The sequence below is a fragment of the Pseudophryne corroboree genome, chromosome 3 (genome assembly GCF_028390025.1).
Source record: "Pseudophryne corroboree isolate aPseCor3 chromosome 3, aPseCor3.hap2, whole genome shotgun sequence".
In the NCBI taxonomy this organism is placed as follows: Eukaryota; Metazoa; Chordata; class Amphibia; order Anura; family Myobatrachidae; genus Pseudophryne; species Pseudophryne corroboree.
This window is the reverse complement of record NC_086446.1, coordinates 704952804-705024892: the sequence shown is the minus strand read 5'-3', so window position 1 is coordinate 705024892 and position 72089 is coordinate 704952804. Positions and strand designations below refer to the sequence as shown.

Here is a 72089-nt window from a genome sequence, read left to right as displayed (position 1 = left end):
AAGATCAAGATGCCACTGACTTGTGAATCTGTAGGTGAATATGGTAAGTTTCTGGTTTTCTATCATTAAGTATCGCCAAAAACTTAACAACCAGTGAAGGGCAATTGCAGAGGGGGATCCCAGAATTGAGCAGTGCATAATTAATAACTTCAGTGAAAATGTGCTGTCAAATGTACCTGCTAAGTCTTTTTATATGCTGTCATCATTACCTAATATCAATATAGCCTCAGATTCTGATCTTTCCCTTCTCTCTGACCCTCACATTAAGATCAGATACTCAATGCATGATGCAGTCACTAATTTGTCATACATTCACTTGGGAATTATATCACGGTATTGCTTTTGTCCCTTGGAATCAGAGAGGTAGTCTACATACAGCATATGGTGGGCAAACTCATTCTTCAAGGACATCGAACAGTTTGGGCTGAATTGAATTACAAGTGGCAACCCATATATGAGAGTAAATGTAACGTAACAAGGCAAGGCACTAATGTTCTTCTATTCAATTAGCCTCGCATACTATTAAGTTGCATTACTGCTACATTGGGATTAACAGTGCTTTTACCTCTCACCACCTGAGCAGGTGAAGACAATCCCCATTTTAAGGTATCGGGACCTATTTCAAAACCCCTGGGTCACACCTCCACCCAAATGATTAATTAGGCACCTAGAAGCTTTTGCCCAATAATGGCATGTCACTCTTGGGGTGACATTCTGAAAAATGCGGAATAATGGGTTTAAAATAAATGATGTGGAACCGCTATAGGGGGAGAGTTGTATTGAGGGAAAGGAGTTTTTAAGCTTCCAGGAGGGAATTACAGGTGTTTTTAACAATTTTTTTGCACTGCAAATTCATCTAGAGCAGGGGTAGCCAACCCTGGTCCTCGAGAGCTACCAACAGTGCACGTTTGTCATTTCCTCACAGAATCACAAGTTAAATGATTAGCTCCACCTGTGGATCTTTTAAAATGTGACAGTTAGTAATGATTGCACATGTGCACCTGCCAGGTGGGCTGGAAAATGTGAACTACTGGTAGCTCTCAAGGACCAGGGTGTGCCTGTGCCACTGATCTAGAGCATTTCAATAACACAAAAATCATTCGACACCTTTTAAAGCCCCAAATATTTTGCTTTTGGACTCTAATAAACTTCTATACTGTTGTATAATCTTAGTTTGCACTTTTAGGGGGTATACAATGAATGTGGCTAACATCATAGGGAATTACTGCATGACTGACGGGATAAGCCTTTCACAACTGCACCCATGTGCAGTTTTCCTGATTTGCTGCTGCTTGGAGATGACATCATCTCCCAGCACAGCTGATCCACCTCTCTGGTCCTTTTAGCGTGAGCCAGGTTGGATATTTTGGGTCGCGACATTCACACTGCAGCCTACCTGAGTCGGGGTTGGGTATATTTGACCGGCGGATGTTTAAAATCCAGACAGAAGCGAGTTACGTATGCAACCCCCTCTCCCATTCCCCAAAACCTTCCTTTGCTGCAGCCTATCCCTAACTTCCCACCTTACTGCCTAACACTAACGTCCCACTGTTGGTGCCTAAACCTTACCCCTACCCCACCCCACCCAGCAGTCTAACCCTAGCCCTCACTCCTCAGTGCCTAAACCTAACTACCCCTCCAGTGGTGCTTAACCCCACTCCCCAGACCCCAAAGACCCCCCCACCCCGCAATCTAACCCTAAGCAGCCTGCTATACTTTTGCGATTGGGATTGCGGCTGTCAGGATTCCAGCGTTGATCCCCTGACTCTGTCGGGATTCTGGCATTGGCAATCTGACGGGTATTGGGATTCCAGCATCATATCTTAACCGCATCTCATGGGTCGGCCTCGTATTTGACTCTGGTTGTGACCAGGTTCTAAGTCAACACACAACCCAGGTACACCCTTTCACACCAAGTCAGGATCTAGGTTGCCCCAGCAATTTCCTGGGCCAGAAACTTGGCAGAAGGGGTTACTGTATGTCAAATATTTCCACTACACTAGGTGGTAGCACTGCTGTAATCAAACAGCACCTCTACCCCCATTGTTTGGGGTAATATGCTGCTGGCAGTGTATGAGTTCCTGCACCCCATTGCAGGTTTATTGATGCGTGGCATGGAACCTCAACATCTACAAGTTAGTTGTAGGGAGGTGAAATATTTGTTAAAAATAATTTAGGGTAGAATTTATATGCGGAATAGTGTCCTTCGGGGGTTAGTCAAAGTTATTAGCAAATCCCAAAAAATTACCAAGGGGGCAAAACCATGTGCACTGCAGGGGGGCAGATATAACATTTGCAGAGAGAGTTAGATTTGGGTGGGTTACATTGTTTCTGTGTGGGGTAAATACTGGCTGCTTTATTTTTACACTGCAATTTAGATTTCAGTTTGAACACACCCCACCCAAATCTAACTCTCTCGGCACATGTTATATCTGGTTTTGCACAATTGCAAATTTTTTTGGTTTGCTAGCAAATTTGAATAACCCCCTATGTTTGTCTTCGAGTGCATCTTGTCTGACATGCTAAGCTACATATGCCCAGCAACAATAGTTCATAGTGACTGAATGAAAATGTGATTAGCCAATGTACATGTTATCATTTCACCAAAAGTTCATAACACAAAATTTCCTTTAATAATAGAAATGCTTTTTGCGTTTGAAGCCTCTATGGGTGTACAATCGCTACCTCCATTCACACCAGCAGAACAAGTACGGAAAGAGTTCCCTGCTACTTGGCTAATGGATATTGTGTTGACAGGGTAAATATATCTTTGTGATATCTATTAAATGTGACATTTTCAACAAAAATTTTGGGAAATAATAATAAGTAATAAATTCTGACAATAACTCAACTCAAGTACTTACTGTATTTCTACTGGCCATAGGGCTCATGAGTTATACATTTTTAAACTGCAGTCATATGCATTTGCAGAGCAAGATGATGGTAAAAGTAAGAATGCAGAACCATCTACTGTCTAGTGGAAGGGATTGGACAGATTGGGAACATTACGTTTGAGCCAATATATAAAATGCAATTTTCTTTTGCAGGTCAAGATCGTTTAACCATTTAACTGGAAAAAAATTTTCCAAAAACTGCTCAGAAATTATATATTTTTTTATATTGAGTTAGGTAAAGAACATCTATTTAAAATATATCCAATATGATTTTATAAAAAACACAATAAAAAAAATATATATTTTTTTATTTTTTTTTAGAAACATCATTGATGGTCGGAACAATGCACAATCAGTGGTTGGAATATAGGGCAATAATTCTGAGTTGATCGCAGCAGCAAATTTGGTAGCAGTTGGTCAAAACCATGGCCCTCATTCGGAGTTGTTCGCGCGTTGCCGATTTTCTCCATTTTGCGATTAGTCACTTACTGTGCATGCGCAATGTTCGCAGAGCATATGCGCTTAGTTATTTTACTCAACAGTTAGGTATTTTACTCACGGCATTACGAGGAATTTTTTTCGTTCTGGTGATCGGAGTGTGATTGACAGGAAGTGGGTGTTTCTGGGCGGAAACTGACCGTTTTATGGGTGTGTGTGAAAAAACGCTGCCGTTTCTGGGAAAAACGCGGGAGTGGCTGGAAAAACGGGGGAGTGTCTGGGCGAACGCTGGGTGTGTTTGTGACGTCAAACCAGGAACGAAACGGACTGAACTGATCGCAGTGGCAGAGTAAGTGTCGAGCTACTCAGAAACTGCTAAGAAATTTCTATTCGCAATTTTGAGAATCTTTCGTTCACATTTCTGCTAAGCTAAGATTCACTCCCAGTAGGCGGCGGCTTAGCATGTGCAATGCTGCTAAAAGCAGCTTGCGAGCGAACAACTCGGAATGAGGACCCATGTGCACTGCAGGGGGGACAGATATAACATGTGCAGAGAGAGTTAGATTTGGGTGGGGTGTATTCAAACTGAAATCTAAATTGCAGTGTAAAAATAAAGCAGCCAGTATTTACACTGCACTGAAATGAAATAACCCACCCAAATCTAACTCTCTCTGCAAATGTTATATCTGCCCCCTGCCCCCCTGCAGTGCACATGGCTTTGCCCAATTGCTAACAAACTTGCTGCTGCGATCAACTTAGAATTACCCCCATTGTGACATTGCGACAATCACAACTTCACATTTTCCCAGTGCCTGCACCTCTCTGTAGATTCAGGGGTCCAGAAGGAAGGTAAGGGGCTGCTTTTTAACATTTCCACAGTGGCTGGAAATGTCCGCAGCTGTGGAGTGGGGGGGGTGCTGTCAGGCTGACCAACCAACAGTGATTGGCAGCATGGCAGGCACCAAGGGGAGGGAACTAGGAAGCAGGGGAGTCAGGGTACCCTCTGATAGCAGCAGGAAAAGACTCACTTTCTGAAGCCACACAGATGGCTTTCTGACTGGTCGCATCAGATGCGACCATGTCAGGAAAAGCCCAGCATAGTGTAGTTGCATCTGATGCAACCATGCCAGACAAGTGGCTAAATGGAATAAAGGCCTAGAATGGTGACATTTGAAGGGTGTTCCCTGCTTGGGTAGGGCAAATAGTATTTCTGCTCTCTTTTGATAACTATTGTGAACAATAGTCCATAGGCTACAGTAGCTAACGCCATCTGAAGTTGGTGCTAGCTACTGGAAATAAATGTATTTATTTTCTTTATTTTTAATTATTCTTTCTTAACACAGCCAGCAATATTCATCTAATTATAGCCCCTTTCATTATAATGTATTGATGTGTCTAGCAGGCACTTCCGGTTGCCATCAGCAGGGAGAAGGACCACTTGGAAACCCTGCAGTTTCCTCTATTATATTGGCCTGCATGTGTTTGTTTTTTACTATAGGGGCCAGTGTGCTTTATTTTTTTCCTGTGGGGGCCAATGAGTTTTATTTTTTAGTATTTTTAGTATTCTTTTTTCTATTGAAGCCAATACATTTGCTTTTTAGTCCTGTGAGGCCCAATGTATTTTGGCCCTCATTCCGAGTCGTTCGCTCGTTCTTTTTCATCGCATCGCAGTGAAAATCCGCTTAGTACGCATGCGCAAAGTTCGCACTGCGACTGCGCCAAGTAACTTTACTATGAAGAAAGTAATTTTACTCCCGGCTTTTTCATCACTCCGGCGATCGTAATGTGATTGACAGGAAATGGGTGTTACTGGGCGGAAACACAGCGTTTTAGGGGCGTGTGGTTGAAAACGCTACCGTTTCCGGAAAAAACGCAGGAGTGGCCGGAGAAACGGTGGGAGTGTCTGGGCGAACGCTGGGTGTGTTTATGACATCAAACCAGGAACGACAAGCACTGAACTGATCGCAGATGCCGAGTAAGTCAGAAGCTACTCTAAAACTGCTAAGAGGTATGTGATCGCAATATTGCGATTACATCGTTCGCAATTTTAAGAAGCTAAGATACACTCCCAGTAGGCGTAGGCTTAGCGTGTGTAACTCTGCTATAAACGCATTGCGACCGATCAACTCGGAATGAGGGCCTTTAAGCGGTCCTATAGGGGCCAATGTATTTGTTTTTCTGTGGGAGCCAATGTGTTTTATTGTTTTCTTTTGAGATGTTTTTCACCTGCACGTGCCTGAGTTGCACCGTGCATGCATCCCAATGGTGTTCATACAGATTCAGATACAAGCATGAAGAAGATTATTAGAAATGTGTTGGGCGTTCCTGGGTAGTTACAGGGAGAAGGCTAATCAGACACAGATGTAAAATAAACAGGTTTTTCAAGTAAGAAAAAAGATTCACGCTTATCAATAATTAAAAATACACTTTTTAATGCTATAACACTAAGGATAACATATCACTCACAATACAATACAATACAATACAATACAATACCCCCATAAACTATTTAGAAATAATGTAGAAAATATGTGCCTACAAAACATGAAGTGAACAAAAAGGGGAGTGTTATCTGGGCTGTAATAGACAATACACAGCTTGATTGTGTACCTCAACGGTTGCGAAAATAACGGAAAAAACATCTAAAAACATATAACACAAATCATAAATATTAAAGTGCACCAAATTTCATTAAGAGATATAATTCCTCAATAAACTGTAGAGTGTATATAATGGATGTGATAAATTTGCCCAAATTTGCATTGTGATATTTGAATACTGTACATTGCAAGACTGTATCACATATTGCATGTAGAGACAGAGCTTGCGAGCTACAGTAGCCTGTTAATCTCTCCCCACACTTTCATGGTATCTTAACAAAAAATACCCTGGGACTATGTCTGCGCATTTTCCGCCCGCTACCAAACCCCAATGCCCATTCCAGCATGTATAATTACTATATAAAATTTAGATTTCCGTCAAACATGTTCATGCAATACATTAAGGGTGATGTAATATGCAGCCATGTTTTTGGTCCTCTAAGAGAGAGCATGTCTTTGGTATGATATGGCCTTTTGTTACTCCTGTACAGGCCAACTGGTCAACTGGACTATGCACTGAAAACTCCAGACACCATCACCCAGTGGAATGTAGATGCCTTCTGCACAGCAACTATTGGTCTTGGATTTTCACCCAGAACAAGTCTCCAGGTGTTCCAGCCATTACATTTGGAAGTGATCCTCCCAATCTCTGTCAAACAAGGGGAGACTATGATTCTGAAGGCAATTGTCCTGAATTATTTGAAGCAGTGCATGAAGGTGAGGATGTTGAATTTCACAGATTTGTACAGTGTAACAAAAGTGCTAAATATTGTGTCTTATATGTTAAAGCAAAACAAGCCATTGATTGCTATAGGCTACTGCCACTTACACCTGATAAATATTACAAGTGAACAACTTGGCATGCAAACACTGGGGCTAACAGGGTAGCAGTTGGGCAAAACCATGCAGGCAGATATAACATGTGCAGAGAGAGATAGATTTGGGTGTGGTGAGTTCAATCTGCAATCTAAATTGCAGTGTAAAAATAAAGCAGCCAGTATTTACCCTGCACAGAAACAAAATAACCCACCCAAATCTAACTCTCTCTGCAAATGTTATATCTGCCCCCCCTGCAGTGCACATGGTTTTGCCCAACTGCTAAAAATTTCCTGCTGCGATCAACTTGGAATTACCCCCACTTTGCGGTGGCGAGCACAATGTTTGTAAGGAATCCGTTTCAGTGGAGCCTTGGATTTACAACATGCCAGGCCATGTCTCCTTCTATAGCTCGGGGAGCTACAAGATGTCTCAACAGATCTTCTTCAAATAAGAGGAGTTTAAATGAAGTTTATAAGGTCTCAGTCAAAATGCAGCCATATAAAGCAAGTCATAGGAGAAAGGAAACAGGTCACCTATGCAGTTCTGACTGCATGAATGACGATTAATGGGCAGAGCAACTAAAATATTTACGATTAACAAACAGGAATTGTGCAATACAGAGGGGGGGGGGTAAAGAGGAGGGATGAGGGACAACACAGGCTACATACAGTATCAGCATACAACAAGCCTGTACCCCAAAGCTTGCATGCTTAACAAGGCTACAAATTCTGATTTTCCCATTCTCTTCCTTCCCACCAGAACTCTCTCTCTCGCCCTATCAGAGCCTCCACTTCTCTACAAAGTTTCAAACAGGCTCCCAGTTCTTTATCAAAGTCTTCCAGCTCTCATCCTAACCCACCACCCCATGCTCCTTGATCTCTGTATCTACTGTTGTAGTACCCCTGTCTGTCTTCCACTAACACTGTAAACTCTTTAGATTGTAAGCTCTTGTGTGCTTTTCTTTCACTCACTTAAACCATAATCTCCTCCCCATGCGTACAACCGCACAACATCTTTGGATTCAGTTGGTGCTGCTTATCTCGGTATTATGACCACTGACTTATTGTATCTTGGTATTATGACCACTGACTTAGCAGTGTTTATAAACCTTGTAACCCATGCTTTGCAATGCTTTGTACTGTAAGACATTTTTCTCTTGCCTTGTTTTTTTCTGTTTCTGTACTCTGTAAGGTGCTGCTGAACCCTTGTGGTACCATATAATTAAAAAGGATAATTATAATACCTCTGCTTTAGGTCCAGACCACTCTGTACAAATCTGAAGACTTTCGGCAAGAGCCATGTGCTAATTGCTCCTACACTGCCTGTCTATGCGACGAGCCCACCTACACATTTACTTGGGCCATAAAACCCACAAAAATGGGTAAGTATATGATGGCATAAGATTAAATATATATATATATATATATATATATATATATAAAGTTGTAGAAAAGGGCACTCAATCAGTTCTATAATTATACTTTTATTATTACCCACAATCGGACATTTCGATGAATGAACAACAAACCACGGTGGCTCAGCATGGAATATCAAAAAAACAATTCCAACAACTGTGGCATCTTCAATGCCTACGTAGTGTTTCCATGATAATATATCACATAAGCAGAATTTGATGACTTAGCTGACAGCTAAGTGTGTATATATATATATATATATATATATATAGACGACAGATGGGGGTCCGGCACAGCCACTGAAGATAAGCATAAGACTGGGTGCCCTCACAAGAAATTGTATACACGAAGGGACGGTGCGGCACTTCAATAAATCAGTCGTGAAACCTCCGTAAATATCAACGTTTCAATGCCGTTTATTCAATAGGCATTTTCATCAGGATACAAAGAATATATAAAACCATCTTACCTTATATAACAGATATCACCCTGTGAGACGCACTCAGCCGCAACGGGACTGCACACCCGGCGGAGGCGCCAAAGAAATGACGTCATGACGTCCTGTAAGAGGAAGTCAAGCGACGCGTGAGAAACCATCACCATAGCAACCAAAAGTAACAAACTGCTGGCACCCAAGCGCAATCGCAGTGCGGGTGCTGACGTAAAAAAACCAAAGCAGATAGACAAATAGGCATATATCAACAAATAGCATGTTACAAATGCATCCAGGAATAGCATGTTATAAATAACAGTATATTATAAATAGTGTATCAATACCCGGAGAATAACAGTACTGAACTCATGATCGCACAAGCATTATACTAAAATAATCAGAGATTAATAAAGCATAGTATACAGAACGGAAAACAGAACCTTGCCATCAAATTTATACCTTCAATTACTGCTGGCTAGAATACCAATGCCTGACTGTTCATTTAGACCCCCAGGGGTTAGTGTCCCCAGACGATAGATCCACCGTGCCTCACATTGCAAAAGTTTGAGGCCACGGTTGCCACCTCTAAGTGACACAGGCACATGGTCGATCATCCTATACCTTAAAGTAGTTAGATTATGTGCTGCTGACAAAAAATGTCTGGCCACGTACTTTCAAAAGGTCTATCTTTTGTACCTTCCACTAGGTTCAATATGTTGGATTGGAGTGTTGAGAAACATAAGCTACATCGCCAGCTGAAACTTAGCGAATTTTATGGCAAACGCAACACCGTGGCTAATTCTCAGGGGCTAGCGGAGTCTGTCCCGAAAACAGAGATACCTCCTCAATTGTCTAAGATCCTTCCCAGATCCACATTTGAACCTCAGTCCTTCAACCCCTCTATAAAGACTTTCATGCGCCTTTTGGAAGAGGACACGCAGATGGCTATACCTAAGTTGCCAGTACAACGGCACAATTTATCTCCTGGACAACAGCTAGCTTTGGATAATTTAGCTAACAACAAATCCCTGATTTTTCGGCCTGCAGACAAGGGGGGTGCCCTGGTCATTCAGGACCTAGCCCAATACAAAGATCAAGTAGCAGTACATTTGTCTGACGAGACAACATACAGACGATTACCTCAAGATCCTACGACACTATTTAAAAGAGAACTATCGTCCATTCTCCAAACAGCTATGGAACATGGAACTATTACAGAACAACTGAGTAAAGCACTACTACCAGCTTTCCCTTTAGTCCCTTTATTTTATACCATCCCGAAAATAAACAAATCAGTTGTTGACCCCCCGGGTAGACCTATCATAGCTGCCCGTGGTGATTTGTCACAACTCATTTCCGTGTATTTAGATAGTTTACTTCAGCCATTTATCATTAAACATCCAAGGTATCTATTAGATACAACTGCATTATTGGTTAAATTAAGAGCTCTTCCAAGATTAGATCCAGATACGGTATTATTTACTATTGATGTTACCAGTTTGTACACGGTTATTCCGCATGCCATGGGTTTGTCGGCCGTTGGTAGATTTTTGTATGATCAAGTTGATTATGATGGTCCAGCAATTCCATTTGTTCTGTTATTATTACAGTTTATTTTGACCCGAAATTTTTTTCTTTATGACAATACATTTTATTTGCAATTGGTCGGCTGTGCGATGGGGGCGGCGGTAGCCCCCTCATATGCAAATATTTTCATGTTTGATATAGAGCAGTCATTATTTTTTGCAGATCCTGTCATTTCCACCAATATAAATTTTTTCTGTCGTTACATAGACGACCTTTTGATTTTCTGGAAAGGGGATAGTAGTGTTTTGATTAACCATATTAATGCCCATAATGCTGGTGAGAGCCCTGTAAAATTCACTTTTGACCATAGTCCGGACAAGATTCATTTTTTGGATGTAGCAATATCAATCCGTGATGGATATATTTCTACGGATTTATACTCAAAGCCCACGGATCGTAATAATTTTCTTTTGCCTACTAGTTGCCATCCTAGACCTCTTATTAAGGGTCTCCCTTATTCACAGTTCATACGGGCCATACGTATTACGTCGGACCCTACACAAGCATTAGTTCAAATCGATATGCTAATCAAAAAATTCTTAGAACGTGGATATGACCTTGCGACATTACAATCTGCCAAATCTAAGGCCTTGGCTATCAACAGAGAATCTCTTTTATTTCCTAAAGATAATGTCTCAAAACGTATTATGCCTTGGGTTACACAATATACTCCAGCTAGTCAGACCATTAGCAAAATTTCAAAGAAATATTGGCCCATTGTACAGTCTGACCCAGAGTGTAATCTTTCCGATACCCAACTCATGTCATGCCATAGACGTGGTCGTAACTTGCGGGACATCTTAGTACGGTCAGATATTTCTGATACTCCCCCCAGTCTATACAGAGGAAGTTTGGGCTGTGTACGCTGTACATGTGTCACCTGTAAGTTTCTAATTCCAGGTGATACTTTCTATCATCCGCACACTGGTAAGGTCTTACATATCCGCCACAGACTCACATGTAATTCCAAGTTTACAGTGTACCAAATTATCTGTCCGTGCGGCCTGTCATATATCGGAAAAACCGAGCGGTCTTTTAAGGAAAGGATGGCCGCTCACAGGTCGTCAATTAAATCAGCCCTGAATACTGGCAAAAGTGATTTACCAGTGGCCAGACATTTTTTGTCAGCAGCACATAATCTAACTACTTTAAGGTATAGGATGATCGACCATGTGCCTGTGTCACTTAGAGGTGGCAACCGTGGCCTCAAACTTTTGCAATGTGAGGCACGGTGGATCTATCGTCTGGGGACACTAACCCCTGGGGGTCTAAATGAACAGTCAGGCAATGGTATTCTAGCCAGCAGTAATTGAAGGTATAAATTTGATGGCAAGGTTCTGTTTTCCGTTCTGTATACTATGCTTTATTAATCTCTGATTATTTTAGTATAATGCTTGTGCGATCATGAGTTCAGTACTGTTATTCTCCGGGTATTGATACACTATTTATAATATACTGTTATTTATAACATGCTATTCCTGGATGCATTTGTAACATGCTATTTGTTGATATATGCCTATTTGTCTATCTGCTTTGGTTTTTTTACGTCAGCACCCGCACTGCGATTGCGCTTGGGTGCCAGCAGTTTGTTACTTTTGGTTGCTATGGTGATGGTTTCTCACGCGTCGCTTGACTTCCTCTTACAGGACGTCATGACGTCATTTCTTTGGCGCCTCCGCCGGGTGTGCAGTCCCGTTGCGGCTGAGTGCGTCTCACAGGGTGATATCTGTTATATAAGGTAAGATGGTTTTATATATTCTTTGTATCCTGATGAAAATGCCTATTGAATAAACGGCATTGAAACGTTGATATTTACGGAGGTTTCACGACTGATTTATTGGAGTGCCGCACCGTCCCTTCGTGTATATATATATATATATATATATATATATATATATATATATATATACTCTTTGAGTATTTATTTTCACCAGGAGTGCTGCCTATATACTATATTGAAAGGCTGATGCTAAGATTACATACACTATTGGAGGGCTCCTGGTCAAGTATTATCTTTCTCCGAATGAGTGTCGGCGTGACTGAGTGTCGGCTGGTTCTTTGTCCCCCTTGAATAACGCAGCACAAACCAGGTTGTCAAGAGTTAGTGTTTATGTGATTTATTATCACCTTGAATCTGCGTCCTTAGTGTAAACTGCATTGTTGTTAGCCTAATTCTACTTTTTTAATTAAAGGTATTTATTTATTTAACTACAAAATCATGTGAAAAATGATGACACTAATTGCGGAACCCTTGTGGCGCCATATAAATAAAAGATAATAATAATAATAATAATAATACTGTCAGCAGGATCAGTCCGTGCCACACACTGTATACATTTCCTTGATGTTGTTTATCTCCCCATGATAGGAACTATTAATATCACCATTGGCACAGAGGCTCTGGACACTACTGACCTCTGCAATGGACAAACGCCCATCGTGCCTAGCAAAGGAAAGTCAGATATTGTGCAGAGGAGCCTTATAGTTGAGGTAAATTAAATAAAGTTAATAAATATTTCGTGTGTCATAAAAAACTACACTGTTTTACATTAATGCACTTTTATTTTTCCCTTTGGTTAATGTTACAAAATAACATCTGAAAGTCTGTTGAGATTCATTGTATAGTGTCTCTGCCGGAATATAGCTCCCACTATGGGTATATGGTACATAAGACTTTGTAGCTACACCAACATGGCCACCTCTAATACTTAGGCACTGACACGGGGAAACTCAAGGGACTTACTGTATTACAATCACTACACAGTGTTAAGAGACTGCAGATCTGTCTGTGATATGTTGACTGCACAGTGAAATGGCAACAGAGAAATTAAGTTGAGTTTTCTATTGTCCACAGCCAAATGGACTACCGGTGGAGAACACACGCAGCTTTCTTCTATGCGCCTACGGTATGTGACTTTGCTTTTAAAATTAATTTATGAGACTTGCACACAAAGAAAGGTAGACAGTTGTGTTTGGATAGCAATGTAGTAGTGTAATGGGAAAAAGTGTTGGCAGCACCAAAGAAATACTCAACAAGTAAGCCTGCATTTTCAGGCCACATATAAATACAACAAAGTAACAAATGAAAAGAACATCAAAAACCAGACCGTCCACTGCTGAATAGTTAGAGGTAATGGGGTGATACTGAGTCGGATGCAACTGTGAAAATGGCCCCATCTGCAGATTTGGAACCGACTGCGCATGAGTATGATTTGCAAAACATGTTGGGGACTACTATGCAATAGGTTACGATTTCCAGGAACCGGCAGGATTTCAGCAAGACTGACAATAAGTTTAAACCAGCAATGAGTTGTTAGGCTAGTTCAGCCTTTTAATTGATTGTCACTTTAAATGTAGCACCAATCTTACAGAAATCCCACCGGTTCCGTAAAATCAGAGCCTATTACAGTATCCCTGTTGTGCACAGGAGCTGCATGAAGTATACAAAGTCGCAAGTAGCTGTGTGTGTGTTGCATCTTGTGCTAACGGGGACTAATAAGTAGTAGGCGTTTCTGGGTGGTGACCAGGCAGGAAATATGCATGTAGCGACTATTTCTGATGGGAATGTCATAAGCGTGTATGTAAAGCTCAGTGAGTTGTGCATATGGGAAAGGGACACCTGTTCACGACGGATCTCTTGCACCTGGCATGAGGCTAGTGCAACACCAATACTAACAATGATGGCTGTGTCTGCGGGCGGCGGAACATGGCATTGTGACTTTCTATGGCTTGCTGCCACACTAGTATATGAGGGTAATTACAAAGCCATGGTCGTGGGACACAGTGGCCGGCAACTCAGTTTTATCCAACTACTTTACTTTGAATGTAAATTAACCACACAGAATAATTAGTGTCTGGAATATACTACGCTTAGGCATTCATACATGTACAGTATAAGATGATCTGATGATCACAATCATAAGATGGTCACAATAATATACTATAATATATTAGAGCTTTTATCCAGAACTTTTATCTTTATTTCCCTTGGATAATTCTCTTCAGAAGAGTCAGAGAAATTTGCATTGAATGATACTGAAGACGTAGTCCTTGGATCCAAGACGGCAGAGGTCACTGTAACAGGTAAACATATTTTGCTGTCATTAATAGAATACAGATCACATGGTTTAAATGACCATGTAACCAAGTTATGCAACTGAAACTGAGCTAAGAGGTTGAGTTAGGTACCAAAATAACACCGTATTCATTTCTAGGTGAATGTACTGTAACACATTGGGTGGAATTCAATTGTTTGAAAAGTCGGTTGGGTGTCTGTTGTTTCCTGTCTATTAGATAGGAAAAAACAGACACCCAACTGACTTTTCAAACAAGTGAATACATCCCATTGTGGTGAAATGGTAATACATATGTGTCCTCATTCATCTCGCCACAATACACCGCACTGCGAGATTATTGACTTCAGTGAACGGCTAGGTCCCGTTCAGCTCTGCTAGCATTGGGCTTCTTTTTTTGCCAAAAATGCTACTTTGTTGCAACCAGCGGTGCAAGTATGCGGGTATGGAGTACCCATAAGAATTTGGCAGCGGGTACGCAGTACCACCTGCCACACACTCTTCCATTACCACAATTATAATGTGCCACAAAGCAACAAGCCCACGATGCTTGGCAGCATGACTGCTCCTCCCACTGTGTCAGGGTTGCTGGGAGTGCAACAGTGGCTGTGTTTTCCTGTTATTATGGAAGCATTACTATATATTGTTATTAAATTGGGGTCATATATATATATATATATATATATATGTATATTATACTAGAGGTTATCACTATATAGTTCTATTAAACTGGATTCATTACTATATAATTTTAGCCATCCTTCAGATTTTAAAAAAAGCGGCTGTCGTGTGGCCACGCCACTAGTGTCATGTAACCACTCCCACTAGCAGCATGTGACCAAGTCCCCTCACAACACATGACCACACCCATTTTTCAGCACTCAGTACCACTAAGAAAATATTTCTACTTGTACCACTGGTTGCAACGTGATGTGACTAGGGTGCACCAGGAGACTGACCTGATTAATTTGATATCCAGCTCTTGTATATTGTGTGTGACTGAGTCTGTATACAAAGCCGAACAGAATTTGCATTGGAAAACAGCTGCTGTTGCTACATTGCAGCACTTTCTATACAGATTCAGAAGACTCTCTTCGCACACAGAAATACAAACGTCCCATGTCAAGTTAATCAGCACTGTCTCCTGGTGCATCCCAGCTGCATCACGTTGCCGAGAGGGGCTGGTTGGTGCAACTGTAGCAGTGAGGTGTGAGGACACATCTGTACTGTGCCAGCTGTCACTAATTGCCAGTATTTATTTGCGCACTGTCAGGGTTTAAACAATTGTCACAAATGTCACAGATTACAAATGTCCCCAATATTCAGATACATTCACAGGTTTCAAAATGATCTCTGGAAGAATAACTTCATTGAATGTATCTATTCTATAAACACAATTTTATATTTTTGGTTTGCGGGAGAAAACCTGAGTACCCAGAGGAAACCCACGTAAGCACGGGGAGAATATACAAACTCTTCACAGATCAATTTCCAACTATTTGAAATCAATATAAATTGATGGAAATCGACCTTTAGTAAATGTACTGTAGCCCTCATTCAGGATACCGACATGTTCAGAATATTGACATGTCAGAATACGCATTGTTGTCAGTAGTATGCTGACATGTTCATTATGTTGACATTTTTGAATGTCGACGCAGCTATTTTAGCCTAATCCTAACCCTATTTGCAGCCCAACTGCAGCCTAACCCTAAGTGTAGCGTTAATTTCATGGTTAAGGGTAATGATATTTTTCAGTGAGTTTGAAATTGCACATTAGGGAGGCCAATCCTGAGCTGTTTTTTTTTAATCCCGGATTCGGGAAAGAATAAATCTTAATCCTGGAATACCCAGGATTGACACCACACCATGCGGCCACTTGGCTGGAACCTGCAGTCCTGCAATCCTTAAGCGGGTGTCCAGGAATGCCTGAAGGGGTGAGTAAGCGTGGGGCTCCACAAGGGTGAACTCTGACATCAAGCCGCATAGCCAGGTATCGTCTGAGCAGAGTGCTGCGGGTTCTCAGTGATGCCAAGCATAAATAACTAAACCGCACATGCGCAAATTAATCCCTACATCCCAGCATTGGCGGCTCAAATCCCCAAATCCCAGGATTGGAGGCTCCAATCCTGGGATTGAAATCCCAGCAATTTTAGCCCAAAATCCCAGGATCCTACCGATCATGTTCCAGGGACTGGCCTCCCTAGATAACATAAGAGTGAGAAGGACAGACATTTTGAGAGAGAAATGTATTTTATTATATTAACTAGATTATGCACTTTACCCCAGAATTGTATTATTTATTTTTGGATAACTTTGCAATATGTGTTTGTATTGAGCCCTTGCTTGCACGTGCCAGGTATGTATGTAGCTTGGTGAAACCTAGTATTTTCTGTAATCATTTTTTGTTTTCAGCATTTTGGATTGAATTATCTAAAGTTATATACATATATATATATATATATATATATATATAAACAAAAATATAATTTCTCACCTGAATATAAGATTTACAGTAGCTTCCACACTTTGTCCAAGTCTTCAGATGCTTATTTTATTCATTTCTGAAATGATTCACTGAGTTCTTCCTATTTCTGGAACTAGTAATAAGATTAAAAAATGATACTAAGAAAACAGAGCGGAAGCTGGATGCCATCAGGGGTATTGGGCCTCATTCAGACCTGATCGTAACCCAAAATTTTGCAGGGCTATGATCAGGCGCACAGACATGTGGGGGGACGCCCAGCACGGAGCTAGTCCGCCCCGTATGTCAGGCCCGACCCCCTTCCCCCCCCCGAAGTACAAAAGCATTGCACAGCTGCTATGCTTTTGTACTTGAGGAGTAGCTCCCGGCCAGGGCAGCTACTGCCCTGGTCGCAGCGGCTGCGTGTGACATCACGCAGCCGCTACAGCCCGCCCCCGGCACAGTCCAGCCACGCCTGAGTCAATCAGGCAGAGGCGATCGCTAAGCTACGACAGCCGTCGGTTGTCAGCCATGCGCTGGCATGCTGCGGCACCAGCGCATGCGCACTTCAGACCCGATCGCTGATGTGCGAAAACGCACAGCAGCGATCGGGTCTGAATGACCCCCATAGTACCTAAAGTGCGGGCTTTTAGAAGAGGAGATTTTGCCCATAGCAACCAATCATATTCTAGCCATTATCTTCTAGAGGATGTTAAATAGATGATAAGTAGAATCTGATTGGATGCTATGGGCAACATCTCCACTTCTAAAAACCTGGACTTTAGTAAATATACTGCTCACAGTGCAGCAGATTTTGCTGTTGGCTAAAAATCTTAATTTCTGGAATATATTGTGTAGGCCATCTTTACAGACTTGTTCCTCTACTACACAGGTTCTCAAACTCGGTCCTCAGGACCCCACATGGTTCATGTTTTGCAGGTCACCTATAGATTTTTTAAATGTGACAGTTGGTGATACACAGTGCACCTGCTGGGTGACATGGAAAACGTGACCCGTGTGGGGTCCTGAGGACTGAGTTTGAGAACCACTGCTCTACTACCATAATACATCACTCATGCTTTCTTTGATATGTAAAATAATTGAATGACACTAGACAATATAGCTAAGTTGAGGTGAACCTACTGTGGTAACTCTTTCTCTTTTGCCGACTCCTCACAAAAAGATTGGTTTAGGCCATTAGCAATTCCAGAATTTCCTTTGTACCAAGCTCTTACAGAGTCTCTCTCGATTTTCTAGGTGACATAATGGGAAGGCCTCTGGACCATTTAGATAATCTCCTGCAGCTGCCGCATGGCTGTGGAGAGCAGAACATGATTAAATTGGGCCCTGTCATAGCGACTATACTATACTTCAGCATCACAGGACAACTAACAGATGAGATTAGTGAGAAAGCACAAGGTTTAATGGAAGAAGGTAAGTGTAGGGGCTATAACATGGTGACTTCTTTACTTGCTAGATGCACATCCAGGGCTGCTATTACAAATTGTGGGACCCAGTATGGAACATGAAAGGCCACCCAAACCTTCTATATACTGAACCTCTCCTACGACACAAGCAAACATGGGATACATGTTGGCAATATGTTTGTACAGGTTTGTTGATGTGGCAGAGCTTCTGTACACACCAGCGGATGCCTTAGTTCTATGAATAGACCAGCTGGTTAACCATTGAAGTATTTTATTAAAATGCAGATGAGGTACAGCGATACTAACTGTGATACACACTGGTTAGGATAGAGAGGAGTGGGGTGTCATATAGCTCACCATACTTGCCTACTGTCCCAGAAGTTGTGGGAGACTTCTGATTTTTCCCAGCAACCCCGGAAAAGTGACGCGCACCCCATCTTAGTGAAGTGGGCAGTATGGGGAGATAACATAAGGAATTGTGGCTTCGTTTTAAGGAGGCAGGGCTAAACGGGACAAAATAGTGTCATTTAGCCCCGGCCCTTCCTCACAGACCCACAAATTGTGAAGTTTCATACACTCCAACATGACCCATTCCATTAGGTAATAGATGCTCTGTTCCTGGACTTCCTGCCAGTGCCAGTTGCAGAGATGGTGCTGCAGCACAGTTCAAAATTTAAACAGGAAAGCCACACCAACTGTCACCTCAAACACTGCCAAACATCACCGTCCGGATCTCACTGGCAGTTGGTGTGACTCCCCTATTTGAATTATGGACTTCACTGATCCCCACCTCTGCAACTGCCACTGGCAAGGAAGTCCAGGAACAAATAATCAAATGGGTCATGTTGGAGGTGTGGCAGTATGAGGGTAAATTGCATTATTGACACATGTCTTCTGTGTGGAGCAGGAGGGATCCGCCCACAGAGGGAAGAAAAGGAAGGTTTGAGAACAACTAATTGCGGTAGTGGAGTGTGTCTGGAAGACACTGCAGTTAGGACAGGCTGTCCAGTTCAAGTGGGACTGTGAAAGCCAATTGTAGCTAAGTATACCAGGGAGCTGCTGCCAGTCAGCAGACCTGAGCCCATACCTGTAACAGACAAGGAAGGCCACCAAACTCTAGGACTGAGCTCCATGTTGCTGATAAGAAGCCAGACTGGTGAACCTTGAATGTGAGTGGGCCAGAGCCTGTGAGTTACCTGCAAGGTAGCAAGCCAGATTATGAGATGTGAGAAGCCAGAGGCCAAGCCAGGCCAGGCTTGCTACACCTGTGTGAGGCAGGGTGCAGGGTGCAAGTAGTGGTAGAAAAAACACTGGCACAATGTCTGGAGCAAGTTAGTAGCAAGTCTCTCCTGGAGCTAAGTGCATACTTACCTACTTTTTAAATCTCCTCTCCGGGAGATGCCCGGAGAGGAGAAGCAGGTGAGCGGCGACGAGGGCGGGTCTGAGATAATTACATTCATTAAGCCCCGCCTACTCACCAGGAAAAGTTCACAATCGGTTAATATTTGCATAGGGGTGGAGCTAAAATGATGCAATTAGCATACAATTTGTGTCATTAAGGCTCCGCACCCTCCGCCAGTCTGCTATTTTGCTGTGTCTTTCCCCACCATTCTGCCCACATCAGTAGGAAGTGGGCGGAATGCGGGAGGTGTGCCTACTCTTCCGGGGCTGCGGGGGACTACTCACAAAAACGGATGTCTCCCGCAGAATCCGGGAGAGTAGGTAAGTATGGCTAAGTGTGACATTATAAGACAGCGACAAGATGGCACCGAATATGTGTGGTAGTTAGGTCTGCCGCCTTGGTACAGGGAAGGAAGCCTCCCTGGAAAGTACTGCGCAGTAGTGCACTCCACTTTAAACAATGCAGACCTACACAGTGACATAGACAAACACGGAATGGAGACTATTAAAATAGCATCCAGTATCAGTGTTATGTGAATTATTAACATCCACCTTACTGTGTGTCTTTATTGCAAACTGAGTCCATTTTTATGGACACCTAAAATACTGTGCACTGAAACCTAGGGAAAATAACTCAGCCACTATGGCTTCAGGATTGGAGACAATCTTATAGTACAGGTCATCACCAAGTGGTGAGAGCAGAAAGGTCAACGAGATCATTGGAGCCTGGCAACTACTTGTATTAATCATGGCAGTCCTAAGTGGCGTCCTGATGGACAGTTCTGAAATAGCTGGGCTGCGGCTCACTGGGACTCTGGAGTTTTATTGCTAGTGGGTGAAGCAGCGATACTGCCGAAGCTTGTGAAGGATACCTCTGCTTACTTTTGTTATCAAGCCATGCCCATGATGATCTGCGGCTCAAATAAGAAGATGGTTAGTCCCTGGGGAGTGGCCATCCACCAGGAAACAGAGAGTGTTAACAACCTCAATTTGTCTTCTGGACAATACACCCCTGGATGTCTCTAGTATAGGGGCCCAATGAGTGTGGGTGTTCCCCTGCCGTAAATCCAGCACTTATATGCAATATTTTTAACATATGTATATTTGTTCCAAAGTTTATCAAAGCTAAATTGTTGCCCACAGAGGTGGCATCCATTCTGTATAATATATAAAGTATAATGTATGATTTCAGGGTGTGCGAGGTGGCCCCCCTGCACCGCACGCCTTGCACTTTTATATATGCCCATGCAGGGCTGCCATCACAAATTGGGGGGCCCGGGACTGACAAAATAAATAGCCCCCCCCCCTCCAAAAAAAATATATATATATTGTAACATCACATATATGTAGAGCATTGCGGACCTACAGGAACCGGTTACAGAGAGCTGATATGCATTGAAGGCTTGTTTTAAGAAGTCCTCCCTGCGCATCAGTCTGCTGTTGTTTCACAGCCTGGTGCAGCTCTCCTGGTATTGGCAGTAGAAGCCAGGGTTGGGCCCCCCTCTCTTTAAGGGCCCAGGACACCAGTCCCCAAAGTCCCCCCCCTGATGGCTGCCCTGTGCCCATGTATCAGGATCTATACTTGCTTTTTCCAGGAACACTGTTGATTCCCTATGGCCTATGCAGTGGCGTATCTATAATGGGTGCAGTGTGTGTGGTGCTCTGAGCACTAGAGACACTTGTGCAGGTCTCCAAAAATATGGCCGCCGCGCCATTTTCCCGGACACCTGCGCGAGCGCTGTTGTCCCTGGCACAGTGCCTGAGTCTCTCTAGTGCTCAGAGCACTAACTGCGCTGACGGCTACGGAGGAGGAGGGGGCCCACACGCGGAGACTGCACACGGGTCCCCTCCTCAGTAGAAACGCTCCTGGGCCTATGGCAGAAATATTGGAATCAAATAGATTGTGTGCTTCATTCATGTGTGAGGGATAGTATTAGTGGGTCCTGTAACACAGGTTGTTAGCTACAAATTCTCTGCATAAAAGTGTAATAGATGACTATAAAAAATCTAACCTACAAAAGTGTGTTGTAAGTACAGCGTCTTTTATTATTCAATTTCATGATCTAATGTGTGATGTCCATGTGCTCCTGCCTTTATTAGGTTATCAGAACGAACTGAACTTTAGGCACACTGATGGGTCATATAGTGCATTTGGGAATAAAGACCCCTCAGGAAACAGTTGGTGAGAGATTTTCTTTTTACATATACTGTACAGTATAATACTAGCAAAGGGGACCAGGACATTGCCTGGGGGAAAGCTGAGCCTTAGAGGCAGGATTTATAACATGCAAAGTGTTATTTCTATTTTCCTTTCACAGTAATTACTATTATTATTATTATTATTATTATTATTATTATTTATTATCTATCATCTATCATCTATATAAAAAAAATATTTACATGACTCTACAACAGGGGTGGCCAACCAGTCAGAGATAAAGAGCCAAGAAATCTTGTTAGGTACATCAAAGAGCCGGCTTCAGACCGAAGGCACACTTGCAAAAATGGGGTGTGACCTTGTGCCTGCTAGGCCACGCCCCTGGTATAAAATACATTGAAAAAGCCAGATCCAACATAAAATACAATGAAAAAGCCACTTCTACATCAAATAATTGAAAAAGCCAGATCCGCATAAAATATATTGAAAAGCCAGATTCACATAATACACTTCAGTTCCCCCATGTGTCACTCCAACCAGCACCCGCCTGTGTCACTCCAGCCAGCACCCGCCTGTGTCACTCCAGCCAGCACCCGCCTGTGTCACTCCAGCCAGCACCCGCCTGTGTCACTCCAGACAGCTCCCCCGTGTGTATTTGGCTCCCTCAGTTCTCAGTCTACATAGTGCGGCTGCATGTCTGGCTGGAGTGCAACGGTTTACAGATCTATTGTGGTCATGTGACTTTGAGTGTTGGGAGCCACATTTGAATGAAGAAAGAGCCACATGTGGCTCAAGAGCCACGCGTTGGCCACCACTGCTCTACAAGGTATATGTAGCACTGTTTAGGGGTTAACAATACAACTGAACAACATTACGTAGGAAAACTATTGTAAAATGATACAACCTAATGCTGGGCAGAGTTAATGGGAGAAGGGAGCGACTTATTGCTGTAAATTTACTAAGATGGGAGTTTTATTTAGGATGGGATGTTGGCCATAGTAACCAATCAGATTTCAGGTATTATCTTCTAGAACAGTGGTGGCCAACGCGTGGCTCTTGAGCCGCATGCGGCTCTTTCTTTATTCAAATGTGGCTCCCAACACTCAAAGTCACGTGACCACAAGAGATCTGTAAACCGCTGCACTCCTGTCAGACATGCAGGAGCACTATGTAGACTGAGAACTGAGGGAGCCAAATACACATGGGGGAGCTGGCTGGAGTGACACAGGCAGGTGCTGGCTGGAGTGACACATGGGGAACTGAAGTGTATTATGTGAATCTGGCTTTTCAATATATTTTCTGCGGATCTGGCTTTTTAAATTATTTGATGTAGAAGTGGCTTTTTCATTGTATTTTATGTTGGATCTGGCTTTTTCAATGTATTTTATACCAGGGCGTGGCCAAGCAGGCACAAGGTCACACCCCATTTTTGCAAGTGCGCCTTTGGCTCGAAGTCGGCTCTTTGATGTACCTAACAAGATTTCTTGGCTCTTTGTCTCTGACTGGTTGGCCACCCCTGTTCTAGAAGGTGCTAGATAAATGAGAAGTAGAATCTGATTGGTTGCTACGGGCAACATCCCCTCTTAAACAGAACTCCCTGTCAGGAAAATTTGCTTTGGAGAAGGGAAGGAGTAGGAAGTAAATCACCATTCAATGCACCTGACTCAACAACTGGGAGGACACACAGGATCACAGCCTCTGGTGGGGGTAGGGAGACAGGGGAACAGAAGACAGTAGTGATAGGGATGGTGCTAGGAGTAAAGAACAGGAGAAGAGTGCCCTGCTCACGAGGGCTTACAGTCTAAACGTAGGTTTGTAAATAGAAGGGTTATCTGGGATAGAACAGAAGGGAAATCAGAGGGATAGCTTACTGAGTAATGAAAAGGGCCACGGCTGCAGTCAGAAATTGTGGCACATACAGGCAAGTATCACCTATGGGGGCAAAACTACAGTCTGCATCCCCAATACTGTACTTTGCATCACCTCCCATATTCATCAGCAAACCCATAGGATTCACTGTACCTTTACGGACCCTAAAATGAATGCATTAGTTTAACTTACCTTATGGCTCTTCTCATGACTCTTCACTTTCTGTACCATTCTCTACTTCTTCATCATATGGCTGCTTCTTCTCCAGTAGTCTGCTGTGCTTTAGGGTTCTGTGCTGCCATGCAGCATCGGGGCCCCACCTACTTAGAATAAGGGGACAGTACTCTTTCCGTCTGTCTGTGATCCTCCTGTCACCTTGCAAACAGATGTACAGGAGGGACCGCTGATTATACCATCCCACCAAAGCTGTTCCTGATTACTAGTCTTCTTATGACTGTTTCAGACACAGCTTGTGTCAATATAATTGGTTGGCCTTCCTGCATGTGTATTACCCAAACCCCCATGATGGCGGCCCTGAGGCATTTTATGAAGAGGTGGGACTAAAGAGCCCATTTGATAATGGAAAAGAGGATGATTAGGTGTGTTACACAGCGGTGGGCGGCACGGGAGAAACCATGGATGTGGGAGTGAGAAGAGGTGACCAGAGTTGAGGTGAAGAATTTTTCAGTAGAAGAAGTTGTAGGGCAGGAAGGAGTATAAACAGAAATGTAGTTGACGAATTGTACTCTGAGGTGAATGGGGAGCTAGTGAAGTAGTTAGCAAAGGTTGAAGATGATACAGAGTGACAGGTGGGGTAAATAAGAAAGAGCAGTTGCAGTAAGTAAGATTGGAGAGGTGAGAGGAATGCCAGAATGGAAAAGGTTTCAGTAGTCCAGGTGGGAAATGAGAAGTGCACAGGTGAGTGTTGGGGTTGTTCATGATTTTACATTAATCAGCCTTTCCCAAAAAATGCAAAAACAGGATTCTATGGGTAGGTTGTCATAGAAGAATCTGCATTTGAAATCAACATGCGTTTTGTTTGTTAATAATTTTCACCATCTTGATTGAAACACAATTTGCAGGATTAATATTGTAGCCCGATAAGGCCTACTATTTTTTTTAACTAAAAAACTACTGCATTAAATGAGGGCACTCTTTTTTATTTGACACAAGGGGGGGGGGGGGGGGTGAGTCCTCTCTGTATTAAAATGTCTGGTGATCACCACGGACAGTAAGCAACTTTGAAGTCCCACCACTTAGTAAATTAGGCCTAAGTCAGGTTCTAAATATGTTCTTGTTATGTTCTACCCATTAAGTTGTCAGTATATTGATTTATTTATTTATTTTATTTCTCTTAATTCTACAATCTTAGGCTTACGGCATTCGTAGCTCGTGTTTACTTTCTTGCTGAGCAATATATTTCTGTAAATTACACACATATTTCTGAGTGTCTGAATTGGCTGAAGAGCCAGCAGCAGGAAGATGGCTGCTTTAAAAATGTGGGCTCTCTTATTCACCGGGAACTCCAGGTAAGACGTTTATCATGATATTTATTTATTACTAGTTTCTTCTATAGCGCAACAAATTCCTTTGCGCTTTACAATTGAAACAACAGTGATAATACAAATGGGTAATAACAGACATACATAAAGGTAGGAAGGCCCTGCTCGCAAGCTTACACTCTACAGGGAAATAGGCATTGATACACAAGGATAGGTACTACCTATTGCAAAATGGTCCACTGTATGATATACTGTAGTCACACAGCAATGTTGACCAGAGGTCAGAAGGATGTCACATTGAAGAAAAAGAAAATTCTGTATGTTAGGATGTGTGGACTCCACAGTGGGGAAGTAATTGGATAGGAAGGTTTATGAAGGTTATGTGGGCGGTCCTGAAATTTGATACGCTTGCCTGAAGAGGTAAATTTTCAGCGAATGCTTGAAGATTTGAACACTAGAGGAGAGTCTTATTGTGCATGGTAGGGCATTCCACAGAGTGGGTGCAGCCTGAAGGAAATCCTGCAATTGTGAATGAGCGCGAGTAATGCGTGTGGATGAGGGACGCAGATCTTGTGCAGAATGGAGAGGTCAGGTTGGGAAATATTTTGAGATAAGTGAAGAGATGTACATTGGTGCAGTTTAATTAATGGCCTTGTTTGTAAGAGAAAGTATTTTTACTGAATACGGTAGAATACAGGTAGCCAATGGAGGCAGAGCCTGCCTTAACCAATATGATGCCCTAGGCAAAATTTTGGCTGGTGCCCCTAACACCATCGCTAGTTCCGCCTCTGACCCTGAACCCTTTTCCCAGTACCATCATCCCCCACCCATAGCAGTCCTTTTTTTTTGTTTTCCTACCCCCTGTAATTTAAATAAGAACAGTGCGCACATTCAGCGCACAGCCCAAAAAGGTATGTGTTTTTGCTGGCAAGGGGCATGGCCACACAATAGTACCCCAATTCAAATTATGCCACACAGTACTGCAACTTTATTTACAATTTATCATGCGATAGTGTCCCTTAGTCACATTACATCACACAGTAGTACCACTTTACATTATATACGTTACTCCTCACAGTAGCGCCCCTCATCACATAACATCATACTGCATTTCTCCTTATTCACATTACACCACACCATATTGCTCTTTATTCTCATTACACCACACCATATTGCTCCTTATTCACATTACACCACACCATATTGCTCTTTATTCACATTAGACCACACAGTAGTGCCCTTTCTATACGTTATGCCACACAGTAGAGAACCTTATACACATAATGTCACACATTGGTAATGCATTAATGCACATAATACCACATAATAATGCCCCTTACACATGACACCCATTATTAATGTCCTTATAAACATAATGCATCTTACACAACATTATGCCATCCCTTATTAATGCCCTTATACACATAATGTCCCTTACACATATGTCGCACATTAATGCCCTTATACACATAATGACAAACATAATGTCCCTTACACAAATGCTGCACATTATTTGTGCCCTTATACCCATAATGACACACAGTGCCCCTTACAGATGTTACACATTATTAATGCCCTTATTCACATAAAGACACATATAGTGCCCTTTACACATTTGCTGCACATTATTAATGCATTTATACACATGAAACGCATAATGCCCCTTACACATATGCCGAACACTATTGCACAACCAACCCACTCACACACACACACAGCACTCACACGGCCACTAACACTGTGACCTCTGCTTCGATACACATATGTCCTAATAAATCTTGCCTCCCCATGTGCCACGCAGCAGGAGATGCCTGGAGTGAGTCAACTGGCAGCTCTGCTAACTTTGGGTGCCTATTTTTGATGAAAATGCATCTTATTTGTATTGCTATGTGGCTAGGATGCATAAGCAGTTTCTGCTGATTAAAATTATATGTGGCATGCCTATATACTGTGTGCGACTGTGGCTGTATCTGCATACTACACACAGAATATAGACATGCTGCATATCATTTTAATTAGCAGAAGCTGATTGTGCCCCTAAGCATACCAGATGACCTAGACAATTAAGATCTAGTGAGGAGGATTAGCCTCGCAGCTGCATTCAAAATGAATTGCATTAGTGAGAGTCATTTTAAAGACCAGTAAGGAGACTATTGCAATAACCAATGCAGGATATGATGAGAGCATGGATTAGAGTTTTTGCAGTAGAGAAATAAAATTATGGTGACAAATCTGGGGAGGATAGGTAGATTTAAGTATCATCTGCATACCGATGATACTGAAATCCGAAAGAGCTGATTAGTTTGCCAAGAGATGTGGTATAGATAGAGAAAAGCAGTGGACCTAAAGACTGAGCCTTGCGGGATTCCAATTGATAGAGTTAGCGAAGAGGAGGTGACAGAGAAGCTTTACTACAGTACTATGGCCCTCATTCCGAGTTGTTCGCTCGCAAGCTGCTTTTAGCAGATTTGCTCACGCTAATTCGCCGCCTACTGGGAGTGAATCTTAGCTTCTTAAAATTGCGACCAACGTATTCGCAATATTGCGATTAGACATCTCTTAGCAGTTTCTGGGTAGCTCCAGACTTACTCGGCATCTGCGATCAGTTCAGTGCTTGTCGTTCCTGGTTTGACGTCACAAACACACCCAGCGTTCGCCCAGATACTCCTCCGTTTCTCCAGCCACTCCCGCGTTTTTCCCAGAAACTGTAGCGTTTTTTCACACACACCCATAAAACGGCCAGTTTCCGCCCAGTAACACCCACTTCCTGTCAATCACATTACGATCACCAGAACGATGAAAAAGCCATGAGTAAAATACCTAACTGCATAGCAAATTTACTTGGCGCAGTCGCAGTGCGAACATTGCGCAGGCGCAATAAGCGGAAAATCGCTGCGATGCGAAGAAAAATACAGAGCGAACAACTCGGAATGACCACCAATGTGTCCATGCTTCAGTGTCCATAGTATTCTTATTTTCATCATAAAATGTGAAGGTTCCACTACTGAGCAAAAATGAATCTAACCTATAGCAAAGTGACAGTATTAGGAAATCTGCTCTTGTGTATACAATACCATATACAATATACAAATATACAAAGACTACATACAGCAAACCACAACTCACATTCCACGGCATCAGACATGGACACCAATGATAGGATACACTCCACCTACATGCATACCGGTTATCATACCTGTAAATGTGTACTATGATTTTAAATTGTTAGAACAATAGATCAATATTACTTTGTCATATCTAACTTTATCTAATTTCTCCTTGTCTCCAGGGTGGGGTGGATAGTGCGACCGCACTTACAGCATATATCACTGCAACATTCGTACTAATAGGCGATCCACAATATGTAAGTGTCCAGGGTATTCTGAAGCCCTGCTATCTGGCATTCCCTCAACAAATATTTTCATTGGATTTTTATCTTGAATCAGGGCCGGTTCAAGCCTGATCTGCGCCACGGGCAGGAAACGGGTGTGGTTTAATACAGGGGGCATGGTCAGTTACGCCCCCTGTACATTAGTAGCACCGCTTGAATGCTGAGCGGTGCGCGATGACGTAATCGCGCACCGCACAGCAAAAGGTCCTCTCCACGAAGAGAAACTAGACACTACGCGTCTAGTTCCCTTCGTGGAGAGGACCTTTCCTGTGCGGTGCGCGATGACGTCATCGCGCACTACTCGGCAAAGGTACTCTCCATGAAGGGAAACTAGACGCTACGCATCTAGTTCCCTTCACAGGAGGCACAGATGGGGGACACAGCGGGCAGCGGAGGGCACAGCAGTGGCGGATCTTGCCATGGTGTGGCGCCCTCCGGATGGCACCAGCGCCCTCTGGAAGGAGGCGCCCCGGGCAAAAGTCCTGCTTGCCCGTGGCAAGATCTGCTACTGTCTTGAATGTGCCACAGTCTGTGTTTAGAGTGTGTTCAAAGTACTGGGCCTCAGTTACAAGATGCAGAACTCGATTTTGTCGGTGTTACACATGTAAATTTGCATTGGGGCATTTGCAGTGGAACAATAGTTTACTTTGCACAGATCAGTGGTAGGCGCTAGGAAGACAGAGGGCACTTCTTGCTCAGTACGATATAAGTGTAATCATGCGCCTAGTTTTGGGAGCAATGCACAAAAGAGATTTTATTTTACAGAGTGAAGTAAATAGAGTCCAATGTAAGAGTGTTTCTTGCTTTACGTATGGATTTATATATTTATATCCATTTCCACTAAGCAAAAACACTTGGGATGGGATGTATTAAGCAAATGCAATGCACTTACTGCATGCATATCGGCATAAATAACGCCATATGCATGTAGATTTTTTATTAAAATCACATAGGGCAGCTCTTCCGAAAGGAGCTGTCCTTTGCTCTATAAGGACTTCCGGGTTTATGACCCAGGAGACCATCTGCGCATGTGCGCCCATTGGGTACCACTGGGGGGGAACTATGCGAAAAGAAGCCGATAGGCTTCTATTAGGAAATGCCATCTAGTGTAGACAGTATAGACTGAAGTGGTGAGATGTAGATGACCTGAATTCTGGAAAGGAGAATGTTGCAGTAGTCCAGGTGGGAAATAACAAGTGCAACAATGAGAGTTTTGGGGGTTCTTTGACATTAATCCACCTTCCCAAAAATAGCAAAAACAGGATTCTACAGTATGTGTAAGTTCTCATATAGATGGTGTTGCTTATCGGGCACAAGTATTAAAACCTATTTTTCAGAGTTTGGACCGCATTTTCCCATTAGTACTCCCGTACTTGGCAACTGACTATACTGACTGGTGTGGATATCCAGTCTGCAGCTGAAAAACAGCATTTCCATGTGCACAGTGCTCAGTAAATAGAAAAAGTTCCCACACACAAAATTGCTTCATCCAATAAAAAAGTGCCCATGTTTACTCACTCTCCTCATTAGCCTAAGCCATGAATGAGTGTACTGTAAACCAGTGTTTACTGTGGTGTTTCCTCATTTGCACAATGTCTTACTTCATGTTTGTCTACCTCCGTTCACGTCTACAGTATATGCACTCTCATTTGCACCTTCAAGGATCAAAAATAGGAGTTCAACGCTAAGTGCAAGTGCAAAACCCAAGTGATATTTTTTCACACATTCAGTAGGCTTCATAAATGTGGTAAAGCTGGGTACACGCTGGACGATATTTATCGGGCTTTCCACTGAATAGGAGTTATATGGGGGCTTTAGCAGGTGTGTACCAGCGTTATGTCTGAGAACGTCATTCACAGGCATATCTCGTTGGCTGTACAGCACATCTGATGGACGATATATCTGCAGATATATTTCCGCATTGTGCTGCATGTATGGGTGGCCAGCAGACTGCCTGTACACTTGCTTCAGAGGCTGATGATGACTGACATCAATACTGGGCGGGAACATGGAAATGCCCGGCCAGTTGTGACGTCATGCACAACACATTGGGCTGATGATTGGTAATTGTGTGTGCACTTAGCAAACGTCAGATAGGACTGCAGATCAGCCGGACAGCTAGAATAAATGATAGCCAATCAGATCACTGTGTAACATATCTGTACATGGCATATATTATGGTGCAAAAACATATATATGAAATTCAGTTGACACCTCCACCTATTTCTTGTCTTTTCCTGAGCTTCCTTCCTACATGTGTTTTCCTCATGCATTATGTTCTTTGTGTCTCTACAGGATGACGTAATAAATAAGGCAAAGACATGTCTGGGGAAGTGCACTGAGCCGGAAAGTTCTACCTACACAAAGGCACAGTGTGCCTACACCTTTACTCTACTTGGTGACACAGAAAAGAGGACCCAACTTTTAAAGCAGCTAAATACAGTAGCCATAGAGAAAGGTGTGTGTGTGTGTGTGTGTGTGAGAGGGGGAGGATATTATAGGCACATAATAATAAACCATACTTGTCAACTCTCCCTAAATGTCAGGGAGACTCCATGAAATAGTAGCAATCTCCCTGACTCCCTGAAGAGTGCAGCAATCTCCCTAATTGCACCTTACTCACATTTTGTAGCTATTATATATTTTAAAAAGAAGAGATGCAGTAATATATATACATTCAGATGGGATCATCCAGACGATTTCCCTGCATTGATTATAAGACACACTGATCCATATGGCTACATGCAATTTCAAATAAGGTTTCTCATGGCCACTTGTATGAAACCACTTGCTAGTAGAACACAATACATAAACAAGACGTGAGAAGACAATATTACTGATCAGCAATGCAAGAATGCTCATCTGGAGCAGTACTTGCCCACTTTAACGCCGCTGATAGGTGTTGCTTTCAAAATATCCCTGATACGCTTTTTGGCAAGAATGAACCAAACCAACTGCAGTACTACTTAAAACCACTAGATGACAATAAAGATCTTTTAATTCATAACAGACTTACTACTGTATCCATTAGTTTATCAAAAGTGCCAATGATTGGGGGCTTTGACAGGTGGATTGAAAGCAGCAACAGAAATAAATGCTAAACCTCCTTGGTTTAACATTTATTTATTTTGCCGCTTTAAAAATATTGGTCAAATTCGCCGAATATGGGCACCTTTCATAAACTGTTGGTTAGTAATTATCATTGGCGGATTTTGCCTATGTGCTGCAGGAATGCAGTATCCCCCAGGGAGACTGCACTGGCTTCACTGTAACTGGCATTGACTTCCTATTGGAAGTCCTACCTGCCAGTCCGAGACACTACAGGCAGTCCTATTGGGTGGTGTTTCGTCCCTCTGGGACTGGCATACCATACTGCCATAAGCAGAGAGCTGGCTTCCTGTAGGAAGCCACTCCCTGCTTTTTTGGGCAGCCCTGGCCAGCTTCTACGGGCTGCAGTAGATGGAGTCCATAGAAGCTGGGGAATTGCGTATGCGCAGTACTGTCACCACTACTCCGCATCTTCCGGTCACGGCATCTGTGAACCACATTGTACAGATGCCGAGACCCAGTCGGTGGTGGGGACAAAGGACCCGGTGGTGGGGACAAGGGACCCGGCAGTGGGGACAAGCGAGGAAGGATCCAGCAGCATGTCCAGCGGCAGCCCCCTCCTCCACTTAGGTAGGAGCCGCTGCTGGTAATTATACACCATATTGTTTATAAAACAATACAAGTATTTACTAACACAAATATAGCATAGGGCCTGATTTAGAGAAACAAGCATCCACTCCTTCATCTTTATGTTGTTGCTGCAACCGATGCTGAGCCTACTGAGTGGTGCTATGCCATCCCAATGTGTATTTAGATTCAGCACTGGTCGCAACATTGAAGATGGCACCAACCCTATGGCAAATGCAATTTTGCCATCTGACCACGGCCTCCTGTGTCAGTGCTACTGCCACTTGAGGTGCACCTGCTTTCAAATAGACGCCTGCATCTGTTACCTCTCAGGGATGCTCACAGAAAAACAATCTCTGCATCCTAATTCGTTCTTTTTTAGAGAGGTAATCATCGGGGCACATGTGCATTGTGACTCAGATGCATGCGCAGACTAAAAAATCATCCGCTTGCGCCCAACATCTCCACCCTGTGCACCGCTGGATCAGGCCCTTAGTGCTTTGTTTTTGGTGCAGAGCGCCGCCAGATGTAATATTTAGGTACAAGCAGGGTCCTCTTAACTCTTTTTCTCTCTGTTATCACCCAGTCTTGTTTTCTTACAGTTGTGTTCCCAATTGTAAAGCGCAATGGAATATTCTGGCACTATACAGTATAAATGACTATTAAATAAATAAAATACATACAGTATTACCTGTGCTGCATCTCTGCTGAAAAGTGGCGGAGGCTTTAGTTGCAGGAAGGGCAGCACAAATGGCCCCATTGTAATGTTTAATATCTTCACCATGATTGCATGCCCTTCCACTGCTATACCCGCTTCTTCTGCACCATGCCCAAGTCTGCTACTCTTCCTCCATATTTGCTTCCATCCATAGTCCAAACAGTTTGCAGACCAGCACAGAACTTTTATTGCCAATATGTTTGTGCACAGTACAATCTATGCCAAATAGCTTTTGAGAAAAAGTAAATATGAAAACGCATCCAAAAAACTGTAGGTTAATATATGCCAGTCCCTATTTCCCATTTTACCATATCCTCTTAAACTCTTGCACTTGCCCTTCTTGTAGGATGGATTTTCCCCCGAGTGCGGGATGTACAATGATGTTATGCTGCGCTGAGCTGTGTTACGCTGCGCTAATAGCCCTCTTACTGCTTCGAAGCCCTCCCCCTCCGCCTCCTCCCCCGGGCACTTTAAAGTTTGGTACCACATACTGATGCAAAAACCCTCCCACTCTCTTGCAGAATTGTTCTAGAATTTGGCAGCTCCATAGGCAATGGAATAGGTCTGCCCGTTCTTCTCTGCATTTCATACATTCGTGCGCAGGGGATAAGCCCATTTCCCATCTCCTATATGTGGATAAATATGCTCTATGAAACACTTTCATGAACATTTCCCCGTATATTGGTACCGGAAGCATCTTTATCGATTTGTCCAAAGCGCCCAATAACATGCTTATCGATAATTGTGGGAAATTTTCTAACCAATCTGCCAAGCCATTTTTGTTGGTATTATAATCTGTGTTCTTACAAAATTGTAATGTTGCGATATGACCCTTCTGTTTTGAATATTCCCTATAATTATCTTATCTACAGTGGATCATTCTCCCAGTCATTATCTCCAAGGTCCTTTATCACGCTTATTACAGTATAGTGTTGGTCCTGACTAAATGAAAGCCCCTTTTGTAATTGTATTACTCCTTCCCATTTATCATTAGCGTGCGTAAAACACAGTGCTTTCTTATTTTTTATATCCATTGATTGACCCATGCTCTTTATCCCCTGTTTTTTCCAGATTACAAAGGGGTGTGCTGCTTCCCCTCCCTGGATATTGGGGTCCCCGATAAATGGGAGGTGTATCGATACTCAGGGATTTAATTTTAACCTTTGCCTAATAATCCACCAGGCTCTTTTTGTGGACAGAACTAATGGGCTGGTCACATGCAAGATCTGTACTTCTTTATCCAGGCATGTAGGAAAGATGTTAAACTCATGCTGGGAATAAAGGTTTGCTCCAAAGAAGCATGGGCATAAACTTTGCTTTCCCCAATCAGTCCCTGATAGATAGATATATATATATATATATATATATATATAGATGTATCACTAAGTTATAACTTTCCAAATTGAGTAAATTCATCCCCCATTAGAACTTTTTTGCTGTAGTTTTCCCAGCCCTTTTCGGGGTTTGTTGTTTTCCCAGATAAACTGGTTAAATATCTTATTCAGTTCTCTCACATCCTTTTGTGATAATATCACAGGGAGTACCTGTATTGGATAAAGCAATTTTGGTGCAGACATTATTTTAATCAGATTGGCTCTTCCCCATAGGGACACCGGAATCTGTTTCCAGCCCTTCAGTTCCATCTCACAAGACTTTATGGCCTTTTTAATATTTAGATCGTACAGTTGGTCAAGAACCTTTGGGATCTTAAGCCCAAAGTATTGACTATAATCCTGAGCCCATTTAATATTTATTCCCCATGCCCACCAGAGTTTACTGGGGCCTTGTTTCAAATACAGAGCTACCGATTTCTCTATATTAATGCTAAACCCTGAAACTTTCCCAAATTCCTTTAATTTTTCCATTAAAGGCCTCAAGGCATTTTCAGGGTTCTCAATATAGAACAATAAATCACCGGCGAAAGCCGTCATTTTAACTTCCCGATTACCAACCTTCATGCCCTCCAACGATGTCCATCATTGCATATATCTCAACATTGGATCCAAGGTTATGTTGAATAATAGAGGCAATAGGGGGCAACCCTAGCGTGTCCCCCTATACATTTTCACTGGTTGACTAACTTCCCCGTTGATATTTAGAGATGTATAGGGTGCCCTATATAAGAACCCCACCAGACCCTTAAAATTGTTACCAAACACTTTTCTTTCTAAAATTGAATTTAGGTATTGCCAGGATATTGTTTCAAAGGCCTTATTGGCGTCAAGGCTCAACAACATCCCTGGCCCTCCTGCTAGTGTTTTTAATTGGGTTATCATGGCTATTGCAGTTCTGACCTCTTTTACGGAGTACTGCACCAGGACCTGAATCTGGTCCATAATGCTTCAAGTTTTGATGACCTTATTATAGAAGTTTTCTAACAATAAAAGGTCAGCTGGTTTCCTGACTTCATCGTACAGAGCCTCCGCTCTGACAGTAAGTAAACATTTCTTTCTTATGATCTTTCTTATAGATAATACAACACACTGGTCAAAGGATTCTGAGATCCCTAAAGATGGTTCATTACAGTCTGCAGACGTGGAGACGACATCATATATGGTTCTGGCACTGCTGTCTTATGATAACCCTTCCAGTGCCGACCTTGGTGCAGCAGTGCCTGTGGTCCACTGGTTATCCTCAGTACAAAATGCTAAAGGAGGATTCGTTACCACTACGGTATTGTATTCATTAACCAAATAACTGCATATTTATATTAGTTTTTAGCATATTATTATAGTCACATGGCCAGATTTAGGTCAGATTAATGAAACTTGTATAATTCAATGTACATACAGATTCCCATAAGGTAAAGATAAATATCTCATCTGGGGAGTAGCTAGAACTGTAAGGACCCTATAGCAAATTTTTGTAAAGGCCCCTCTCCCCCCAATGCCACCTCTCATCTACGTCCCCCCACCTTCCACTACTGCAGCCGTCAGCACATTGGGCAGGAAGTTAGAGAGATAACTGCAGCCTCCCTCCCCAACAGTGAAGTCCATCCAAGGATACCATCCAAAAAGGAGGAATAGTTTGTGGTTTGGGGATGTTGTCTGGCAGCTCACCCTCACCCCATCTTCTCCCACTGGGGGAGTTCCTGGCACTCTCAAAAGATGCTGGGATGCCCCCAGGATTTCCACCCACTCTGAACATATACCATGCACAGAGTGTGGGGAGAGTCTGTGTGCAGCCCAGCATCTTCGGAAAGCTGTCATCCTTCTAGTGTATATATTGTTACAATGCTCTAGCAAGATGTACCCACTTGTGTTACTAAATAATGATATTTTTTATTCTTCCTTGATCCTATTAGGACACAATAGTTGGTATTTTTGCACTTTCCATTTTCGCTCAAAACACATACACTGCAGGAAGCAGCCCTGTCATCACTGTCACCAATGATAAAGGCTTCAGTAGTGTTGTGTTGGTGAATCCTGAGAAACTTATGGATATGCAATACGTCCAGCTGCCAGACATTCCAGCAGAGTACACTTTGGAAGCATCGGGGGTTGGATGTGCTTATGTACAGGTAAGATACAAACTCTGATTGACGTCTTTTATGCTCTGCTTCTGTCTTAAATAGTCAGCCATGTGTCCTTATCTTCTTCTGTTTTCCTCATTCTTCCTAAGCAGAAATTATTTACAGCGGACACGTCACTAGGGGAGTGAGAGACGTGCAGAGCGCTGTCAACCTTCCAGGGGGTGACACCAAAATGATGTCTCCTTCGCTTTGACCAGAAGACGGGTGCTGCACTGTGACATGGGTCTATTTACTAAGCATTGGATGGCGATAAAGTGGGCGGAGATAAAGTACCAGCCAATCGCCTCCTAACTGTCATTTCTCAAGCCTAGCCTATGACATGACAGTTAGGAGCTGATTGACTGGTCATTTATCTCCATCCACTTTATTTCCAGCCAAGGCTTAGTAAATAGACCCCTATAATTGTGCAGCGCAGGGCTCCTGTCACTAAGAATCTGACAGTACATTCAGAGTTTTGGGGGCACCCCAGCATCTCCAGGAATGTTTGGACCACCCCGGAGATATGTACAGTAAATGGAGGCCTCCTGCAAGGACGCTCCCCCTATTAGCTGCACCGGATATAACTGACCCCGGTGCAGTCACTGGTTTGCAGTTACTATTTGTCAGCCACAGTAACCCAGAGCGACCAATCAGACATTTACATTTGTCTTTCATGTATCATGCCAATAAAAGCTGATTACTTATTGGTTGCTAAGCGTTACTTACTACTATACGGTTGAACATATTCAGTGAATCACTCAGAAAGTATGCCAGTAAAAATATCTAAATGTTCTTATATTTTCCTCATCAGGTTACTGAAAGGTACAATGTTCTGGAGCCAAAGTCAGAAGGGATATTTTCACTCAGTGTGAATACCATACCTATCCGTTGCTCCCCCCCTCAGCCAGCATTTACTATAGATATCACTGCAAGGTAAGTGCTCTACAGCACAGAAATGTATTACTGTATGTGAAGATGGTGTTATATGCAGTACTGCAATAAATTCCCCCAAAAAATGGTTTTCTGAGCTTGATACATTCAAATACAATCAAACCTGCCCGGACATGCGACAATCTTGTGATCCTTATGGAAAAGTCACAAAAAACATTCGGAAATTTCTGTTTACCATATGGTTTTAATCAAAACATACTTAATTCTGCTTAGTTCTGCTTTGTGGGACATTATTACTGTGGTTTGGGATGAGCAACGATCTTGTAATTCAACTCCAAAAAGATTTACCACCAATACATAGCAGCAGAGTCGTAACTAGATATTTGTGGGCCCCACAGCACCTGTTTGAAAGGTCCCTAGTGTACCCCTCAGTGGTGAAAAATCTATTTCTCTATCGTCCTAAGTGGATGCTGGGGTTCCTGAAAGGACCATGGGGAATAGCGGCTCCGCAGGAGACAGGGCACAAAAAAGTAAAGCTTTACTAGGTCAGGTGGTGTGCACTGGCTCCTCCCCCTATGACCCTCCTCCAGACTCCAGTTAGATTTTGTGCCCGAACGAGAAGGGTGCAATCTAGGTGGCTCTCCTAAAGAGCTGCTTAGAGAAAGTTTAGTTTAGGTTTTTTTTCTTTACAGTGAGTCCTGCTGGCAACAGGATCACTGCAACGTGGGACTTAGGGGGAAAGTAGTAAACTCACCTGCATGCAGAGTGGATTTGCTGCTTGGCTACTGGACACCATTAGCTCCAGAGGGATCGAACACAGGCCCAGCCGTGGAGTCCGGTCCCGGAGCCGCGCCGCCGACCCCCTTGCAGATGCTGAAGCGTGAAGAGGTCCGGAAACCGGCGGCTGAAGACTCCTCAGTCTTCATAAGGTAGCGCACAGCACTGCAGCTGTGCGCCATTTTCCTCTCAGCACACTTCACTGGGCAGTCACTGAGGGTGCAGAGCGCTGGGGGGGGGCGCTCTGAGAGGCAAATATAAACCTTATACAAGGCTAAAAATACCTCACATATAGCCCATAGGGGCTATATGGAGATATTTAACCCCTGCCTGACTGGAAAAATAGCGGGAGAAGAACCCGCCGAAAAAGGGGCGGGGCCTATCTCCTCAGCACACGGCGCCATTTTCTGTCACAGCTCCGCTGGTCAGAACGGCTCCCAGGTCTCTCCCCTGCACTGCACTACAGAAACAGGGTAAAACAGAGAGGGGGGGCACATTAATGGCTATATATATATATATATTAAAGCAGCTATAAGGGAGCACTTAATATAAGGATATCCCTTGTATATATAGCGCTTTGTGGTGTGTGCTGGCAGACTCTCCCTCTGTCTCCCCAAAAGGGCTAGTGGGTCCTGTCTTCATTAGAGCATTCCCTGTGAGTTTGCGGTGTGTGTCGGTACGTGGTGTCGACATGTATGAGGACGATATTGGTGTGGAGGCGGAGCAATTGCCAAATATGCAGATGTCACCCCCCAGGGGGTCGACACCAGAATGGATGCCTTTATTTGTGGAATTACGTGATGGTTTATCTTCCCTTAAACAGTCAGTTGAGGACATGAGGCGGCCGGACAATCAATTAATGCCTGTACAGGCGCCTCAAACACCGTCAGGGGCTGTAAAACGCCCTTTGCCTCAGTCGGTCGACACAGACCCAGACACGGGCACTGATTCCAGTGACGACGGTAGAAATTCAAACGTATTTTCCAGTAGGGCCACACGTTATATGATTTTGGCAATGAAGGAGACGTTACATTTAGCTGATACTACAGATACCGTAAAACAGGGTATTATGTATGGTGTGAAAAAACTACAAACAGTTTTTCCTGAATCAGAAGAATTAAATGACGTGTGTGATGAAGCGTGGGTTGCTCCTGATAAAAAGTTGATAATTTCAAAAAAGTTATTGGCATTATACCCTTTCCCGCCAGAGGTTAGGGCGCGCTGGGAAACACCCCCTAAGGTGGACAAGGCGCTCACACGCTTATCCAAACAAGTGGCGTTACCCTCTCCTGAGACGGCCGCACTTAAGGATCCATCAGATAGAAAGATGGAAGTTATTCAAAAGAATATATACACACATGCAGGTGTTATACTACGACCAGCTATAGCAACTGCCTGGATGTGCAGTGCTGGAGTAGTTTGGTCAGAATCCCTGATTGAAAATATTGATACCCTAGATAGGGACAATGTTTTACTGTCGTTAGAACAAATAAAGGATGCATTTATCTATATGCGTGATGCACAGAGGGATATTTGCACACTGGCATCTCGGATGAGTGCTATGTCCATTTCAGCCAGAAGAGCCTTATGGACACGACAGTGGACAGGCGATGCGGATTCAAAACGTCACATGGAGGTTTTGCCGTATAAAGGGGAGGAGTTATTTGGAGTTGGTCTATCAGACTTGGTGGCCACGGCTACTGCCGGGAAATCCACTTTTTTACCTCAAGTCACTCCCCAACAGAGAAAGGCACCGACCTTTCAACCGCAGCCTTTTCGCTCCTACAAAAATAAGAGAGCAAAGGGCTTGTCGTACCTGCCACGAGGCAGAGGAAGAGGGAAGAGACACCAACAGGCAGCTCCTTCCCAGGAACAGAAGCCCTCCCCGGCTCCTGCAAAAACCTCAGCATGACGCTGGGGCCTCTCAAGCGGACTCGGGGACAGTGGGGGGCCGTCTCAAAAATTACAGCGCGCAGTGGGCTCACTCGCAGGTAGACCCCTGGATCCTGCAGATAATATCTCAGGGGTACAGGTTGGAATTAGAGACGGATCCTCCTCATCGTTTCCTGAAGTCTGCCTTACCAACCGTCTCTTCCGAAAGGGAGAGGGTGTTGGAAGCCATTCACAAGCTGTACGCTCAGCAGGTGATAGTCAAAGTACCCCTATTACAACAAAGGGGTATTATTCCACTCTATTTGTGGTACCGAAGCCGGATGGCTCGGTAAGGCCTATTCTAAATCTGAAGTCCTTGAACCTCTACATAAAAAAGTTCAAGTTCAAGATGGAGTCACTCAGAGCAGTGATAGCGAACCTGGAAGAAGGGGACTTTATGGTATCCTTGGACATCAAGGATGCGTATCTACACGTTCCGATTTACCCCGCACACCAGGGGTACCTCAGGTTCATTGTTCAAAACTGTCACTATCAGTTTCAGACGCTGCCGTTCGGATTGTCCACGGCGCCTCGGGTCTTTACCAAGGTAATGGCCGAGATGATGATTCTTCTTCGAAGAAAAGGCGTATTAGTTATCCCATACTTGGACGATCTCCTAATAAGGGCAAGGTCCAGAGAACAGCTGGAGACAGCTTTAGCACTATCTCAAGAGGTGCTAAGACAACACGGGTGGATTCTGAATATTCCAAAATCCCATTTAATCCCGACAACTCGTCTGCTGTTCCTAGGAATGATTCTGGACACGGTTCAGAAAAAGGTTTTCCTTCCAGAGGAAAAAGCCAAGGAGTTATCCGATCTGGTCAGGAACCTCCTAAAACCAGGAAAAGTGTCAGTACATCAATGCACAAGAGTCCTGGGAAAAATGGTGGCTTCTTACGAAGCAATTCCATTCGGCAGATTCCATGCAAGAATATTCCAAAGGGATCTGTTGGACAAATGGTCAGGGTCGCATCTGCAGATGCACCTGCGAATAACCCTGTCACCAAAGACAAGGGTGTCACTTCTGTGGTGGTTGCAGAAGGCTCACCTATTAGAAGGCCGCAGATTCGGCATTCAGGATTGGATCCTGGTGACCACGGACGCCAGCCTGAGAGGCTGGGGAGCAGTCACACAAGGAAGAAACTTCCAGGGAGTATGGACGAGTCTGGAAAAGTCTCTTCACATAAACATTCTGGAACTAAGAGCAATCTACAATGCTCTAAGCCAGGCGGAACTTCTCCTGCAAGGAAAGCCGGTGTTGATTCAGTCGGACAACATCACGGCGGTCGCCCATGTAAACAGGCAGGGCGGCACAAGAAGCAGGAGTGCAATGGCAGAAGCTGCCAAGATTCTTCGCTGGGCGGAGAATCACGTGATAGCACTGTCAGCAGTGTTCATCCCGGGCGTGGACAACTGGGAAGCAGACTTCCTCAGCAGACACGATCTTCATCCGGGAGAGTGGGGTCTACATCCAGAAGTCTTCAACATGTTAATAGACCGTTGGGAAAGACCAATTGTAGACATGATGGCGTCTCGCCTCAACAAGAAACTGGACAAATATTGCGCCAGGTCAAGAGATCCACAGGCAATAGCTGTGGACGCACTGGTAACTCCTTGGGTGTACCAGTCAGTGTATGTGTTTCCTCCTCTGCCGCTCATACCAAAGGTATTGAAGATCATACGGCAAAGAAGAGTAAGAACAATACTAGTGGTTCCGGATTGGCCGAGAAGGACTTGGTATCCGGAACTTCAAGAGATGCTCACGGACGAACCGTGGCCTCTACCTCTGAGAAGGGACCTGCTACAGCAGGGTCCCTGTCTTTTTCAAGACTTACCGCGGCTGCGTTTGACGGCATGGCGGTTGAACGCCAGATCCTAAAAGGGAAAGGCATTCCAGAAGAAGTCATTCCTACCTTGATTAAGGCACGGAAGGAAGTCACCGTGAAACATTATCACCGCATTTGGCGAAAATATGTAGCGTGGTGCGAGGATCGGAGGGTTCCGACGGAGGAATTCCAACTGGGTCGTTTCCTACATTTCCTGCAATCAGGATTATCTATGGGTCTCAAATTGGGATCCATTAAGGTTCAAATTTCGGCCCTGTCAATATTCTTCCAAAAAGAATTGGCCTCTGTCCCTGAGGTCCAGACTTTTGTCAAGGGAGTACTGCATATACAGCCTCCTGTGGTGCCTCCGGTGGCACCGTGGGATCTAAATGTAGTTTTAGATTTCCTCAAATCCCATTGGTTTGAACCATTGAAAAAGGTGGATTTGAAATATCTCACATTGAAAGTGACTATGTTACTAGCCCTGGCCTCTGCCAGGAGAGTATCTGAATTGGCGGCTTTATCTTATAAAAGTCCTTATCTAATCTTCCATTCGGATAGGGCAGAACTGCGGACTCGTCCGCATTTTCTCCCTAAAGTGGTATCAGCATTTCATCTGAACCAACCTATTGTGGTGCCTGCGGCCACTAGCGACTTGGAGGACTCCAAGTTGTTGGACGTTGTCAGAGCCTTAAAAATATACATTGCAAGGACGGCTGGAGTCAGAAAATCTGACTCGCTGTTTATATTGTATGCACCCAACAAGTTGGGCGCACCTGCTTCTAAGCAGTCGATTGCTCGTTGGATTTGTAACACAATTCAACTTGCACATTCTGTGGCAGGCCTGCCACAGCCTAAAACTGTAAAAGCCCACTCCACAAGGAAGGTGGGCTCATCTTGGGCGGCTGCCCGAGGGGTCTCGGCATTACAACTCTGCCGAGCAGCTACGTGGTCGGGGGAGAACACGTTTGTAAAATTTTACAAATTTGATACCCTGGCAAAGGAGGACCTGGAGTTCTCTCATTCGGTGCTGCAGAGTCATCCGCACTCTCCCGCCCGTTTGGGAGCTTTGGTATAATCCCCATGGTCCTTTCAGGAACCCCAGCATCCACTTAGGACGATAGAGAAAATAAGAATTTACTTACCGATAATTCTATTTCTCGGAGTCCGTAGTGGATGCTGGGCGCCCATCCCAAGTGCGGATTATCTGCAATACTTGTACATAGTTATTGTTAACTAATTCGGGTTATTGTTAAGGAGCCATCTTTAAGAGGCCCTTTCTGTTGTCATACTGTTAACTGGGTTTAGATCACAAGTTGTACGGTGTGATTGGTGTGGCTGGTATGAGTCTTACCCGGGATTCAAAATGCCTCCCTTATTGTGTATGCTCGTCCGGGCACAGTACCTAACTGGAGTCTGGAGGAGGGTCATAGGGGGAGGAGCCAGTGCACACCACCTGACCTAGTAAAGCTTTACTTTTTTGTGCCCTGTCTCCTGCGGAGCCGCTATTCCCCATGGTCCTTTCAGGAACCCCAGCATCCACTACGGACTCCGAGAAATAGAATTATCGGTAAGTAAATTCTTATTATTACACAAGAAAAGATGTGCCCCCTCAGCTGTAGTCCCCATAGCTGCTGCACCCTTTGCACCTATGGTAGTTACATCTATCCTTACATAACAGCAGAAACCTGTTCATATACAGTCACCTCAGAGACCAGTATAACCAGAGAGAATTATAAAAGATGTGACTGATTCCACAGGGGATTGGGTTGTTCAATGAAGATACCAGTCATTAGTCAGTCTGCTAGACTCCAAAACAGAACTCAATCAACCATTGGCGCAACCTTAGCGTGCACCAAGGTCCCAGTTGGCAATGAAGGGGGCAGATTGAGGCTGAAACATTGAGGGTTCTACTTATCATTGGTGGATCAATGGCAACACTTGCCAAGTCATCACCCAAGCCCTGGTATTATGGGAGGTATGGTCAAGTGTGGGAACAAGCATCCCTTGCACCTCTGGGCCTGCAGAAAAGCTCCAGTACCTCGCATCTAACCCACTGGGGGAGAGCACAGGTGATCAGGAGAGAAGGAAACCCTAAACCACCAGCCACATTACCAAGCAACCCAGCGAATGATATGTTAGTAGTACTAGTATATTTGTTTTGTGCTCAGTACCAATGGTCAGCAGTTTACACTGCAACACCAAATTATGCCTAGGAATGGAAGATTTATTAAAATATAAGCCTATGGGCCTGTTTCAGCATGGATCACAAAAGCTAAATCTTTCTCTAATGGACAAAACCATGTGCACTGCAGGTGGGGATGGATATGTAATCCTGGCGGACGGGATGCCAGCTGTCAATATCTTGACACCCAGAATGCTAGCAGTGGGGCGAGCGCTACAAGTCCCCTTGCGGGCTCGGTGGCTCGCTGCGCTCGACACAGGTTTTATTCCCACTCTATGGGGGTAATTCTGAGTTGATCGCAGCAGGATCTTTGTTAGCAGTTGGGCAAAACCATGTGCACTGCAGGGGGGGGCAGATATAACATGTGCAGAGAGAGATAGATTTGGGTGGGGTGTGTTCAATCTGCAATCTAAATTGCAGTGTAAAATAAAGCAGCCAGTATTTACCCTGCACAGAAACAGTATAACCCACCCAAATCTAACTCTCTCTGCACATGTTATATCTGCATCCCCTGCAGTGCACATGGGCCCTCATTCCGAGTTGTTCGCTCGGTATAAATCTTCGCATCGCAGCGATTTTCCGCTTAATGCGCATGCGCAATGTCAGCACTGCGACTGCGCCAAGTAAATTTGCTATGCACTTAGGAATTTTACTCACGGCATTTTCATCGTTCTGGCGATCGTAATGTGATTGACAGGAAATGGGTGTTACTGGGCGGAAACAGGCCGTTTTATGGGCGTGTGGGAAAAAACGCTACCGTTTCCGGAAAAAACGCAGGAGTGGCCGGAGAAACGGAGGAGTGTCTGGGCGAACGCTGGGTGTGTTTGTGACGTCAAACCAGGAACGACAAGCAGTGAAATGATCGCAGATGCCGAGTAAGTCTGAAGCTACTCAGAAACTGCTACGAGGTGTGTAATCGCAATATTGCGATTACATCGTTCGCAATTTTAAGATGCTAAGATTCACTCCCAGTAGGCGGCGGCTTAGCATGAGCAAATCTGCTAAAATTCACTTGCGAGCGAACAACTCGGAATGAGGGCCATGGTTTTGCTCAACTGCTAACAAAAATCCTGCTGCGATCAACTCAGAATTACCCCCTATGGGTATTGTAGCCCATAGATTCCGGTGTCGGTATTCTGAACGCCGGGATTCCGACAGCCAGGATATTAACTACATCCCTGCAGGAGGAGAAGATATAACATGTGCAGAGAGATTAGATTTGGGTGGGGTCTGTTAAAACTGTAATCTAAATTGCAGTGTAAAAATAAAGCAGGCAGTATTTACCCTGCACAGAAACAATACAACCCACCCAAATCTAACTCTCTCTGCACATGTTATAGCTACCCCCCCTGCAGTGCACATGGTTTTGCTTATTAATCAGGCCCTATATAATGAATCCTGCAACTCTGGTTGGTTCCATGTTCCCATTATTTACAGAATATGTTCAGAATTTTCTAACTGATTTGGAAGTTAAAGTTTTACCATAAACCGTGTTGATAATATGTATTAATATCCCATTATGAAACCAACTTTCTCCACATGCAGTTATAATAATAGCAATGAAGAGTCCAGCATGGCAATATTAGTGGTACAATTTGTGTCGGGTTATGCTGCTAATCAAGTTTCATTGAATCAGGTGAGCTCCAATAATACATCTCTGGGATTACATATTGTCTATTTATCCTATGGTCTGTGCACATGGGCCAGTATTTACTAAAAATCCAAGGGCGGCGGATGGGGGGCTGATAGCCAAGTGTAAAAAATATGAAAATTGTTTTTAGTAGCAGTACTACAAGTCCCAGCAAGCCTCCCCCGCAAGCTGGTACTTGGAGAACCACAAGTACCAGCATGCGGTGGAAAACCGGGCCCGCTGGTACCTGTAGTACTACTACTAAAAAAATACCCCCCAAAAAAAACAGGACACACACACCGTGAAAGTATAAGTTTATTACATACATGCACACCTCCAAACATACATACTTACCTATGTTCACACGAGGCTCGGTCCTCTTCTCCATGTAGAATCCTCGGGCTCCATGTAGAATCCTCGGGGTACCTGTGAAAAAAATTATAATCACATAATCCAGTGTAGCTTCTGTCCTTTGTATAATCCACGTACTTGGCAAAACAAAAAAACAGAAACCCGACCACGCACTGAAAGGGGTCTCATGTTTACACATGGGCCCCCTTTTTGTCCGACTGCCAGGACCCCCCCCTGACTCCTGTCAAAGAGGGTCCCTTCAGCCAATCGTGGCACTCTCCTGATTGGCTGTGTGCTCCTGTAGTGTCTGTGAGGCAGCACACGGCAGAGATACAATGTAGCGCCTATGCGCTCCATTGTATCCAATGGTGGGAACTTTGCGGTCAGCGGTGAGGTTACTTTCGGTCAACCGCTGGTACTTGTGGTTCTCCAAGTACCAGCTTGCGGGGGAGGGTTGCTGGGACTTGTAGTACTGCTACTAAAAACAATATTCACATTTTTTACACTTGGCTATCAGCCCCCCATCCGCCGCCCTTGGATGGGGGGGACAGCCTCGGGCTTCACCCCTGGCCCTTGGGTGGCTGGAGGGGGGGGACCCCTTGATTTAAGGGGTTCCCACTCCTCCAGGGTACCCCGGCCAGGGGTGACTAGTTGGGTATGTAATGCCAGGGCCGCAGGGACCACTATAAAAGTGTCCCCTGGCTGTGGCATTATGTACCTGGCTAGTGGAGCCCGGTGCTGGTTTTAAAAATACGCGGGACCCCTACGCTTTTTGTCCCCCGTATTTTTGGAACCAGGACCAGGCGCAGAGCCTGGTGCTGGTTGATGAAATATGGGGAAACCCTGTCATTTTCCCCCCCATATTTTGTCAACCAGGACCGGCTCAAAGAGCCCGAGGCTGGTTATGCTTAGGAGGGGGGACCCCACGCATTTTTTTCCAGAATTTTAAAGACTTTAAACACCTTTTTAAGGTACACAATGAAGCCCTGCACGGATCTCACAGACCCGGCCGGGATTCCTTGTGTTTTGTCAGGCAGTGTTTTACTCATCACTCCCGTAAAACACTGCCTGACATTACGAATCACATTGACATCGGAAAATACGAATTGTGAAAAGTCGGCAGCTTAGTGAATGACCGTATCAGGATTCAAAAAGTTGCAGTAAAATGCACCCGATACCTTTCGAGATCAAACACCGTTCAAAACGGCAAAAACACGAATCTTTGTAAATATACCCCATGATGTCTTTTCTCTGAAATCCCCATGTATCTATCAGGTTTTTCTCCTGACATGTTTATGCTTCTAATATCTTTTGTTATCCTGACAACTTGTCTGGTCTGTTCTTCTGACATCTCTGTGTCTCCAGAATGTTTTTTTTGTCCAGGTCTCTTTGTGTCTCCAGAATGGATTCTCTCCTGGCCTTTCCTTGCCTACAGGAATTTTTTTCTCCTAACATCTCTCTGGCTACACAAAGCTTAGGAGAAATATCACTCTGGAGGTGTAAAAATATGTTTTTCTGACATATCTGTACCTGAATGTGTCACTTATCCAGCGCTGTTGTTTAGAGAATGGAGTACAATTTTCAATGTAGACTTTCCCTCGGAACAAAGGTAGTACAATCCAGATGGTACATATAAATAAGGAAGGAATTTATATAGTGAAGTACAGTAAAACCATCTTTTAATGATACAAACAATAAAATGTGTTTAGCTCCACATAAAATACAATGACAGGGGATAATCCAGAGACTAGTAATATGAGTGCAATTACCGGAGAAATTGAACTGATGCATCAGTTCAAAAACAGCATGAAAGAGGAGAGTCCCGGGCACCTCCGATGGTAAACAATGCTGCAGTCAGTCCTCTGGTATAACAGTCACAGAACCGTCCTGGGTAGCCTCTGCTGTTACCTCCGACGCGTTTCCACCCCTGGTCTGGGGTCTTTTTCAAGGAGTCAGTATGTGGAGCATTCCAAATAAAGGGTGTTTTTAAAAGGCCTTTGTCCAATAAAGACCCAGTGTTCACAGCTGATCTAAATTACATTAGTATTCTGAATATCCGCTATTCGGCGGCAGCTGTGTCCGTTGTCATAGTGATGTTGTCGTTCCTGAACTACATTTCCCGTGATGCATGCCGCCGGGAACGTCTGTTGCCGTAGTAACACTGCGTGTCACTTCCGTCCGGGGTGTTTCTTCTCAGTATGGAGTAGTTTGTCCGTTTTATGCTACTTCCTGTGCAGCAAAACTACATTTCCCATAGTGCATATCTGGAAGAGCGTCCATTACCATAGTAACGTGGTGTAACACTTCTGCACAGGGCATTTTTTCCCTTCTGCTGTGGCGCCCCACGGCAGGCTAGTTTCTTTGTATGGTATGGTTAGAAGGCTATCCTAGAATGATGTAAAAGTATAGGAATGAGATATACTGGTTGAACAATGTTGTTGTATCTAATGTAACATATTCAGGTCTGGCTAAACAACAAGTTTAAAGAACATTTGCATGAAGCACGGGTATACACATAAAAAGTAATACATGTTGCTACTTCCTAATAAAGTGCCAATGCAATCAGATTAAGGTGCTGAATGTGAAAAGTGCTAATGCAGAATAATAAAAGAAAAAGGTGTGTGTATTAAAATGTTTATAAAAACCACTTGATCTCAAAATCCGAGTTCAAGCCCCCTGGTTTCAATGTCCCCAACTCAAAAATCAGTTTAATATCCGCCTTAGCCAATTGAGAGGCCACATCTCTTTTCCTGCGGTGTCCTGCAATATATTTCAGGCCAAAGAATCGTTTGATTTCAGATGTTTTGCTGTTGTGTTTTAGTCTGAAGTGTTCTGATAAAGCGTGGGTTTGGAGTCCCTTCTTTATATTGCGGAGGTGTTCTCCTAACCGAACTTTGAGCGGTCTTGACGTTCGTCCTATATAGTATAGGCCACAACTGCACTCTATTCCGTAAACAACATTTTTAATGTTGCATGTTATGAATTCACAAACTTTTTCTGTTTTCCCATTGATTGTTACTTCCGTCAATTTTTTATTATCCCCTTTTACTTCTTTACAGCCGATACAGGATCCACATCTGTAGAATCCTATGGATTGTATTGTACCGGGTTTGTTTTTATCTGACGGTAGTAGACTCTTCACTACCTTTGATCCTATTGTTGGTGCCCTTCTGTAAATGCATCTAGGTCTACTGGGTAATAGTTCTCCTAAGATTGGATCTCTTTTCAAGATTCCCCAGTGTTTGTGCAAAATTTTCTCCAGATGTTTATGTTGACTATTGTAGGTAGTTACAAAGGCCCAATTGAGAGCCAATGAGCTATCCTTTGACTTAGATTTCTTGGTGAGTAGAAGCTTTCTATCAATTTGGTCCACTTGGTTAGTGGCTTCTTTGATCTTATTTTCTCTGTATCCGGAGGCCACAAATTTGTTCTTCATTGACTCTGCTTGTTTCAGGTAGTTATCATTTTTTGAGCAGTTGCGTTTTAATCTCCTCAATTGGCTACCTGGAATTGATTTTAGCCAATTGGGATGGTGGCAGCTCGTTGCTTGAAGGAATGTTCCTGAATCAGTTGGTTTGGTGAAGCACTTAGTATGCAAATGTCCATCTTCTATAAAAAGTGTGATGTCTAAAAAATTAATTGTGGTATCGCTATCAACAAATGAGAATTCAATGTTAAAATCGTTGTTGTTAAGATAAAGGAAGAACTCCTCCAGTGATTCTTTGCCGCCTTTCCATATAAAAAACACGTCATCTATGTAACGTGACCAGGACACCAGGTTCGCTCCAAATGGGTTGTTGTTCCATATCTGTTCACCTTCCCAACAACCCATGAACATGTTAGCATAGCTTGGAGCGAACCTGGTGCCCATAGCGGTGCCCACCTTCTGTAGATAAAAATCATCATCATATAAAAAGTAGTTGTTAGTTAAAATGAAATGGACACCTTCGCTTATGAATTCTTGCAATTTAGTTTCTAATTGACTTCTTTCTAGAAAAGTCTTAACCGCCCTCTCCCCCTTTTCATGGTCTATGATTGAATATAAAGAACGGACATCTGCAGTTACCATTAAAAAGCCTTCTTCCCATGTGACGGTTTCTAAAAAATTTAAAAAATCCATAGTGTCTCTGAGATGGGATTTGTTCTCTAAAACCAGGGGCTGTAAATAAAAATCAATGAACTCAGACAAGTTGGCAGTAACTGAGTTAATGCCAGAGACTATAGGTCTCCCTGGGGGGTGGGTGGGGTTCTTGTGGATCTTAGGGAGAATATATAAAACTGGTGGTTTTTTAATGGTAACTGCAGATGTCCGTTCTTTATATTCAATCATAGACCATGAAAAGGGGGAGAGGGCGGTTAAGACTTTTCTAGAAAAAAGTCAATTAGAAACTAAATTGCAAGAATTCATAAGCGAAGGTGTCCATTTCATTTTAACTAACAACTACTTTTTATATGATGATGATTTTTATCTACAGAAGGTGGGCACCGCTATGGGCACCAGGTTCGCTCCAAGCTATGCTAACATGTTCATGGGTTGTTGGGAAGGTGAACAGATATGGAACAACAACCCATTTGGAGCGAACCTGGTGTCCTGGTCACGTTACATAGATGACGTGTTTTTTATATGGAAAGGCGGCAAAGAATCTCTGGAGGAGTTCTTCCTTTATATTAACAACAACGATTTTAACATTGAATTCTCATTTGTTGATAGCGATACCACAATTAATTTTTTAGACATCACACTTTTTATAGAAGATGGACATTTGCATACTAAGTGCTTCACCAAACCAACTGATTCAGGAACATTCCTTCAAGCAACGAGCTGCCACCATCCCAATTGGCTAAAATCAATTCCAGGTAGCCAATTGAGGAGATTAAAACGCAACTGCTCAAAAAATGATAACTACCTGAAACAAGCAGAGTCAATGAAGAACAAATTTGTGGCCTCCGGATACAGAGAAAATAAGATCAAAGAAGCCACTAACCAAGTGGACCAAATTGATAGAAAGCTTCTACTCACCAAGAAATCTAAGTCAAAGGATAGCTCATTGGCTCTCAATTGGGCCTTTGTAACTACCTACAATAGTCAACATAAACATCTGGAGAAAATTTTGCACAAACACTGGGGAATCTTGAAAAGAGATCCAATCTTAGGAGAACTATTACCCAGTAGACCCAGATGCATTTACAAAAGGGCACCAACAATAGGATCAAAGGTAGTGAAGAGTCTACTACCGTCAGATAAAAACAAACCCGGTACAATACAATCCATAGGATTCTACAGATGTGGATCCTGTATCGGCTGTAAAGAAGTAAAAGGGGATAATAAAAAATTGACGGAAGTAACAATCAATGGGAAAACAGAAAAAGTACGTGAATTCATAACATGCAACATTAAAAATGTTGTTTACGGAATAGAGTGCAGTTGTGGCCTATACTATATAGGACGAACGTCAAGACCGCTCAAAGTTCGGTTAGGAGAACACCTCCGCAATATAAAGAAGGGACTCCAAACCCACGCTTTATCAGAACACTTCAGACTAAAACACAACAGCAAAACATCTGAAATCAAACGATTCTTTGGCCTGAAATATATTGCAGGACACCGCAGGAAAAGAGATGTGGCCTCTCAATTGGCTAAGGCGGAGATTAAACTGATTTTTGAGTTGGGGACATTGAAACCAGGGGGCTTGAACTCGGATTTTGAGATCAAGTGGTTTTTATAAACATTTTAATACACACACCTTTTTCTTTTATTATTCTGCATTAGCACTTTTCACATTCAGCACCTTAATCTGATTGCATTGGCACTTTATTAGGAAGTAGCAACATGTATTACTTTTTATGTGTATACCCGTGCTTCATGCAAATGTTCTTTAAACTTGTTGTTTAGCCAGACCTGAATATGTTACATTAGATACAACAACATTGTTCAACCAGTATATCTCATTCCTATACTTTTACATCATTCTAGGATAGCCTTCTAACCATACCATACAAAGAAACTAGCCTGCCGTGGGGCGCCACAGCAGAAGGGAAAAAATGCCCTGTGCAGAAGTGTTACACCTCGTTACTATGGTAATGGACGCTCTTCCAGATATGCACTATGGGAAATGTAGTTTTGCTGCACAGGAAGTAGCATAAAACGGACAAACTACTCCATACTGAGAAGAAACACCCCGGACGGAAGTGACACGCAGTGTTACTACGGCAACAGACGTTCCCGGCGGCATGCATCACGGGAAATGTAGTTCAGGAACGACAACATCACTATGACAACGGACACAGCTGCCGCCGAATAGCGGATATTCAGAATACTAATGTAATTTAGATCAGCTGTGAACACTGGGTCTTTATTGGACAAAGGCCTTTTAAAAACACCCTTTATTTGGAATGCTCCACATACTGACTCCTTGAAAAAGACCCCAGACCAGGGGTGGAAACGCGTCGGAGGTAACAGCAGAGGCTACCCAGGACGGTTCTGTGACTGTTATACCAGAGGACTGACTGCAGCATTGTTTACCATCGGAGGTGCCCGGGACTCTCCTCTTTCATGCTGTTTTTGAACTGATGCATCAGTTCAATTTCTCCGGTAATTGCACTCATATTACTAGTCTCTGGATTATCCCCTGTCATTGTATTTTATGTGGAGCTAAACACATTTATTGTTTGTATCATTAAAAGATGGTTTTACTGTACTTCACTATATAAATTCCTTCCTTATTTATATGTACCATCTGGATTGTACTACCTTTGTTCCGAGGGAAAGTCTACATTGAAAATTGTACTCCATTCTCTAAACAACAGCGCTGGATAAGTGATACCATATTTTTTCTGTTTACACATTGTGGTGGAGGTTGGAGGAAAACTCCAGTTTGGGTATCACACATCTAGCTGCACATTGTTTTATTGGCGCACTATACCGTGTCCACATACTTTTTTCTACACTGTACCTGAATGTGTGTTTGACTGATATTCCTGTACATCCAGGATCCTTTTTAGCTGATATCCCTGTTTTTTCCTCTGACATCTCTGTACCTCCAGAATGGTTTTACTACTGATATCACTGTACCTCGAGGATGGTTTTTCTTCTCATATCGCTGGACTTCCAGAATGTTTTTTACCTCTGTACCTCCAGAATGGTTTTACTTCTGATATCTCTGTGCCTCTATATGGGTGTTCCACTGTACCGCCAGGATGTTTCTTTTCCTGATATCTCTGTATCTCCAGAATAGTTTTATTACTGATATTGCTGTACCTCCTGGATGTTTTTCTCCTGAAATCTCTGGACCTCAAGGATGGTTCTCTCCTGACATCTCTGGACCTCCAAGATTTTTTTATTTAATCTCCTGACATCCTTTTATCTCCATGAATTGTTTTATATGTTTCTGTGCTTCCATGGTATACATTCCAAATATATTTGATAGAGTACAGGAAATGTTTTCTATTAATAATTAGACTTTGGAAAGAGTCAAAGTGGAGCGATATAAAGTACCAGCCAGTCAGCTTCTACCTGACATTTAATAGACTGTGGGGGACATGTACTATGCAGTGATAAAAGTGGAGAAGTGAGCCAGTAGAGAAATTTCCCATGGCAACCAATCAGCTGCTCCATACAATTGTATAGTATGCACATTAGAAATGTTATGTCAATGCTGATTGGTTGCCATGGGCAACTTTTCCACTAGCTCACTTCTCCACTTTTATCACTGCTTAGTACATGTCCCCCTGTGTTTGAAAAATTTCAGGAGCTGATTGGATGGTACTTTTCATTTCTCTCCACTTAATCTCTCTCCAAGGTTTGATACATCTCACCCATTAATGTATATTGCATTCATGTATATCATGTAGTTTTGTGCCTCCATAATATATTTATCTCCTGTTGTCATGATGCCTACATATAATATTTAATCTCCCCCCACTGTCTTCAGTAAGTTTCACATATGTGTAGTTTTTATTAATTACATTTATTTAAATTACTTTTTGTAAATAAACACAGGCAGCTGTGTGAGGACAAAGAGGAAAGGAGGAAAGGGGGGTGAAAAAATATTGAGAAGAGAGAAAGGGAAAATGGGGACAGAACATAGGTACATACAACAGAGTATCAGCTACCAATATAATACAGTACATAAATACATTTGTTAGAGAAAATTAACTGGGAGCATTAAGGCCCATACACATTAGACGATGTTGCTCTGTGAGCGACATCGTCTAACGTTTCCCCCTCCCGAGCCGGCCGGTCGGCGGCCGCCTGTACGCACTGAGCGATATGACCGCTCATATCGCTCAGTGACGTCACGCCCCCGCCAGCCCTGCATGAAGGTCGTGGACGACAGTCCACATCCTTCATGCATGCCCTACCGACAGCGACGATCGTTGCCGACCCGCGGGGCCGCGCATCGGTCGTCGCTAGCGGCATACACACTTAACGATAAAATGAGCGACGTCGCTCAAGGAGGGGGAAAATGAGCGACGTCGCTCATTATATCGTTAAGTGTGTATGGACCTTTAGTCTTTGAAGCATTAGAAAAGGAGAAGGGGAGGAAGAGTCACTCAAGGAGCAGGAAAGATAGGGAAAGAGGTGGGAACTGTAGGAGTCACTATTAAAAACAATGATGTGGATAAAGAAGGTTATATCAGCCCTTAAATGGTAGAGCTGCCTTCTAGTAAAATGTACAGGGACTCCAAGTATTGGATAATTGAGTGGGGGCATAATGGGGGATGCTAAAGATGAATTCCAACCTATATGTGTACAAGACTATTAATAATTGTAAGCAAAGATGGGGGTTCTGGATCATTGTAGTATGCAGTAATATTACATTTTGTGGCAGTTAGGATGTGGATATTAGCTTGTGTACGAACTTGGGTGTGTTCTGGATGGGAGGCACAAGTAAGGAATGAAAAGGGATTCCAGAATCTGAATGTGCAGATTTCATTTAAGAGAACATCACCTCCAGTTTTGTAGCTACATACCTGCATTAGTTAGTGCCTCAAACCCACCATCAATGTGTCTCATGAACCATCTTTAACACAGTCTTTCCTTTCATACCATCCAGCTATTAGCAAATGAATTGGTGAAGAAAACAGAAACAAGCCCATCCAAAGTTGTAATCTACTTACAAAAGGTAAGTACTTATTTCATAATTACATTTTAATTAAAATTTAAATTTGTCATAAGTAATAGGTAGGTTTTTAAATACTTGTCGAGACCTTGAGAAGATGCAGTCATATTAATGTTGATGAAAGAGTATCCATATTTAATATGCTTTAATCTATTTTGTTAGAAAATGTATAATTTGACTTTGTTTTTTGTTATGGCTTCACTATTTTGGTAGGCAGGGGCAAGAGCAGGTAGGACATGAGACTGGTATTGTGCATTATGTATACAGCAGCTTGCATGTATGGTCCAACAGTTGGGTTTATGAAGGGACTAGTTAACTGTTTACCTTATGATCTCTTTCAGGTTGGCCCCAACCCAGTCAACTTTTCCTTTCAAATGGAACAGCAAAGTGAAGTGACCGACCTGAAGCCAGCTCAGATGTCTCTGATTGAGTATTATAATCCCTGTAAGTGGCTACGTGTTTTTATTCTGATGAAAACGTCTTAAATTCAAAATCCATCTCTGCTTTTGGGTTATAGCATAAATTTAGGAGCACCTGTAGAGGAGAATTAAACATAACCCAACATCTGCATTCCTCTTGTCTTTGAGAAACATATGTAATCGTACATACAAAAAACCCAAACTTTTTATTTATACACTTACTCCTAACTTGCCATCATCTCTACTAAATATATGAAAGCTTTAGTTCTATTAAATTGGCAGTCTATATTAAAGCCAATGATGTTACTGCACAGAATGGCACCATAAGAACAACCAGACACAGCATTTGAAAACTGGTATAAGGTTGCCTAAACTGGCAACAGTGATCATGTGCCATTAGCAAAGATTAGAAACCGGGTTTAACACTTACATTTGACACTCCATACTTTATATTTTACATTGTGTATCTTTCTTTTCACAGCACATCGTACAGATGTCAGTTATAATGCTCCCTGCAATTGAGGTAAGAGGATCTCAAACCAAAATACTTGGTACAAAATAATGAGGAATACTGTAATGATGACAGCACATGCTTGTTGTACCTGGCCTCAGACTGTTCCTGCTCACTGTGGGGCACCTGCACAGTGGCTGTAGTTGTAGGCAACCATGGAAGCCAGAATAATTACCTTATGCTAATGCATGATTCCTTTCAGCCAATACGGCGGTCTGTGCGTCTGCAACTGGGAAGCTGTGCCGCCCATTGATTTTACACAGACCACTACAATCATCATCATTAGATTTAGCACATGCACCAGCCCCACGCTAGGTGCAAGAGATCCGTCATCACCAGACTTCCTTTCCCTGTACGCATGCCTCAAAATCACACATAAGTTTTTGATGCATGCCCTTGACGATCCCACAAGTCTAGGCAGTTACTGTATTTGTATTTGCATTGTTGCCGGAAAGAGAGATCCAGATACATTCCATCTGATTCAGAATAGGAGAGACAAACAGAAATATGTGTAACTTCATGTCTATGTATTTGCTGTGTGAAAATATTCACCACAGTTCATGCACAGAGATCCATCTTACACAGAATCATCCCCAGTGTCTAGAACTGTTTATGCATACATGTTATAGAAAATCCATTTTACATATTAAATTCACATAGTTTATATTTCCTGCTTCTAGGTTCTGTGTTGGCAACCAGTCGAAAATTTGAAAACATTGCAGTGGATCTTCTGACAAGTTGGGCAAAGGGTTTTTGATGGGCAAATTTGGAAAATTATCGAGTTATATCTATTTATTTTGTGATTGATTTTTTTTTTTTATTAGAGTGCTTTATTTATCAAAACAAAATGAAATCATTATTTTAGTAGAACATTGAAAACTGTATTAGCGTATAAAGAAAGACAAAAAAGCAATATGTTTCCACAGAAGACTTGTAAATACAATACATTCATAGAAAAGTCATATGCCTGTGACTAAGGAACTTTTTTTTAATTAGTCACAAGTGGTGAAAATGCCCCACAAACAAGTAGAAGTTGTGATACAAAAAAATTAAAAAAATTTGTTACACCAAACTTTTACCAGAATGTCTGTACTTGATAGACTGTACAGACAATTTTCCATAAGCCATATTAAATAACACAATATATATTTTTTAAGATATTTGTACAATATATATCTTTATTCGTTACTGTCATTAATACAATATCTAGTCCTATACAACTGTACATCAGCCAGAGGTTTATTGTCACAATATAGTTCAACAAGGGCATTTTTATCATTTAAAAACTAGATGAACAAGTTGAATAAGATATTCAAGGCAGAATATTGTTATTATTATTATTATTATTATTAATTATTATTATTATTATATTTTATTTAGCAAGAAAGTAGAAGTAACAGGGATACACAAAGGAATACTTGGGAATTCTATAATCCCTAGATAACAGATGACCTAAAAGGAATCCTTTCTAAAATGTAATATAAAAAAACTTCCCAGAAACAGATGGAGAACTAGCCTTTATCCTAAGATTGATTTATTATGTTTGTTCCTTAATGCTTGATTGCATATATTAATTATATTATTTATATTATGTCTGATATTATTATTATTATTATTATTATTATTATTATTATTATTATGTACATTGAGTCCTATTGGAGAAAGCACTATATAAACAAAATTATTATTATTATTATTATTATTATTATTATTATTATTTTATTATTATTATTATTATTATTATTATTATTATATTTTTTTTTAATTTATAAAGTGAGGGGTTCATGACAAAGTTATTGCTGATTTAATTTTACCTTTATGGTGCATATCTGAAAATTTTAATCTTGTGATTACATAGATCAGTGGTTCTCAAACGTAGTCCTCAAGGCACCCCAACGGTTTTAAGTATACCCATGGCTCAGCACAGATGGTTAGATCACATTGACAAAGGTACTAATTAACTCACCTGCATGAATATACTTAAAACCTGGACCATTGGGGTGCCTTGAGGACCACGTTTGAGAACCTCTGACATAGAGTGTTAGCTGAAAAATATTATAACATTTGTTAATAAATCACATATTTAATTTGCATAAATGCTATTGTAATCCTAAAAAAATAAAATATTTAAAGAAAAGTGGGTGAAGAGTTTTTATGAGTTTGAGTGTATTTATTTTGTGGAAAATTCAAATGATGTCATGAGGTCAACTGATGAAATAGAACAAGCAGAGCAGCTCTTGTCTAGACTACTACGACACAAGTCTAAACTACCAGATCATGCATACAGTAGACATACACTTTACACTTAATTTGTTAACATACTGACTGTATATTGTTGTATAACTAGCCCTAAATTTTCAGTTAAAGTGCAGTTACCACCTGCACACAGTGGAGGTAATGTAAAACATAATATTTCCATATAAGATTTTTTACATTATTATTATTATTATCATTATTATTATTATTATTATTACAATAACTTACATTCTAAAATAGTGGGAAGGAATGGAGGTACAGAGGAGAAACAGTGATTTAGGGATGGTGGAGGAAAGATCCGATCGGGTGGAAATGTAAGCAGAAGAGAGCTTTGAATGTTGGGTGAGAAGTTTGTACAGGATCCAGTAGGGGATAGGGAGCCAATGGATGGATTGGCAATGATGGGAGGCAGAGACAGAGTGTCATTATAGAAAGATCAGTCTAGCTGCAGAAATAAGGAGTTATGAAGAGGGGAAAGGGCATTAAAAGAAGACCAGAGAGGAAAAGATTGCAGTTGTCATGTGTGAAAGTGTTTTGGCAGTGTCTAGAGAAAAGGGCAAATTATGTCAATATTCCTTAGATGAAACTGAGATGAGTAGGTGAGGGACTGAATGTTGGGAATGAATGAGGCCCAGGCAGCATACTTAACTGGGGAGATGATGGTGTTGTCAATGGTGATTGAGATATGGGTAAGGGTGGTGAAACGAGAGGGATGGAAACCAATTAACTCAGTCTTGGATATACTGAATTTGAAAAATGTTATAACAGTGCATTGTGTAAAATGTGTCTCCCAGCCAGATTTCAGTTGTAGAGCATTAAAGTCCTTTTGGGAGGGAGAAGAGCCATGTATAGCCCGGAATACTTGAGTACAATATGAGCTCACCCAACACTTTGTCTCACTACATAAAATAATATCTAATTTCTGGACTGGTACAATTAAGGTACTGTAATGAATCATACTAAAGCCAGTACCAATTACTTCACCTATGGCATCCACATTTCGCTTAAAGCCAATAGAAAATGATTTCTATTTCAAGGGTCTCTGGGCCTGATTCAGAGATGGATGCAGCAGCGTCTTTCGGCACAGCTGGTGTATGAGAATATGCAAAAGCAGCAGGAGTCGTCTGGTGCACATAGACCCCACCTGCAGGTTTGTGTGATCCGCTCTGCATCCAAAGATGTAACATGGGATCACTTGCATGAACACAGGCAATCTAAGTAACCTCAGATATCTTAGTATGTCCGGGCTGTTCACACTGCTGGGGCCAGTAAATCTGCAAACACTGGCCTAGCCACTCCTATTAAATATGTAAGACCCGCCCACATTCTTGGGATTGCTCCCAGCTCCACCCCTAAACTGCTACGGCAGCCTGTCAATCACAGAATGGTCCTATGCATGCACAAATGCCCCAGCATCAGAGTTGTATGTAAACCATAGGGTTTATGTATGTATACAAATCAGGGCCACTATTACTTACAAAATGACGCCGGTACTGCTATGGGAACCAGAATCACTTCAAGTTATGTTAATATTTTATGGCTATTTGTCTTTCCAGAAATGCCATACATTTCAGGTGCTTTCTGGGAGGTCAGTTAGGAGGACTTGTACCCATTTTGAAACTATTTTAACAATTATACCATGAAAATTAAATTGATGTATATAATAAGCAATACAACAGAGAAAGGTATTACCTTTTCTGCTGTGGGGTACACTGGACTCCACAAGGATTAACATCGGGGTGTAGAGTAGGATCTTGATCCAAAGCACCAACAGGCTCAAAGCTTTGACCTTCTTCCCAAGATGCATAGCGCCGCCTCCTATAACACGCCACCTCCATGCACAGGAGCTCAGTTTTGTAGTTGGTGCCATGCAGTAAGCAGGCACATAACAGGGAAAGCAAAAGGTCAGGCGTACCCAAAACAGGTTTGCACTTCTAAACCCAATAAGCCCAAGCCCAAATGGGCCTGGGCTGCCCATCAGCCTGCTTTCAATGCATGACGGGGCGGGCCTCCCTCTAGGGGATCCCAGAGTGGGGGGCCGACTTCTAGGGTTTACCCAGGAATGGTTGAAGACCACTTCCGATGCCTGGGTACGGGAAGTCGTCAATCGAAGTTACGCCGTATCCTTCAAGAATTGTCCCCTTCATCGATTTTGCCTGACAGACGTCCCTTCGGATCAGGTGAAGGCAAATACTTTTCATTTGGTGGTACAGTCCATCCTGGACACAGGAGTGGTAGTACAGGTGCCTCTGGCTCAGAGAGGCAAGGGGTACTATTCACCGCTGTTCCTAGTCCTGAAACCGAATGGGTCTTACTGGCCCATTCTGAACCTCAAGTCCTTGAACAAATTTGTGAAGGTCTCCAAGTTTCATATGGAAACTCTTCGATCTATTGTTCTGGCCTTGGAACCTGGGGACTATATGGTCTCACTGGACATACAGGATGCTTACCTGCATATTCCCATTGCAGTGTCACATCAGCAGTACCTGAGGTTTGCGGTTGGCAACCTCCATTAGCAATTTTGGGCGTTACCTTTTGGTTTGACCACGGCTCCTCGAGTCTTCACCAAGGTCATGGTGGTAATGATGGCTGTACTCCGCAGTCAAGGGGTCAGGATCCTACCGTACTTGGATGACTTGTTGATCCTGGCAAATTCCCCAGAGATTCTCCTACGCCATCTCGATCTGACTATCCAGTTTCTGCAAGCCCACGGGTGGCTCATCAACTGAAAGAAATCCTCCCTGGTCCCTGCTCAGAGCTTGGTGCACCTGGGGGCGTTGTTGGACACTCACAACTACCGGTTGTTCTTGTCTTAGGAGAAAGTCCTGAAGCTTCAGGACAAGATTCAATGCTTCCTATTTCATCCTCAAGTGTCGATACATTCGGCACTGCAAGTGTTAGGCCTCATGGTGTCGGTTTTCGACATGGTGAAGTACGCTCAATTCCATTCCTGCCCTCTCCAGAGGCTAATTCTTGCCAAGTGGGACGGCCTGCCTCACCGGATCAGGTCTCAAATGATCTTATTGTCTCCGGTGGTCCGTCTGTCACTGAGGTGGTGGCTTCAGGACCAACGATTGAGCAGTGGTCGTCCCTTCTGGATCTACAACTGGGTCCTTCTGACAACAGACGCCAGTCTGAGGGATTGGGGTGCGGTGTTAGAGCAACACTTCCTTCAGTGTCGGTGGACCAAGGAGGAGTCTCTGCTCCCGATAAACATTCTAGAATTGCGGGCGGTGTTCAACTCTTTGAACTTGGCCCAGCATTTAATACAGAACAGACCTGTTCAAGTACAGTTGGACAACACCACCACAGTGGCGTGCATCAATCATCAAGGCGGCACTCAAAGCCGCATGGCAATGAGGGAAGTATTACAGATTCTTCAGTGGGCAGAATGCCATCTGCCAGCCATATCGGAAGTGTTCATTCCGGGGGTCCTAAACTGGGAAGCGGACTTTCTCAGTCATCAGGACGTACACACCGGAAAGTGGAGCCTCCATCCAGAAGTGTTTCAACTTCTCGTGGACAAGTGGTGCCTTCCAGATGTGGACCCAATGGCGTCTCGACACAATCACAAGATCCCGGTCTTCAAGGACAAGGTATCCTCAAGCAGCGTTTATGGATGCACTGGCAATTCCATGGAACTTTCGGCTGCCATACGTGTTCCCTCCGGTGCCACTCCTGCCCAGAGTAATAAGGAAGTTCAAGCAAGAAGGAGGAATCCTACTTCTGATCACTCCAGCGTGGCCCAGACGGCATTGGTTCTCAGACCTTCAGGGTCTCTCGATAGAGCGTCCCCTTCTACTTCCGCAGCGCCCAGATCTCCTCGTTCAGGGCCCCTGTGTATATCAGGATTTAGCCCGATTGGCTCCAATGGCGTGGCTCTTGGAGCTTCTGACTTAAGGACCATGGGATTTTCTGAGGCGGTCATTCAAACCATGTTGAAGGGCCGGAAACCGGCTTCTGCTCGGATTTATCATAGGGTCTGGAATTCTTACTTTGCTTTGCGCATCTAACAATCATAATGCTTACAAGTTTAGTATGGCCAAACTTTTGACCTTTCGACAACAAGGCCTGGACTTGGGCCTTCGTCTGGCCTCCATCAAGGTTCATATTTCTGCCTTGTCGGCTTGGTTTCAGGGAAAAATTGCGACCCTGCCTGATGTGCATACGTTCACTCAGGGTGTGTTGCAGATTCAACCTCCTTATGTCCCGCCGGTGGCTCCTCTCCTGATTTGCCTTCCAAAGAACGGTCTTTGGATGTGGTACAGGCTCTCCGTATCTACGTGCCTCCATCAGGAAGTCGGATTCTCTCCTTGTACTGTTTGGTTTTCACAAACGTGGCTGGCCTGCTCACAAGCATAACTTGGCCAGATGGATTAGAATGGTGATTGCACATGCTTATGTACAGGCTGGTCGCCCAGCTCCTGCTACTATTAAGGCCCATTCTACTCAGTCTGTTGGACCTTCTTGGGCGCCCCGCCGTGGTGCGACCCTTGAACAATTGTGCAAGGCAGCTACGTAGTCCTCAGTGAACATGTTCATAAGGTTCTATGCCTTCGATACTTCCGCCTCCCAGGATGCTTCCTTTGGACGCCGGGTTCTTGTGCCCACTACAGGAACTACTTTAGGACATCCCCGATGTTAATCCTTGTGGAGCCCAATGTACCCCGCAGCAGAAAACAAGATTTATGTTAAGAACTTACCATTGTTAAATCTCTTTCTGCGAGGTACACTGGGCTCCACAAGGCGCCCACCCTGACGCACTTGGGTTCTTTGGGTTGGTATGGCATTAGCTGCTGACACCCACTCCTGTGGTGAGTGTGTGGTGTATGTGGCTACTAACGATTGTTGTCTCTTTTACCTGCAACTGCATTGGACTGGTTAACAAAACTGAGCTCCTGTGCACGGAGGTGGGGTGATATAGGAGGCGGCGCTATGCATCTTGGGAAGAAAGTCAAAGCTTTGAGCCTGTTGGTGCCTCGGATCAAGATCCTACTCTACACCCCGATGTTAATCCTTGTGGATCCCAGTGTACCTCGCAGAAAGAGATTTAACAACGGTAAGTTCTTACCATAAATTCGTTTTTTTGATGGTTTTTTTACAGTTGATTTTTCCCTTAAACCTTAATAAGTTTTTGCACAGTGAAGGTACAGTATTACGCATTGTTGTTTTGAGGTATTTGTGATAATGTTCACTGGGAACATAGTTTTCAGTTAATGAATTTCCTCAAAACATAATTAAACTAAAACCTAATATTGCTCATTAAGTTTAATTGCCTTGGAGGCATTTGGATTACTAGATGTGGTTTAAAACAATTTTCAGTAGTCGCAACAATAATATTGTGTTATTGTTACCTGTAGTGTATATAGAGTGATTTATTTTCAGAATTACAACACTCTTCCTAAGGAGATGACATTTCTCAATTACAATCTTCTCTAATTAGATTTTTAAAAAGTTTGAAGAAATACAGAATGAGCAATCTGTGTTCTCCACCCAATCTCTATTTTCGTCTGCCTCAGGCATGTACTGAACCACTACTACCATATGTCACTGGAGAGGTAAATATGAAGTCATGGTTGAAATGTAGATCCTTATAGTCCCCTTTTAAAGTACACTTGGTACTTGATTAAATGAAATATGTGTTTTTTCCAAACATAGAACAACTATGGAAGAGTTAGACTTACAGCACTGGTCTCTGAAGCATTGTGCAGTTGCTATACAACTGTTGGTGCAATAAATCCTGCTACAGTATATCCATGCCTCTTCTAGTACTGTACATTGAAAATGTGGTACGGTTTGTGTCTTGGCAGGCCCATACTGTTTGCTTAGTTATAGGTAACAATTGGTATGTAGCACGTATGGAGACAATTACCGCATATCTTAATAATAGATATATATGTTTTATTTATTTATGAACAATTTTTTAAGTAGCACAGCATATTCCATTGCACTTTACAATTGGAGACAACAGTAACAGAACAAAACTGGGTAATAACAGACAGACATGGAGGAAGAAGGGCCTTGCTTGCAAGCTTACAATCTATAGAGAACTAGGCACTGATACACAAGGGTGGGTGCTACCTATTGCATAACGGTCCAGCCAGATTGCAAAGGTTTTTAATCGGCTGTATGATATAGTCACCCAGCAACCTTGGTCAATGGACAGGAAGATGTGAAGGCATGGCCAGATTAACAATGGGGCGGATGGAGCTGCAGCTCCAGGCCCCCCATTGAAAATAGGCCCACCACATCATCTGCAGTCAGTGTTGACACATTCTTTTTTTGTTCTGTTACCACCAACAGGCCAGTTTACTTACTCCCAGCCACCCGAATAACATCACTATTCAGCCCTGGATACTGCCGTCATGCAGTGGCGCATGCAAGGTGGTAGCACCCAAAACTCTCTCTCTCTCTCTCTCTCTCTCTCTCTCTCTCTCTCTCCCTCACCTCCACCTCCATCCTTTCTGATCTGAATTTGGAGGAAGCTGTGTTTCCATGTTCAACCGCGATCGCAACCGTGGATCACAGCTGCACTGCAGGGAGCTCTTGTCTGTGGAGCTCTCTGCACAGAACGTTCAGAGAATCACTTGTTCAGACACAGGAGGTGTTCCACTGCCGTGCCCTACTCCTCACAATACTCCAGTGTCCTGGCTGCCACCAGTTTCCTCCTCTCAGCTGGGCCCCGGGTATGTGTGTGTGTACGTTTGTAAGAATGTGTAATATATGTGTGTGTGTCTCTTTTGAATAGGTCCCTTATCCTGTTTATATGCATGTCGATTGTTAATATGTGCAGAATATATAATCTTGAAGATTGGTCAGTTACATATGTCTTTTAACTCCCAGGCCTCCTATATGTGTGACATTTTACTAGTATTCAAGAAGATTTTCCTATTGTTTGTTCACTCCTTCATATATTTTGCTTATAAAGCCCCCTGTATAGTTTGCATTGGAACATCATACACTGTGACTGTTCTTTTAATATTATTGTGATGCACAAACATATTTGATTACTCGCTATACAAGAGTAGAAGGGACACAGTGCGCTACCACAGCTGCTATCCGGGTAAACTATAAGGAGTTTCTCCGTCCTCCACTTCCAAATAGACATACACAAACATATAGGATACCACTGAACCAGCGCTGCGTGGAGGTCAATAGGTTCGTAAGTTCCTTCTTTTGACTCAGTGTACCCAAAAAAAAATAGGAAATATAGAGGTACATAGTGCAGTACCTTCAGGGCCGTTTCTAGACAATTTGGCTCCCAGTGCGAGATTTAAAAATGCGCCCCCCCCCCCATTGCTATAAAAAAAATTGCGTGCCCCCCCCATATAGCCAGAGAAAAAGCATGCGCGCGCCTAAGGCGCGCGCGCTCCCGCAAGGCTGTGTGGCCGGATTAAAATGGGCGTGGTCTCATTACAGTGGGCGTGGCCTCGTCTGATATCACACCCACCACAGGGGAAAAAAATAAAAATAAAAAAGTCCCCTTTTTACACATTACACCAGGCAAGTGTCCCCATATTACACAGCGCGGCAGGCAGGTGTCCCCATTTACAAAGTGCGGCAGGCAGGTGTCCCCATTTTACAAAGTGCAGCAGGCAGGTGTCCCCATTTTACAAAGTGCGGCAGGCAGGTGTCCCCATTTAACAAAGTGCGGCAGGCAGGTGTCCCCATTTAACAAAGTGCGGCAGGCAGGTGTCCCCATTTTACACAGTACGGTAAGCAGATATCCCCATTTTACACAGTACGCAGGCAGATATCCCCATTTTACACAGTACGCAGGCAGGTGTCCCAATTTTACACAGTACGCAGGCAGGTGCCCCCATTTTACACAGTATGCAGGCAGGTGTCCCCATTTTACACAGTGTGACAGGTATCCCCATTTTACACAGTACGCAGGCATGTGTCCCCATTTTACACAGTGCGGCAGGTATCCCCATTTTACACAGTACGCAGGCATGTGTCCCCATTTTACACAGTGCAGTAGATATCCCCATTTTACACAGTGTGAGAGGTATCCCCATTTTACACAGTGCGGCAGGTATCCCCATTTTACACAGTGCGGCAGGTATCCCCATTTTACACAGTACGCAGGCAGGTGTCCCCATTTTACACAGTGCGGAAGGTATCCCCATTTTACACAGTGCGGCAGGTATCCCCATTTTACACAGTGCGGCAGGTATCCCCATTTTATACAGTGCGGTAGGTATCCCCATTTTACACAGTGCGGCAGGTATCCCCATTTTACACAGTGCGGTAGGTATCCCCATTTTATACAGTGCGGCAGGTATCCCCATTTTACACAGTGCGGCAGGTGCCCCCATTTTACACAGTGCGGCAGGTATCCCCATTTTAAACAGTGCGGCAGGTATTCCCATTTTAAACAGTGCGGCAGGTATCCCCATTTTACACAGTGCGGAAGGTGCCCCAATTTTACACAGTGCGGCAGGTATCCCCATTTTACACAGTGCGGCAGGTGTCAAGTGGGGGGAGGGAGAGAGAGAGAGAGAGAGAAAGAGAGAGAGAGAGAGAGAGAGAGAGAGAGAATACTTACAACTTGCCGCTCTTCGGGTCCCGCGCGCCGGCCGCCTCCTCCTTCGATGGTTATCTCCAGTCCTCTCCTCCCTCTCTCTTCCACCCGAGCGCTCCTGCTCGGGGGGCGGGGCTTCGCGGAATGACGCATTTGCGTCGTGACGTCACGACGCAAACGCGTCATTCCGCGAAGCCCCGCCCCCCAAGCAGGAGCGCTCGGGGGGAGAGAGAGGGAGGAGAGGAGTAGTCACAAAGTGCAGCGGCGGGCGCCCCGTGCGGTTGCACGGCTCGCCCGCCGCTAGAAACGACACCTTCTATTAAAACAAATTTAATATCACAAAATCACATTGTACAATTCAATAAAATACAATAAAATAGTGGTCAGTTGAAAAAAACCACTTTCTATCACTGTAGTTAAACAGCAATAGGTGTATTGGCATTCAATGGTGGACTAAATCCTGTACAGGTAAGGTAATGGGTAATTACCAAATGCAGGTAGAAACTAGAGATGTGCACCGGAAATTTTTCGGGTTTTGTGTTTTGGTTTTGGGTTCGGTTCCGTGGCCGTGTTTTGGGTTCGAACGCGTTTTGGCAAAACCTCACTGAATTTTTTTTGTCGGATTCGGGTGTGTTTTGGATTCGGGTGTTTTTTTCAAAAAACCCTAAAAAACAGCTTAAATCATAGAATTTGGGGGTCATTTTGATCCCAAAGTATTATTAACCTCAATAACCATAATTTCCACTCATTTTCAGTCTATTCTGAACACCTCACACCTCACAATATTATTTTTAGTCCTAAAATTTGCACCGAGGTCGCTGGATGACTAAGCTCAGCGACCCAAGTGGCCGACACAAACACCTGGCCCATCTAGGAGTGGCACTGCAGTGTCACGCAGGATGGCCCTTCCAAAAAACACTCCCCAAACAGCACATGACGCAAAGAAAAAAAGAGGCGCAATGAGGTAGCTGTGTGAGTAAGCTAAGCGACCCTAGTGGCCGACACAAACACCTGGCCCATCTAGGAGTGGCACTGCAGTGTCAGGCCGGATGGCCCTTCCAAAAAATACTCCCCAAACAGCACATGACGCAAAGAAGAAAAAAAAGAGGCGCAATGAAGTAGCTGTGTGACTAAGATAAGTGACCCTAGTGGCCGACACAAACACCTGGCCCATCTAGGAGTGGCACTGCAGTGTCACGCAGGATGGCCCTTCCAAAAAACACTCCCCAAACAGCACATGACGCAAAGAAAAATGAAAAAAAAAAGAGGTGCAAGATGGAATTGTCCTTGGGCCCTCCCACCCACCCTTATGTTGTATAAACAGGACATGCACACTTTAACCAACCCATCATTTCAGTGACAGGGTCTGCCACACGACTGTGACTGAAATGACGGGTTGGTTTGGACCCCCACCAAAAAAGAAGCAATTAATCTCTCCTTGCACAAGCTGGCTCTACAGAGGCAAGATGTCCACCTCATCATCATCCTCCGATTCATCACCGTGTACATCCCCCTCCTCACAGATTATCAATTCGTCCCCACTGGAATCCACCATCACAGCTCCCTGTGTACTTTGTGGAGGCAATTGCTGCTGGTGAATGTCTCCATGGAGGAATTGATTATAATTCATTTTAATGAACATCATCTTCTCCACATTTTCTGGAAGTAACCTCGTACGCCGATTGCTGACAAGGTGAGCGGCGGCACTAAACACTCTTTTGGAGTACACACTTGTGGGAGGGCAACTTAGGTAGAATAAAGCCAGTTTGTGCAAGGGCCTCCAAATTGCCTCTTTTTCCTGCCAGTATACGTACGGACTGTCTGACGTGCCTACTTGGATGCGGTCACTCATATAATCCTCCACCATTCTTTCAATGGTGAGAGAATCATATGCAGTGACAGTAGACGACATGTCCGTAATCGTTGTCAGGTCCTTCAGTCCGGACCAGATGTCAGCATCAGCAGTCGCTCCAGACTGCCCTGCATCACCGCCAGCGGGTGGGCTCGGAATTCTGAGCCTTTTCCTCGCACCCCCAGTTGCGGGAGAATGTGAAGGAGGAGATGTTGACAGGTCGCGTTCCGCTTGACTTGACAATTTTCTCACCAGCAGTTCTTTGAACCCCTGCAGACTTGTGTCTGCCGGAAAGAGAGATACAACGTAGGTTTTAAATCTAGGATCGAGCATGGTGGCCAAAATGTAGTGCTCTGATTTCAACAGATTGACCACCCGTGAATCCTTGTTAAGCGATTTAAGGGCTCCATCCACAAGTCCCACATGCCTAGCGGAATCGCTCTGTGTTAGCTCCTCCTTCAATGTCTCCAGCTTCTTCTGCAAAAGCCTGATGAGGGGAATGACCTGACTCAGGCTGGCAGTGTCTGAACTGACTTCACGTGTGGCAAGTTCAAAAGGTTGCAGAACCTTGCACAACGTTGAAATCATTCTCCACTGCGCTTGAGACAGGTGCATTCCACCTCCTATATCGTGGTCAGTTGTATAGGCTTGAATGGCCTTTTGCAGCTCCTCCAACCTCAGAAGCATATAGAGGGGTGAATTCCACCTCGTTACCACTTCTTGCTTCAGATGATGGCAGGGCAGGTTCAGGCGTTTTTGGTGTTGCTCCAGTCTTCTGTACGTGGTGCCTGTATGCCGAAAGTGTCCCGCAATTCTTCTGGCCACCGACAGCATCTCTTGCACGCCCCTCTCGTTTTTTAAATAATTCTGCACCACCAAATTCAAGGTATGTGCAAAACATGGGACGTGCTGGAATTTGCCCATATTTAATGCACACACAATATTGCTGGCGTTGTCCGATGCCACAAATCCACAGGAGAGTCCAATTGGGGTAAGCCATTCTGCGATGATCTTCCTCAGTTGCCGTAAGAGGTTTTCAGCTGTGTGCGTATTCTGGAAAGCGGTGATACAAAGCGTAGCCTGCCTAGGAAAGAGTTGGCGTTTGCGAGATGCTGCTACTGGTGCCGCCGCTGCTGTTCTTGCGGCGGGAGTCAATACATCTACCCAGTGGGCTGTCACAGTCATATAGTCCTGAGTCTGCCCTGCTCCACTTGTCCACATGTCCGTGGTTAAGTGGACATTGGGTACAACTGCATTTTTTAGGACACTGGTGAGTCTTTTTCTGAGGTCTGTGTACATTTTCGGTATCGCCTGCCTAGAGAAATGGAACCTAGATGGTATTTGGTACCGGGGACACAGTACCTCAATCAAGTCTATAGTTGGCTCTGCAGTAATGATGGATACCGGAACCACATTTCTCACCGCCCAGGATGCCAAGGCCTCAGTTATCCGCTTTGCAGCAGGATGACTGCTGTGATATTTCATCTTCCTCGCAAAGGACTGTTGGACAGTCAATTGCTTGGTGGAAGTAGTAAAAGTCGTCTTACGACTTCCCCTCTGGGATGACCATCGACTCCCAGCAGCAACAACAGCAGCGCCAGCAGCAGTAGGCGTTACACGCAAGGATGCATTGGAGGAATCCCAGGCAGGAGAGGACTCGTCAGAATTGCCAGTGACATGTCCTGCAGGACTATTGGCATTCCTGGGGAAGGAGGAAATTGACACTGAGGGAGTTGGTAGGGTGGTTTGCGTGAGCTTGGTTACAAGAGGAAGGGATTTACTGGTCAGTGGACTGCTTCCGCTGTCGCCCAAAGTTTTTGAACTTGTCACTGACTTATGATGAATGCGCTGCAGGTGACGTATAAGGGAGGATGTTCCGAGGTGGTTAACGTCCTTACCCCTACTTATTACAGCTTGACAAAGGCAACACACGGCTTGACAAATGTTGTCCACATTTCTGTTGAAATACTTTCACACCGAAGAGCTGATTTTTTTGGTATTTTCACCAGGCATGTCAACGGCCATATTCCTCCCACGGACAACAGGTGTCTCCCCGGGTGCCTGACTTAAACAAACCACCTCACCATCAGAATCCTCCTTGTCAATTTCCTCCCCAGCGCCAGCAACACCCATATCCTCCTCATCCTGGTGTACTTCAACACTGACATCTTCAATCTGACTATCAGGAACTTGCAGGGGGCGTGCAAATGGTGGAAGACGCATGCTCTTCACGTCCAGTGTTGGGAAGGTCAGGCATCGCAACCGACACAATTGGACTCTCCTTGTGGATTTGTGATTTCGAAGAACGCACAGTTCTTTGCTGTGCTTTTGCCAGCTTAAGTCTTTTCATTTTTCTAGCGAGAGGCTGAGTGCTTCCATCCTCATGTGAAGCTGAACCACTAGCCATGAACATAGGCCAGGGCCTCAGCCGTTCCTTGCCACTCCGTGTGGTAAATGGCATATTGGCAAGTTTACGCTTCTCCTCCGACGATTTTATTTTAGATTTTTGAGTCCTTTTTTTACTGATATTTTGTGTTTTGGATTTTACATGCTCTGTACTATGACATTGGGCATCGGTCTTGGCAGACGACGTTGATGGAATTTCATCGTCTCGGCCATGACTAGTGGCAGCAGCTTCAGCACGAGGTGGAAGTGGATCTTGATCTTTCCCTATTTTTGGAACCTCAACATTTTTGTTCTCCATATTTTAATAGGCACAACTAAAAGGCACCTCAGGTAAACAATGGAGATGGATGGATACTAGTATACTTATGGATGACGAGTGACTGACGACACAGAGGTAGCTATAGCCGTGGACTACCGTACTGCGTCTGCTAGTATAGAGATGATAATGATATAAAAAATATATATATATCACTACTGCAGGTATATATAATATAATGACGGACCTGCTGGACACTGTCAGCAGACTCCTACTACTAGTATGAAGAAGATAGAAAAAAAAACCCACCACAGGTAGGTATACAATTATGGACGAGCACTGACGACACGGAGGTAGCTACAGCCGTGGACTACCGTACTGCGTCTGCTAGTATAGAGATGATAATGATATAAAAAAAATATATATATATCACTACTGCAGGTATATATAATATAATGACGGACCTGCTGGACACTGTCAGCAGACTCCTAAACTACTAGTATGAAGAAGATAGAAAAAAAAAACCACCACAGGTAGGTATACAATTATGGACGAGCACTGACGACACAGAGGTAGTTACAGCTGTGGACTACCGTACTGCGTCTGCTAGTATAGAGATGATAATGATATAAAAAATATATATATATCACTACTGCAGGTATATATAATATAATGACGGACCTGCTGGACACTGTCAGCAGACTCCTAAACTACTTGTATGAAGAAGATAGAAAAAAAAACCCACCACAGGTAGGTATACAATTATGGACGAG

At 43.5% G+C, this 72089-nt stretch overlaps 2 protein-coding genes across 2 annotated transcripts; both read left to right on the top strand.

The window, feature by feature from the left end:
- Positions 1–13722: 13722 nt before the first annotated feature.
- LOC135057411 (alpha-2-macroglobulin-like protein 1) lies at positions 13723–34018 on the top strand. Its single transcript, XM_063963301.1, has 8 exons — positions 13723–13777; positions 14192–14269; positions 17981–18157; positions 21652–21733; positions 24951–25107; positions 28370–28444; positions 30767–30929; positions 33936–34018. Exons 1-8 carry the CDS (start codon positions 13723–13725, stop codon positions 34016–34018), a joined length of 870 nt encoding a protein of 289 aa, XP_063819371.1.
- A 2858-nt stretch (positions 34019–36876) lies between these two features.
- On the top strand, positions 36877–57562 carry LOC135057410 (alpha-2-macroglobulin-like). The gene is made up of 7 exons (XM_063963299.1): positions 36877–36900; positions 37187–37308; positions 45532–45622; positions 55024–55092; positions 55431–55533; positions 55990–56031; positions 56700–57562. The coding sequence occupies exons 1-6, from the start codon at positions 36877–36879 to the stop codon at positions 56028–56030; spliced, it is 450 nt and encodes a 149-aa protein (XP_063819369.1). The 3' UTR covers position 56031; positions 56700–57562.
- The last annotated feature ends 14527 nt before the right edge of the window (positions 57563–72089 follow it).

Bases quoted from the DNA above. Each gene is read 5' to 3' on its own strand.
- LOC135057411 (XM_063963301.1), top strand. From the start codon at position 13,723: ATGCATGTAGCGACTATTTCTGATGGGAATGTCATAAGCGTGTATGTA. The intron at 28,445-30,766 runs GTAAGTGTCCAG...GTGTCTCTACAG, and splicing joins TAATAGGCGATCCACAATAT to GATGACGTAATAAATAAGGC. The intron at 30,930-33,935 runs GTGTGTGTGTGT...TGTTTTTTCCAG, and splicing joins TACAGTAGCCATAGAGAAAG to ATTACAAAGGGGTGTGCTGC.
- LOC135057410 (XM_063963299.1), top strand. From the start codon at position 36,877: ATGTTTGGACCACCCCGGAGATAT. The intron at 37,309-45,531 runs GTAAGTGCTCTA...CTCCACATGCAG, and splicing joins ACTATAGATATCACTGCAAG to TTATAATAATAGCAATGAAG. The intron at 45,623-55,023 runs GTGAGCTCCAAT...CATACCATCCAG, and splicing joins ATCAAGTTTCATTGAATCAG to CTATTAGCAAATGAATTGGT.